The sequence below is a fragment of the Cervus elaphus genome, chromosome 33 (genome assembly GCF_910594005.1).
Source record: "Cervus elaphus chromosome 33, mCerEla1.1, whole genome shotgun sequence".
NCBI classification, from domain to species: domain Eukaryota; kingdom Metazoa; phylum Chordata; class Mammalia; order Artiodactyla; family Cervidae; genus Cervus; species Cervus elaphus.
The window spans coordinates 74,220,098-74,292,186 of record NC_057847.1 but is presented as its reverse complement, the minus strand read 5'-3'; the positions used below and the strand labels follow the sequence as shown (position 1 = coordinate 74,292,186).

Genomic DNA, 72,089 nt, shown 5'->3' with positions numbered 1-72,089 from the left:
GCATTCCCATTAAAACCCTCTTTCATAAAAATCAGTTTTCAAAGCAGATTGAAGAGAGACCTTAGTGATAGATGATGCTGTCCTTTGTAGCCGAAGCCATTTCTGTTGATACTGCTACAATCAGCAACCACAAATGAGCCCATAAAATCAGCCATGTCCCTCATTCAGGCCAGACACCTGAGACCTTCATAATCCCATGCCTGACCATCTGTTGACAGGGGCTGGCTCTACGTATAATTCAATCAACCAGCCGACAGACCAGAAAGTGCATGCTGAGTCCAAGGTATGCTCAGCTCTACGCTGGGAGTTGGGGAGTGCTGGAGGGGCATATCCATCTGTTCCCAGATATTACTGAGACCCCGTGATCTCTGTGGCACCCACCTTTCTAGATACTAGGGGATAGGGAGGTAAATGTAAACAAAGGGTTACAGTATAGTGGGAGAGACAAGTAATAAAGAGATTATTTCCGATGATGGTGCGTGTTATGGAAAAAATTCAACCAGGTAATGATGCAGTCACCAAGGAGAGTGTGATGGATAAGGTGGTATAAAAGTTGGTCCTCACCCACAGGGGGTTACATTCTAATGGAGGAGAGCTCCTGACTCAACAATGGTGAGTCCAAAGCAACACACTTTAGTGTGGTTGAGGCCATCAGGGCTGTGAACTTCACAGGAAGGGATGGGAGACAGGGACAGTGAGGTTACTTGAGCTGCATCCAGGAGGAGAGTTTCCTGGAGCCAGTCTTGAGCTACAAGTAATTCAGAGAGAGTTAGCAAAACCCAGCCCCTTTCATGAGCCAGATCTTATCATACCCATTTTACCAATGGGGAGACTGAGACTTGGAGAAACTAAATGACTTGCTCAAGGTTTGCTGCTGGTCAGGAATAGTGCCAAGCCTTGGCTACCCAATGCTCATGAGAATCTGATGCCATTGGCTTCAGATGAGCACTCAGCATCAAATTTTAGAGAACAGGGTCTCAAGCATTATCTTTCCATGCTTCATATGGCAGGTAAAACGAGAGGAATCCTCCTGAAAACATCAGGCCTCTGTAAAACCTGCAGCTCCAGCCCTGGCAGCCTCAGCGGCTGCGGTCAGGCTCAGCCGGCTGCCCCCCTCCCAGGATCTGAGCTCACCTGAGTGGCAGCTCTGTGGCTGCTCAGCTGGCAACCACAGGAGCAGCTTCAGGTAATGAAACAGACGGGGGCACGGCTTGTCAGAGGACTCCCGGTCCCACTGTCATCACGAAGCACATGTAACTCTCCCTCAGCCTTCACACCAGCTCCCGGTTCCCAGGGAAGGTAATCAAGGATGGTATCAGTCCAGAGGTCAAGAGGGTAGCTTGCTTGGAGACGACCAGCCTGAGCAACCCAGGGAGTGGGACTCCAGATGTTTAGGGCTTAGGGCATGCTCTTACTTCATTGTTCTTATTTATTTACTTAATTTTTTTTCCATTTATTTTTATTAGTTGGAGGCTAATTACAATATTGTCGTGGTTTTTGCCATACATTGACATGAATCAGCCATGGATTTACATGTGTTCCCCATCCCGATCCCCCCTCCCGCCTCGCTCCCCATCCCATCCCTCTGGGTCTTCCCAGTGCACCAGCCCTGAGCACTTGTCTCATGCATCCAACCTGGGCTGGTGATTTATTTTTAATTGGAGGGTATTTACAGTATTGTGATGGTTTTTGCCGTAACCAATATGAATCGGCCATAGGCCATAGGAGACACGTGTCTCCTCCTTTTGATCACTCCTCCCTCCCCACCCCACACCTCTAGGTTGTCACCAAGCCCTGGCTTTGGGTTCACTGAGTTATAACTTACACTCACTGAAATGCATCTCTTTTTTATCAAGTTCAATGAGTTTCGACAAATGCACACAGCCAGACACCCAAGGATGTGAGTGCTTCCAACAGGTTCATCTGTAAAATGTCCTACCCAACCATAGTGACCTCACCATCTGTATGGTGGCCCAATGAACCCTCTTAGATGTTTGAGAGCAGACAGTTTCGACCATCTGCCCCTGATAGACACAGTACTATCTGGGCCACCTAAGGTCCCTGAAAAACCATGCAGCCAAATATCTCTGTTCATCCACCAACTAACTGCCAAGGCCCTCTGTTGGGGAAAGGAGTAGTCTTGTTCAGATTGCAGAGGCAACACTAGACCTTTGACTGACCAGACGGCCTGAAAGGAGTTACATGCCCAGCTGCACAAACGGTGGAAACAGGTCTTGGGAACCAACAGATAAGGAAGGGAGTGAGTCACAAGGAAGGGAGTAAGTCATGAAGCTTCCTGGGCACGGGAATCTGGCCAGTTCCCAGGGATCAGCAAACATTCTGAGACTTAACGACTAGAAATGCAAACATTTAATGTAATAGCCAGAGCTGCATCTTTGCACGTTAGCTGATGATTACAAGCTAAGCCATAAGGAGTCCCACTTTTTTCGCCAAGCCGTAAGCTTCATGGGACTCCTTCAGATGGTGCTCTGAGGTCTCGCCTGTGAGGTGGACGCACTATCTGAGACCTTTCAAATGGGAACTCCAGTTTGCTGTTTGAGGGACCTCCGACTTTGCTTGAATCTGGATTTAAGTGTTTCCCCAAATTTGCTGATGTGTATTTGACTTCATTTTGTTAATATATTGCTTGCATATCTTTTGGGCTTCCCCGATAACTCCGTCGGTAAAGAATCCGCCTGCAATGCAGGAGACGCCGGTTTGATTCCTGGGTCAGGAAGATCCTCTGAAGAAGGGATAGACTATCCACTCCAGAAGGGATAGACTACCCACTATTCTTGGGCTTCCCTTGTGGCTCAGCTGGTAAAGAATCCTCCTGCAGTGCAGGAGACCTGTGTTCGATCCCTGGACTGGGAAGATCCCCTGGAGAAGGGAAAGACTACCCACTCCAGTATTCTAGCCTGGAGAATTCCATCAACTGGGACTGGGGACTCCTGTTTGGATTTAGACATGTTTCCCCAGTTTGGAGATGCATACATTTGTTTCTTACTATACTACTGGTGTATTGGAAACTGTTTCCCCAATTTAGTGATTATAATTATATATATACATATATATATATATAATTATTCTCTTATTATATTACTTGCCCTCATACTGTAACTTACTATAAACATAATAAACTTCTTTATTTCTTGCCAAAGTGTAGAGTGATTATTTTGCCAGCGAATCCTCCAAACCTGAAACCAAAAGTAAGTCTTTCAACAGACCATAAATCTTTCAGAGCATCTCTCAAGCTCTGGCTGCCTGAAAGACAGCAGAGTGAGGGCAGAGGAGCCCACACGGCAGGCAGACTGCAAATCCCATCCCACCCCATCCCCATAGCTCAGCTCCCCCAGCCTGGCGGGGAGAGCACTCAGCCCCTCCTCATACAGACATCATGCGATGCCTGAGATGTGTGAGATGTTTGTAAGCATGGCATAGAGTAAACAGTGAGTGTTACATAAGCACTGCCTTTATCTGTGGACCCAGGGATGAACAGAGAGGGGCCCAGTCTTTACACCGATGTAAGGGAAGAAAAAAGGCATTTGATCAGGAGAGAATGATTGACTTAGTGGATTGGGTTTCTGGCTTCCCACTTAAACTTCAGAGAAGAAAACAGGCTGAAAACATTTCTTCAGAGAAGAAAACATTTGGCTGTTAGTGTCCAAGGTATAGAAAGTTGTGAGTGGGTGGGGTTGGGGATGAAGTAGATACCGGAGGTGGGACCTAATCCCTTTGACCATACATGACCAGGACCTCCTGGAACCCCCAGTTGAGAGGATTAATGTCCTTTGGTAATCTCTTTTTTTAATAGTTATTTATTTATATATTTGGCTGTGCTGGGTCTCAGCTGCAACATGTGGGACCTAGTTCCCTGACCAGGGATGGAACTCTGGCCCCCTGCATTGACAGCATGGAGTCTTAGCCACTGGACCACCAGGAAATTCCCTCCTTTGGTAATTTCCTTTTTTTAATATTTTTTAATTTATATATTTGGCTGCTCCAGGTCTTCTTTGTGACATGTGGGATCTAGTTCCCTAACCAGGGATCAGACCCAGGCCCCCTGCTTCGGGTATTGGGAGCGCAGAGTCTTAGCCACTGGACCATCAGATAAGTCCCTCGTTTGGTAATTTGTTTGTTTCAGAAGCCATACCAGGGCTGGGTCATTCCTTCTGTGGCCAAATCCAGGAGTCCCTGAGCCCACATCAGGAAAACAGGTTTGAGCAGAAAACTCCCAGGATTTCCTGGACTGGATAGATCCCCCAACATGGCTGAAAATGTAAGCATGACACAAGGCCAGGGCTGACCCCTTGTAGCTACACCTGGATGGACTTTTGCATCCCTCAAGAGTAAGGTCTGGAGGAGGAAGCCGATGTCATCCAAAGAGGGAAAGTTCAGTGTGGCCCACAGCCACCAGTCAAGGTAGAGTGCCTACTCAGCCCCTAGACGTCTAACAGGCTCTAGCCAGGATCTAACCCTTCTCAGATCATTGCCCACTGCCAACATCTCGATCTGCTCATCTGTCTGCCTGCTGCGAGCTAAGAGGCCATGGACCTGGTTCTTCTCAGCCCCTAGCATCCAGATCAACTCTTGACACAGAGCAGGCCCAGCAAACGTTTACGGACAAGATGAACGAGGGGAAAATAAACAAAGATGTCTGTGGTTCATCATTACCCATGTGTGCTTATGTCAGAAAACCCAGCGGCACAGGCTACGTATCGCCAGGACTTGGTCTAATGCAACGCAGGCAACACATGCTTGGTGAATTAATCCAAATTAATGAGGATTCCACTGGGAGGTGGCCATTTCTAGAATTTCCTCAGTGGCTAAAGTCTGCATCCTGGAACTCTACTTAAAGTATAGAAGTGTTGTTAACATTTTAGCGTGTATATCTCAGGTTTAAATTGTCCCCTTTGCTGCTACAGTTGGCTGTTGTTTTTATTTAGCCCCTAAGTCATGTCTGGCTCTTTGCAACCCCATGGACTGTAGCCCACCAGGCTCCTTTGTGCATGGGATTTCCCAGGCAAGAATACTGGAGTGAGTTCCCATTTTCTTTTCCAAACGGTCTTCCTGACCCAGGGATCAAACCCATGTCTCCTGCATTGGCACATTGGCAGGCAGATTCTTTACCACTGAGATACCAGGGAAACCCAAATTTGGCTACTCTCAGCAAGCACTATGGAGAATATGAAACAAATTAAGATGACTGGTCGGCTGTGCTTTGTATAATAATACAAAAAATAATGTCTTTGTGGGAGTAGAATCAAAGTATACTTTCATTTTATTACCAGCCCTATTTTAAATTTTCTCATCTTACAGCTAATTCACTGTATGCCCAAAACTGTATTTTTAGATCTTCTCAAACTGAATTGAGACTTCATACTGGAAAATGATTATTAAAATATTGTATATACATATAAAGATCACTGGCCATTTGTACATAATATATATCTTAGAGGCTTATAAAATGTTTTATCAGCTATTGTTCCCTCTTTTCCTTGGCTACCAGGAAGCTTAGCACCAATATAAAGTCTATAAAACTTGAAATTTTTATTGCCCTCTGTGTTTCTATATGCTGAACTTGGAAATATTAATTCACTTTCCTACCTTGATTGTCATTTTTGCCTGATTTTCTCATTTGTTTCCTTTCTCTTATTTTTCTGTAAGTCTCATCAACTCTATTGATGAGGATAGGTATAAATAGATAGACAGGTTAATAGTAGATATACATATACATGTATGCATATATATGCTTTATAATGTCCAGATTCATTTATACCTTTCACAAAATTAATTCAATTTGTTCTGAATCCCTGATTCTATGGTTTATATAATTTCAAAGCTCTGTCTCTAATTTCCACCAAGTCTCAAGAAAACTTCCAGTGAGCTCCCTCACTGATGTCCATGGGAAATCCAATTTACCCCAGCTTTTGTGAATTTAGTCAACTTTATCAAAGACCCTGATATTCAGGGGTCAATTTCCACGGGGAGTTGTTGATAACCCACCACTCACATGCTCTGTTATCAGATGAATGTTTGTAACACCCTCAAAATTTGTATGTTGGAACCCCAGCCCCTAGTGTGGCTGTATTTGGAAACCAGGCTTCCAAAGAAGATTAAGTAAAGCCATGAGGGTGGGGCCCTGAGCTGGTAGGATTAGTGTCCTCCTGAGAAAAAACAGAGAGACCCCCCCAACTCCACCCTCTCGTGAGGGCACAGGGTGAGATGGTAGCCGCCAACGAACCAGAACATGGGTTCTCACCAGGAAGTGAATCACCTGGCAACTTGGTCTTGGATTCCCAGCCTCCAAAACAGTGAGAAAATAAACGTCTGCTGCTTCATACCCAGTCTGTGGTATGTTGTTACAGCAGCCCAGGCAGATTAACACAGCCCATCCTCATCTCTGCCTCTTCCGTATTTTTCTTCCTCTAGGATCGCCCCTTATCACCTTCTTCCTTGTTCTTCGGTCAGTTCAGACACTGCATTCTGGTGGTAGAGGATGAGGTCTATCCCAAGAGACTTTTGGAAGTAATTCTTCCAAAGTGAATACAATGCTCTTCCTAAATGGAGTTCTGGTACATACACTTGTCTCTGCTTTCTGACCTCTCATTAGATAAAATGTATTGTTTCCACTGGGCTTCCGTGATGGCAGACAGTAGGGAATCTGCCTGCAGTGCAGGAGACCTGGGTTTGGTCCTTGTGTCTGGAAGACCTCCTGAAAAAGGGAATGACTACCCACTCCAGTGGTCTTGCCCGGAGAATTCCATGGACAGAAGAGCCTGGCAGGCTGGACTGGAAGCCCAGAGCTCTCTCAGTGCAGTCTTTACCTAGACCTTGGGGTCTGAGTGAGGCACACGTCTCTCTTGAGACTGGAGGCACAAGAAGGGCCAGAGGCACACGTCTCTCTTCTGAGATCAAGTATTAATAATACCACCTAGGTAGAAAAGCTCATCAATATGCCAAGATTGCCTAAAAATATGCTGCTTTGACCCCAGCATTTACTTACCAATCCAACCAAGAGCAGTGTGGACACATTAATTCATAGGATACAAATGGACAGAAATACATGCAAAATCTGGATGAGCCAATAATAGACCATCCTGATTAGTTGGGCATACTTAGAATTGTGTGCAGAAAATTGCTCTTATTTTCTCACTGATTAGGGAAGAAATAAATAAAATAAGTCTTTTATCCAACTCATAGCAAGTAATAGTGGTAGAAATAATCAACTCTAAATAAAGCTGGCAATGGCTAACACTGCACATGGTAAAATCTGACCCAGAAAAATTGGACTTTGTAGAATTAATGACCACAAAGAAAATTCACAATGACAGAAGCCATATCCAGTAAAACTTCTTATTAATAATAAAGCTGGCAAACAAATTAAATCTCCAGAGCCAAAGAAAATTATATGAATTGGTTTAGATAAAAATAATTTCAGGGAAATAAATGTGGAAACAATTGGAGGCAGTTTAACTGCTCTTCACAGAAAATTGACCAAGAAATTAAATTGGATAATAGGGTTTAATCTAAAAAATGCACTTTCAATGAATACTCCTTGGTGTGGGTATAATTATTATTAAAATATTTGTATTGAAAACACCGAGTGTAAGGAAAGGAGGATCTGGAATGTGGTTCCTGGCTCCAGATACAGACAAAGTAGACAAGTTTTGTTTTGTTTTGTTTTGTTTTTATTCGAATGTAGTTGCTTTACAATGTTGTTAGTTTCTGCTATACAGCAAAGTGAATCAGTCATACATATGCATATATATATATATATATATATATATATATCCCCTTTGTCATCACAGAGCATTAAGTAGAGTTCCTTGTGCGATACAATAGATCCTCAGTAGTTATCTAGTTTATACATAGCAGTGTATGCTTGCAATCCTGACCACATCTGAAGCAACATTCTACACTCAGTTAACAGCTGTAGAAACAAAATCTATTTAATTATCTAAAGAGTAGGTGTCTCTGCCTCTTTGGCCTGCCTGGTCAATGCATTGCCCTTCAGAATGTCCTTCCAGGTACATATTTATCTCTTAATATCATTTTTTTTCTTCCTGGCCCAGCCAGAGCATAGATCATTACCTTCACCACCAGACCCTCCACCCACAAAATCCAACATCTTCCCCACACTGGGATGCCCCATTCAGAACAGTAATTGGTTCACACTTGTCAGCTAGAATTCTCTTGAACACAGTGTAAATGTCTTGATTTTGGAACTGAATGGAGGGAATAGCAACTGATTATGAGGCACCTGGGGATCACATCATTTTTGTTTCAAAACACTTTGCAGGTTTGCTTTTGAAAAAAAGAAAATTGTTCAAAAGGGGGAAAGGATCAGTGCTTCTTACATTTTGTCCTTATAGACCTCATAGAAACTTCACCCAATATTAAGCATTATTACTTGTTTAGCTCTCTGTCGCTTTCATTAGCAGTGAGCCCCACGAAGAGTCGGATGGGTCTCCACCCAAGAGCATGTCTGATACAGGACGAACATTCACCTGTGTTTCCTGAGTGAACAGGTGAGACCAAGGGCCCCAAAGACATTGACAGAAAAGTGGGTAGATTTTCTTTCAAAGAATAGAAAATTTGTAGTCTTAGATGACTTTATTGACAGTGGGATGCAAGCTCCACACTATTTAGACTTCATGCATATAACAAGGAGAACATATTCAAGTGAATTAAATGCATTGCTTAAACCAGCCAGAAGCAGCTGGCCACTTGAAGACCAAAAGTACCAAGAGGACAGTTTGTAAAACATGCAGATCCATGATCGTGTGCCAAGCACATGGCACACACGACCCCACTGAACGGCAGCCCACCTCTAGAGCAGCCCGTGTCACAGAAAGAGGACTGAACCTCAGAAAGGTAATTTGCATGAGCAAGATACAAAATTAAATCTCACGCATGGTGATCGATCACAGCTCTGCACGAGAGCAACAGAAGGGCTTTTTTAGAACAACTGTTCAAACCCTATCCCATTGAGGCTGTGACTTGGTGGGTCTGGAGTGAGTGCAAGCGTTTGCGATGTTTAGCTCCCCAGGCAGTGCCGATGCTCAGAAAGGTGGGCACATCAGGGTCACCTGGAGAGCTTTTAAAAGGCTACTGCGGGGACCTTGACAGACCAGTTCAATCCGAATCTCCAGCAGGAGCCAGAGCTTAGGGATTTCTAACAGGCAGGGTGAGCCCCCTTGGGAGCCAAAGGCTGCACTCATTCCTCTGTATCTCCTGTCCCTGAGATGAAGCAGTGATGCTCTCTATTCCCAGGAAGAGTCCTTGGCCATGACTGCAGCACAAGTTTATGAATCTGGTGTTGAACAGCAGATGCTGTTGTCTGTCTCTGAAGAGAAATCTGCAGGTTCTAACCTGTGAGGCCCTGGAGAGCAGGAACCGTGTCACATGCATCTCAGTATCCCGACAGCTCACCGGGAGTGAATGCTGTTAATTGTTCTTAAATACTGCCATTCGCCACAGACATTCCATCACAAGCCTAACAGGAGCATCGCCATAAAGCAACGTGAGCTCCCCAGGAGGGACGGGGAGCAGCGGGGCCCCGCTGCTGCTCCAGACGTCCCCATCTGGCTCTCAGGGTCCTGGGCAAATTCTGCTTCTGAAAACACCGTGATACCATGAGCCAATGTGCAGCCACGCTTATAGGTCAGGCTGACCCATCGTTCGGCCAGCATCTGCCTAGAGCACCTCACGGGAACAGCTCAGTGCCAAGTACCTGGCCCACCACCTGGCAGGAGGTGACAGAAAACCCTGGATCCACCCAGCTTCACCTGGAGCCTTCATGCGGTGCAGATGGCTGATGGTTGAGCTGGACCTTGGAGCCTCATGCGACAGTGTGTTCAGGTTTCTCGAACTCTTTGGAAAGTCCGTTCTGTCTCTCCCAGGCTTCTGTTGGAGAGGCAAGGAGGCTTGTCAGTGAAGATGGGAAACTGATGGGGTGGGCCTGCTTTCCTCATGGCCAGCCCTTCATCTTGAGTGAGGAGTCACCAGCATGGAAGCACCTGGACCTGCCAGCTGCAGACGGGCAGCTCATAAGGGGCAGGGCCCCAGGCGTGGCCCCGTTAGTGGCACGCTGCCAGGCAAGCTGTGCCCAGCGCCCAAGAGGGGCTGTGTGGGAGACAGGGGGCAGAGCACCAGGTCACAGGCCCGGGGCAGATCCCACACTGCCATCTGCTAGCTGTGACCGTGGGCAGATGAATTTCTTTGCACTTCTGCTTCTTCCTTTTTGCAAAGATTAGGACACCTACCTTACATCGCTGCAACTATTAGGAGAAGGTGGCAACAGGCCCAGTTCATAGCAGGCACCAGTAAGCAATAGCTCTTACCATCACCCTGAGATGCTCTGTGCTCAGTGCCTGCTTATGCAATATCCGTGATTTCAACAAATGGAAGGATGGATGAATTCATAAAGAGGAAATTTATAGAGAAACAACTCTTCTGAGAAAGAACAAATACCCTTAGCCCAGTTTGTCAGTAGAGGTCAAAATGCAGAATGTAACACAATGGAAAACAGTATGGAGGTTCCTCGGAAAACTAAAAAATATGATTGCCATATGATCCAGCAATCCCCTTCCTGGGCATATATCTGGACAAAACTAATTATATTATCAAAAAGATATATGCACCCCAATGTTCATAAGAGCCCCCCCTGAGATTCTAAGGGGCCTGGCTTTCCCGCTAAGCACCCACATGCACTATGTAACATACCATGGGGACCCCCAGGAGCCTAGGCATGGACAAGAACTTAACACCAGCCAACCATCAATTGGCTGAGTTACAGGGGATTCATTTGTTCACCATCACAAATACATTTTGAGTTTCTACAAGATGCCAGGCACTGTTCTCTTTGCTGAAAGTACATAATGGCCCATCTTCATGGAGTTTATATTGTAATGGGAGGAGGCAGAAAATAAGCTAATAAAGAAGAAAGTCTGAAATACATTTGGTACTGAAAGTGCCATTTAAAAAGAAGGTAGTGTATACATGTCAATCCTGATCTCTCAATCCATCCCACTCCCATCCCCCCTCAGTATCCACACATTTGTTCTTTATGTCTGTGTTTCTGTTTCTGCTTTGCAGATTTGTTCATCTATACCATTTTTCTAGATTCCACATATATGCATTAACATACAATATTTGTTTTTCTTTCTGACTTACTTCACTCTGTATGACAATCTCTAGGTCCAACCATGTCTCTACAAATAGCACAATTTCATTCCTTTTCATGGTTGAGTAATATTCCACTGTAGATATTTCCCACATCCATTCCTCTGTTCTTGGACATTTAGGTTGCTCCCATGTCCTGGCTATTGTAAATAGTGCTTCTATGAACTTTGGTATGCATGCATCTCTCTGAATCATGGTTTTCTCTGGGTGTATGTCCAGGGAATTCTATTCCGTGTTCTGTGGTAACCTAAACAGGAAGGAATTGCAAAAAAGAGAGTATATATGTATGTGTAGCTGATTCTCTTTGCTGCAGAAACCAACAACATTGTAAAGCAATCATTTTCCAGTTAAATTAATAAAATGCAGTTTAGGGAGATGGAGAAAGAGGAATTGGCTGGTTTCCACAGAACAGGTAGCCAAGGCCTCCCTGATGAGGCAGCTTTGAAGCAGATTTCACCACGGTGAGGATGTGACAAGCTGTCTGGACCTGCGGGGTTCAGGAGAGAAGCTGGGCTTGCATTGTCTGTGGAGAGGAGGGAACGATGCCGAGCAGGGAACCAAGGAGGATGACTAGCAGGGCCTCGGAGGCCCAGGGGGACTGGAGGCTTCTTCTCAGCCGATGGGGGCCCCTTGGTGGGCTCAGAGGAAAGGAGCCATCTGCCTGGAAGATTTGGTCCCACCTCTCTGTCTGCTGTTTGGGGGACATGCTGTGAGCGTGAGGAAGGACACAAACTAACAAGCTCTTGCCAAGAACTGTTATCACAGTGTGAACATATGACTTTAATCCTTGCAACAACACTAAGAAGAAACTACTGTTCTCCTCACTTTGTAGGGGCTTCCCAAGTGGCACTAGGGATTAAGAACCCAGCTGCCAATGCCAGAGACGCAAGAGACACGGGTTCGATCCCTGGGTCAGGAAGGTCCACTGGGCAAGGGCATGGACACCCACTCCAATATTCTCGCTAGAGAATCCTAGTGAACAGAGTCCGTGGCGGGCTACAGTCCACGGGGTCACAAAGAGTCAGACACCCTGAAGCAAGTGAGCAGGCACACACACAGGGGGAGAGGGTAAGGAGCTTGCACAGTAGCACACAGCCAGGGAGCAGTCGGGCCAGGATCTAAGGCAGGCAACCTGGCTCCTGGGTCCTTGGTGGTAAGCCTTGTGCTATACAAACCCATCCAGCGTAACCTACTGGGGAGCAGCAGGCAAAAAACTGTCTTCCCAACACAAAGAAGTGGTAACTCCTTCATCTAGAAACCCAGGAATAATAAAATGGGTAACTAATGAGGCGCTACAGTACAACACAGGGAACCCTACTCAATACTCTGTAACAGCCTCTGTTGGAAAAGAATCTAACAAAGAGTAGATATATATAGATAGATATACATATACATATATAAACAGATTCACTTTGCTATACTGAAACTAACACAGCACTGTAAGTCAACTATACTCCGATAAACTTTTTTAAGTCCTTGAGTAAATATATAGACAAAAGATTCAATCATTTCTTTAGTTATTTATTTATCTATTTCTATATCTCTCAGTTTTGCTAAGGCTCAACTAAGAAATGAGCATGTTAACATGAACAAAGTTTAGGACACCTTATTCCTATAATATCCCTATGAGTCATGTATTATCATCATCATTTCACAGATGAGGAGTCTGAGGCTCCAGCAATTTTAAGTAATAGGCCCAGGGACCATGGTACCACGTTTCTGAAGTGATGGGCTCTGAGCTGTCAACATTCTCAGACTGGGAACAAGAAAGTCTCAGTAAGCTGTTCCCGAGACAGTGTTCAACTGAGGTGCTGCAGCTGCCAAATATACCAGCAAGTCGCTGGCTGCATCTGGAGGGCAGCCTGAGAACCAGAGAAGAGATATGACCCCTCCCTCCTGTAAAATGACTGTTCCCTTACCTTCACTGTGACAGAACAAAACTACAGAAGGACAACTGCCCTGAGCAGAGAAAGCAAACCTGGTTCTCTTACAGTCAGCATTTCCTGAGCCCCCAGAACGGCTATGAACAATCTCAGAGTTTTTCTCGTCATGCAGTCTTATAACAACAAGAATAAGGGTGCTTTATCTCCATTTGATGTATGCTGAACTTGAGGCCAAGAGAAACTAATGATGTCCCCAGATCCACATAGCTGGTAAGTGGTCTATTCAAGATCCCAAGTACAGCTCCTTATACTTCAAAGCCAGAGTCTATTCTCTTTGCTGGAGGTCAGGGCAACTCCAGGTGTCAGCCCTTCCCCACATGCCATCCTCCTGGCAGGCAAACTTACCTGCCAGTGAGGCTCCTCATCCTCCCCAGTAGATCCTCCACGGCAGCCAGTGGCCAAGGGACAGCCTCTTTCCCAACGTCTCCAGGCTCCCTCTCACAGTGCAGGCTTTGCTACCCAGCTGCTCACCATCCCACCAGGAACTATGACAACAAGCCCCAACAAGCCACCATCCTCAGAGCATTCAGAAGCACCACCCACAGGTCGGGCAGCCAAACCACTAGCCCCAATTGACTGTAAGAATCAATAGTGCATATCATCAAAAAGAACACAAATAACAAATGTTGGTGATAATGTGGAGAAAAAGGAACCCTCCTCCTGTGTTGGTGGGATTACACTTCGGTACAGTCACTATGAAGAACAGTATTTAGTTTCCTCAGAAAACTAAAAATAGAACTACAGTATGATGCAGTAATTCCATTCCTGGGTACATATCAGAAAGAAACAAAAAACGCTAATTCAAAAAGATACATGCACCCCAAAGTTCACAGCAGCATTATTGCCAAGGTATGGAAGCAACCTAGGTATCCATCAACAGATGAATAAAGATGAATAAAGATAAAACAGATGGATAACGATGTGAGATATATATATATATATATATGTGTATATATATATATACAATGGAATACTCAGTTCAGTTCAGTCACTAAGTCATATCCGACTCTGCGACCCCATGAACTGCAGCACGCCAGGCCTCCCTGTCCATCACCAACTCCCGGAGTTTGCCCAAACTCATGTCCATTGAGTTGGTAATACCATCCAACCATTTCATCCTCTGTCATCCCCTTCTGCTCCTGCCCTCAATCTTTCCCAGCATCAGGGTCTTTTCAAATGAGTCAGCCCTTTGCATCAGGTGGCCAAAGTATTGGAGTTTCAGCTTCAACATCAGTCCTTCCAATGAACACCCAGGACTGATCTCCCTTAGGATGGACTGGTTGGATCTCCTTGCAGTCCAAGGGCCTCTCAAGAGTCTTCTCCAACACCACAGTTCAAAAGCGTCAATTTTTTAGCGCTCAGCTTTCTTTATAGCCCAGCCCTCACATCCATACATGACTACTCAGCCATAAAAAAAAGAATGAAATTTGACATTTGCAGGAACATGGATGGCATCATGCTGAGTGCAATAAGCCAGACAGAGAAAGACAAATACCATGGTAGTACTTATGTGTGGAAAATCTAAAAAATACAATAGACTAGAGAAAGAAAACTAAACATAAGCAGACTCACAGATATGGAGAACAAACTAGTGATTGGTTACTGATGGGGAGAGGGACGTTGGGAGAGGGTGCATAGAGGTGGGGGGGGGGGGGGAGGGATTATTGTGAGATTACATAAAATCCTCTGTGTGAAAGTTTTGAAAATTGTAAAGCATTATAGAATTTAAAGACTCTTCCATTCACTACTAACATTAATTTTTGGAAGAATCAATAGAACAGTTGATAGGTTGCCATCTGGTATCGGTCTCCTATTGCTCCGTTTTCCCGGCCAGGTTATGACATCTGTGATCTCTGACAGTGAAGAAGGAAGAGGTAAGACGCGGCAGGTAAGCAGCTGTCACATGTGGCCAGACTGCTGCGGTCCCAAGAAGACCACACCAAGATGAAAAACAATAAGTGAGCACAAAGTGTGGATCTCTCACAGCCTGCTGAAGGGTCTGGACTGGTGAAGGCTATACGACTACAAGGGAGGGAGCTGAAGGGTATTTGTGGGCTCCTGTAACCCCAGAAAAGTGGGATGGTCTGTGGATACACATCAGAGCCTCATACCCCAGCCTCATCCACCCTCCAGGACAAGTTGTAAATAAAAGTGACCGGATAATGTGCTCAAATAGGTCCTACTTGTGTTACGCTAATGATTCCACAGGAGGTAGGCATAGGCCCCTGGAGGGGGCCAGCAGAATTACAGAGTAAATCAGGAAGAAAGGAACGCCATGGCAGAGTGGACAAGAGCTCAAGCTGCGGCTCTTGCACCCTGGTTCTGATGCCCTAACTCTACAAACAAAGGCAACTTCTCTGAGCTTCACTTAGCTCATCTAGAAAGTGGGTTTAATAACAGTTAACAAGAGTAACATTGGCTAAGCCTTTTTAAAAGTTCCTCTCACATAGCTAGTGTTTGACAAACACAGGGCATTACTATTTTTTGTTCTATATTTTCCATGCAAGGAAAAGAAAAGGATGGCTGCAATCTTTTTCACTATCAAAGCTAAACAAAACTATTCACACCAAGCTGGACCTGATTTCTTATATTTCAAAACTTATTCACATTTAAACTTTTAATTTGTGTGAACGTGTTTTTTACTTTATTTTATGGAAGTATAGTTGATTTACAAAATTAATTTCTGCCGTACAGTAAAGTCATTAAGCCATACATATGCATACATTCTTTTTCACATTACTTTCCATGATGGCTTACTTATCACAGGATATTAAATAGTGTTCCCTGTGCTATGAAGTGGGATCTTGTTGTTTATCTATTCTATATGTAGTGGTTTATAACCGCCAATCCAAAACTCCCAATCCATCCCTCCCTTACCCCACCTCCCCCTCGGCAACCACAAGTATGCTGTCTATTTTTGAGTCTGTTTCTGCTTTACAGATAAGTTCATTTGTGTCATATGTTAGATTCCACATATAAGTGATGTCACATGGTGTTTGTCTTTCTCTGACTTACTTAGTATGATCATCTCTAGATAAACCTACATTGCTACAAATGGCATTATTTCATTCTTTTTTATAGCTGAGTAGTGTTCCATTGTATATATGTACCACAGCTTCTTTATCCATTCATCTGTTGTTGGACATTTAGGTTGTTTATGCGCCTTGGCTGCTATAATTAGTGCTGCTATGAACATAGAGGCGTGTGTATCTTTTTGAATTGTAGTTTGGTCCAGGTACATGCCCAGGCGAGGGACTGCTGGGTCACACAGCAGTTCTGTTTGCAGTTTTATGAGGAATCGCCATACTGTTCTTCAGAGTGGCTGCACCATTTTATGTTGTGTGAACATATTTTTGAATTAGTCCCCAAATGCATGCACTAATACGCACCTACTCATATTGGAGTTCCCATCTCACGTGTGGGGAGCAGCCAAACGTAATTTGCTAAAAATCTCCACCTCAACGGCTTAAGCAGCAGCTGTCATCCCCCACACAAGCTCACTGTACAAATTCCTTGTGCACATCTTTGGCAGCATAACGAAAAATAAGAGAAATAAAAACATGTTTATTTACTTTTTTGATTCCGTTTTAAAAAGAGAATATTCTGTAAAATTTCCAATGGAGCATCACATTAGCATTGGCCTCATAACCTATTGCTAATGCCAAATTTGCCATTCACTAAGGGAACATTAACTGATTTCTGGGAACTTGTTATAGTGGACGTCTAAGAATAAGGTGCCAAACTGCTATATCAGTGAGAATGAGAAGTGTCACTAGAGCACTAGATTTTAAAAAATAATAGCAATAGAGAACAAGGCGCAGAAAAAAATAGGCTCAGAAAGATTCTACTTAAAGGCACACCATGAGTTTCTATTTCTAACAAGTGTGAGCTACATAACTCAGACCAATCTTTCCTTTAAAGACCATTAAAAATCTGAACCAAAAAAAAAAGAAAAATCTTCCTGAAAGCACTGATCTACTGACAGATATTAAAAATTGTATTGAGTCTGGCATTTAAAGTGACTTTAGGCATGGAATACTGAAGAGGTTTGCCATTCACTTCTCCAGTGGACCACATTCTGTCAGACCTCTCCATCATGACCCAGCCGTCTTGGGTGGCCCCACACATGAACAATATGAAAAGGTAAAATGATAGGATACAGAAAGAGGAACTCCCCAGGTCAGTAGGTGCCCAATATGCTACTGGAGATCAGTGGAGAAATAATTCCAGGAAGAATGAAGGGATGGAGCCAAAGCAAAAAAAAATAGCCAGTTGTGGATGTGATTGGTGATAGAAGCAAGGTCCAATGCTGTAAAGAGCAATATTGCATAGGAACCTGGAGTGTTAGGTCCATGAATCAAGGCAAATTGGAAGTGGTCAAACAGCAGGTGGCAAGAGTGAATGTCGACATTCTAGGAATCAGCGAACTAAAATGGACTGGAATGGGTGAATTTAACTCAGATGACCATTATATCTACTACTGTGGGAAGGAATCCCTTAGAAGAAATGGAGTAGCCATCATGGTCAACAAAAAAGTCCGAAATGCAGTACTTGGATGCAATCTCAAAAACAACAGAATGATCTCTGTTCGTTTCAAAGGCAAACCATTCAATATCATGTAATCCAAGCCTATCCCCAACCAGTAACACTGAAGAAGCTGAAGTTGAATGGTTCTATGAAGACCTACAATACCTTTTAGAACTAACATCCAAAAAAGATGTCCTTTTCATTATACGGGACTGGAATGCAAAAGTAGGAAGTCAAGAAACACCTGGAGTAACAGGCAAATTTGGCCTTGGAGTATGGAATGAAGCAGGGCAAAGTCTAATAGAGTTCTGCCAAGAGAACGCACTGGTCATAGCAAACACCCTCTTCCAACAACACAAGAGAAGACTCTACACATGGACATCACCAGAGGGTCAACAGCAAAATCAGATTGATTATATTCTTTGCAGCCAAAGATGGAGAAGCTCTATACAGTCAGCAAAAACAAGACTGGGAGCTGACTGTGGCTAAGATCATGAACTCCTTATTGCCAAATTCAGACTTAAACTGAAGAAAGCAGGGAAAACCACTAGACCATTCAGGTATGACCTAAATCAAATCCCTTATGACTATACAGTGTTAGTGAGAAATAGATTTAAGGGACTAGATCTGATAGACAGAGTGCCTGATGAACTATGGACGGAGGTTCGTGACATTGTACAGAAGACAGGGATCAAGACCATCGCCATGGAAAAGAAATGCAAAAAGGCAAAATGGTTGTCTGAGGAGGCCTTACAAATAGCTGTGAAAAGAAGAGAAGCAAACAGCAAAGAAGAAAAGGAAAGATATTCCCACTTGAATACAGAGTTCCAAAGAATAGCCAGGAGAGGTAGGAAAGACTTCCTCAGTGATGAATGCAAAGAAGTAGAGGAAAACAACAGAATGGGAAAGACTAGAGATCTCTTCAAGAAAATTAGAGATACCAAGGAAATATTTCATGCAAAGATGGGTTCGATAAAGGCCAGAAATGGTATGGACCTAACAGAAGCAGAAGATATTAAGAAGAGGTGGCAAGAATACACAGAAGAACTGTACAAAAAAGATCTTCACAACCCAGATAATCATGATGGTGTGATCACTCACTCACCTAGAGCCAGACAACCTGGAATGTTAAGTAAAGTGGGTCTTAGGAAGCATCACTACGGAGAAAGCTAGTGGAAGTGATGGAATTCCAGTTGAGCTATTTCAAATCCTGAAAGATGATGCTGTGAAAGTGCTGCATTCAATACGCCAGCAAATTTGGAAAACTCAGCAGTGGCCACAGGACTAGAAAAGGTCAGTTTTCATTCCAATCCCAAAGAAAGGCAATGCCAAAGAATACTCAAACTAATGCACAATTGCACTCATCTCACACGCTAGGAAAGTAATGCTCAAAATTCTCCAAGCCAGGCTTCAGCAATACGTGACCACCCTTATGGCAGAAAGCGAAGATGAACTAGAGAGCCTCTTGATGACAGTGAAAGAAGAGAGTGAAAAAGCTGGCTTAAAACTCAGCATTCAAAAAACGAAAATCATGGCATCCGGTCCCATCACTTCATGGGATATTGATGGGAAACAGTGGAAACAGTGTCAGACTTTATTTTGGGGGGCTCCAAAATCACTGCAGATGGTGATTGCAGCCATGAAATTAAAGATGCTTGCTCCTTGGAAAGAAAGTTATGACCAACCTAGATAGCATATTAAAAAGCAGAGACATTACTTTGCCAACAAAGGTCCGTGTTGTCAAGGCTATGGTTTTTCCAGTGGTCATGAATGGATGTGAGAGTTGGACTGTGAAGAAAGCTGAGCGCCGAAGAATTGATGCTTTTGAACTGTGGTGTTGGAGAAGACTCTTGAGAGTCCCTTGGACTGCAGGGAGATCCATCCAGTCCATCCTGAAGGAGATCAGTCCTGGGTGTTCATTGGAAGGACTGATGCTGAAGCTGAAACTCCAGTACTTTGGCCACCTCATGCGAAGAGTTGACTCGTTGGAAAAGACCCTGATGCTGGGAGGGATTAGGGGCAGGAAGAGAAGGGATGACAGAGGATGAGATGGCTGGATGACATCATCAACTAGATGGACATGAGTTTGAGTAAACTCGGAGTTGGTGATGGACAGGGAGGCCTGGCGTGCTGCAATTCATGGGGTTGCAAGGAGCCAGACATGACTGAGCAATTGAACTGAACTGAAAAATAGAATCAGCAATGAAAAAAAGTATTATTAGAAATTAAGAAGATTGTTTCTCAATGAAAAAAAGGATCGATTCACTAGCAATTATAAGCTTTCTGAATTTGGATGCACCTAATAACATTAGCTTCAAAATATATAAAGCGAAAATTTACAGAACTATAAGGACAAACAGGCACATTTATGATATAATGGCAGATGTTAACATACTGTCTCAGTAATTGATAAAATAAGCAGACATTTTTTAAAGTAAGGCTATAGAACAATCTGACCTGATTGAAATAAACATACAAAATATCATACTTAACAACTGAAAAATACTTAACTTTTTTAAATTGGCTATATATGAGCCATAAAGCAAGTCTTCACAAACTTCAAAAGGTTAAAATCATAAAGAGGTGCACTGTGCAATATGTTTCTCATGAGAACATATGGCTATTCAAAATTGTTAATTATAATTAAATAAGATTTAACATTCAATTCCTCAGTCACGCTAACCACATTTCAAATCTCAGTCCTTTTTCAGTTGTCTCTAAGACATTTAAACCATATGAAAATTTTTATTTAGCTGTCTCTTTGCCAGCAAACTTATTCTTTGCTATATGTTTTTTATCTGTCTTCCCACGTAGAAGCATGCTCTGTGAAGTCAAGAACAGTATTTTTCATATTCACCCTGGGACCTACTTAGTAAAAGTTGGTTGAATTTATTAATTAACTAATTAATGATTCTGTATTATATTTTCCTGCAGTATAAACTTAAGTTGGTAGACTGAATGAAAGAATCATTCATGTCAAATTAAAATATCAAGCAAAAATTCTTAGAAACTGAAAGATATTTCACTTTCTCTGTTGGTGATGCATCATCCTAGAAATGATTAGTGTGGAAGAGGGCTTCAATTTTGGATTTAGAAAGCTACACAAATGCCTGAATGGAGGGAGTTGAGACTCAAGTCACACCTGTCTCGATGATCTAAAATTCCTCTCTTTTCATATAAAGCTGTTCAGAATAACCTCATACAATTTTTTGCCCCAGAATAAGGTATGGAATCTATTTTTCAAGGCCTTAACAATGACGCAGAGTCACGAATGAAAGCATGCATCCCTGTCAGTGTGAGAATGTCACGTTGCACATGAAGCAATTAGAAATGAGCAGAATCAAAATGAGAAAGGCCTTGTGTACTTTATCATGAAGCAGCAGAGGCCCACCAGCAAGTTCTAAATAAAAAGGAGATGGCCCAAGATGCCCCAAATATGAATAAGAGCTTGGACTCATGGCTGAATCTTGGAGGACCTACCAGCTTCCCTGAACTATATGCAAAGGTCACACTTTTTGCTTCACTGTCCCAATTTCAGGGAATGTTGGTTCCTATGAAGAAGAGTTTACTTACATATAAAAACTACACCTCTTTAAGCCAGGCTTGGAGAATGGCATCATCTGCTGCTATGACAGCAATAGACATCATTGAATTAAAATCTCCTGACATTTGCAGGCAAGATCGGTCACAAAGAATCATCAACCTCCTGTCATGTGGTTAGATCTGTTTTGGGTGCAGAGGTTTCAGCCACTAACTAGACATACAAGATCATTGCTTTCATGGAGCTTGCAATCCAGAAGGAAAGATAGCCAACAAACAAGCACACAAATATATAGACAGAGATAAGCTCCACAAAGAAAATAAATCAGGTCATTCAGACAAGGAAGTTAAGGAAGACAAGCTAGGAAGAGACTAATCTATCACTGAAAAGGTAAAAACAAGAATGTCATTTGCAACAATATAGATGGACCTAGAAATTATCAAACTAAGTGAAGCAAGTCAGACGAAGACAAATATCATATGATATCACTGCTATGTGGAATCTAAACAATTACACAAATTAACTTACTTACAAAACAAAAACAGACTCACAGACATAGAAAACAAACTTATGGTTACCAGAGGGGACAGCAGGAGTTGCCAGGGGGAGATAAACTAGGAGTTCGGGATTAAAAGATACATACCACTATATTGGGCTTCCCAGGTGGCTCAGTGGTAAAGAATCCCCCTGCCATTGCAGGAGACACAAGTTCAATCCCTGGAGGAGGAAATAGCAAACCACTTCAGTATTCTTGCCTGGGAATCACATGGACAGAGGAACCTGACTGGCTATAGGCCATGGGGTCACGAAGAGTCAGACATTACTTAGCAACAAAACAGCAACCTGTAAATGAGCTGTGTTCCAATAGACTTTATGAACAATGGGCAGCTGGTGGGCTGTTGTTTGCCAACCCTGACCTCAGATCCTCCTAACAAACTCTGTGAGCTGCCTACTCCATACTCTCTGTTGCCTTCATTATTGATAACATAACCCCAAATTTGTTTACAATAACAATTCATGAACTGAAACTGCTCACTATCCCAGGTTGACCATGAGACTCAGTTATGGCCAATGAGATGTAAATGGATATCTCCAGATAGGGCTTGGAAAAGAGATTTTTTAAGATGGGCAGCCTCAGTTGTCAGGCTTTCATTTAAACTTACGTGCTTCTTTTTTCTGCTTCCTGTTGGAACTTGGATGGATTTGGAACAGCCATCTGTAAAACATGAGTCGACATAAATAAGAATGGAGGCTACATGCTAAGAACAGCAGAAAATGATATACAAAGGCTCTGGTTTCCAGTGCATCACTTGGCAACTGTACTAGCCATGAATTGACTTCCTCCACATGCATGCTTTTCTAACTGATGCATTATATTCAACTGAATGCCTCCCTAGCTAATATACTCAAATCTTCAAAAGAATACAGCTATCAACATGATGGGGTAGAGGATTATCATATTAATAAAAAATAATCTATCATCAGAGACTTCTATGTAACAAACAACCACAAGATTTCTTGGCATATAACAATAAACATCTATTTCTCATGCATCTGCGGTCCACTGGGGTGATTCTGATATCTTGGCTGTGCTCAAGTTGGGTGCAGGTCTGCTATACATGGCTCTCATCCACCTTGGATGAGCTGGCTAGCCAGGGCATGTCATTCTGATGGTGAGAGTAGATGAAAAGTGGATTGAACAGAACAGGCAGTGTGTCTTAAGTCCTGGACCTGTCACTTCTGTCCACATTCCATTAGCTAAAGAAAGGCACATGACTGAGTCCAACATCCAGGAACAAGAAAGTAGATTCTATATTGCATTGAAAGAACAAATTGCAGGGCAAATGGCATGGATAAAGTGAAGAACTGGCACCAAGAACCTAATACACCACAGACAGAGGACACAGAGAAGGCAGAGTCGATTGGAGCAGACTCTTTGGTCACTTTGTGAAATCTTGCTGAGTCCTGGGGAATCCCACTGAGAAGAGTTTCTTGTCTCTCAAGAAGTCTCTCAAGTCTTCTTGGTCAAAGATGGAATAGCAGTCATGCCTTTCCCCTCTAAACACTCATCTGTTCTACCCCCAAAGCACCCATGACCCCCATAAATCTTCATATAATTCTATATATTCAATTATTTCCAGACCCTAAAATAATACATAAATAGTCATGCTCAGAAGTCAGAGTTAAAGTAAGTCAGAAAAAGATAAATACCATATGATATTACTTATATGTGAAATTTAAAATATGACACAAATAAACTTATCTATGAAACAGACTCTCAGACACAGAGAACAGAACGTTGGCCACCAAGGGGAAGGGACAGACTGGAAGTTTGGGGTTAACAGATGCAAACTAATATATATAGAGTGTATAAACAACAAGGTCCTACTATATAGCACAGGAAACTATATTCAATATCTTGTGATAAGCCAGAATGAAGTAGAATATGAAAAAGGATGTATGTATGTATTTATTTGAATAACTTTGTTGTATAGCAGAAATTAATGAAACATTGTAAATCAACTATACTTCAATAAAATATTTTTTTAAAAAATCAGAGTTACCAATGGAACAATATATAAAGCCCAGAGATAAACCCACACACCTATGGGCACCTTATCTTTGACAAAGGAGGCAAGAATATGCAATGGGGCAAAGATAGTCTCTTCAATAAGTGGCAATGGGAAAACTGGACAGCTGTCTGTAAAAGAATTAGAACCCTTCCTGACACCATACACAAAAATAAACTCGAAATGGATTAAAGACCTAAATGTAAGACCAGAAACTATAAAACTCTTAGAGGAAAACATAGAAAACTCTGTGACATAAATCACAGTTAACTCTCTATGACCCATCTCCTAGAGTAATGGGGGAAAAAAAAATAAGCAAGTAGAACCTAATTAAACTTAGAAGCTTTAAGCAGCAAAGAGCAAAGGAAACTCTACTGTGTTCAGCCACTCAGTCATGTCTGACTCTTTGTGACCCAATGGACTACAGCCTGCCAGGCTCCTCTGTCCATGGGATTCCAGTTGCCACGCCCTCCTCCAGAGGATCTTCCCAACCCCAAGACTGAACCCAGGTCTCCTGCAGTGCATTCAGATTCTTTACCACCTAAGCCACCAGGGAAGCCCAAGGAAACTATAAGTAAGGTGAAAAGACAACTCTCAGAATGGGAGAAAATAATAGCAAATGAAACAACTGACAAAGGATTAATTTCCAAAATATATAAACAGTTTATGCATCTCAGAAACAGAAAAAGAAATATCCCAATTAAAAAGTGGTCAAAGACCTAAACAGACATTCTCCTAAGAAGACATTCAGATAGCTAATAAACACATGAAAAGATACTCAACATAGCTCATTATTAGAGAAATGCAAATCAAAACTACAATGAGATATCACCTCACACTGGAGAGAATGACCATCATCAAAAAATATGCAAACAATAAACGTTGGAGAGGATGAGGAGAAAAGGGAATCCTCTTGCACTTTTGGTGTAAATGTAAATTGATACCGTCACTACGGAAGTCAGTATGGAGAGTCTTTAAAAAACTAGGAATAAAATTATCATATGACCCAAAAATTTCAATACTGGGCATATGCCCTGAGAAAACCACAATTGAAAAAGACGCATGTACTGCAATGTTCATTGCAGCACTCTGCAATAGCTAGGACGTGGAAGCTACCTAGATGTCCATCGACAGATGAATGGATAAAGAAAGTGTGGCACACATACGCAATGGATTATTGTCGTTGTTCAGTCACTCAATCATGTACGACTCTGTGACCCCATGGACTGCAGCACGCCAGGCTTCCCTGTCCTTCACTGTCCCAGCATTTGCTCAAACTCATGTCCATCGAGTTGATGATGCCATCCAACCATCTTATCCTCTGTCACCCCCTTCTCTTCCTGCCCTCAACCTTTTGATGAGGGTCCTTTCTAATGAGTCAGCTCTTGGCATCAGGTGGCCAAAGTGTTGGAGTTTCAGCAACAGTCCTTCCAATGAATATTCAGGGTTGATTTCCTTTAGGACTGACTGGTTGGATCTCTCTGCTGTCCAGGGGACTCTCAAGGGTCTTCTTCAACACCACAGTTCAAAAGCATCAATTCTTCAGTGCTCAGACTTCCTTATGGTCCAACTCTCCCATCCATACATGACTACTGGAAAAACCATAGTTTGGCTATTCAGACCTTTGTTGAAAAAATTATGGCTCTGCTATTTAATATGCTGTGTAGGTTTTTCATAGTTTTTCTTCCAAGGAGCAAGCATCTTTCAATTTAATGGCTCCAGTCACCATCCGCAGTGATTTTTGAGCCCAAGAAAATAAAATCTGTCACTGTTTCCATTTTTTCCCTAAGGAAATGGCAACCCACTCCAGTACTCTTGCCTGGAAAATCCCAAGGACGGAGGAGCCTGGTAGGCTACAGTCCATGGGGTCGCAAATAGTCAGTCATGACTGAGTGACTTTTCCTTACTTCCTTTCTGTTTGCCATGAAGTGATGGGACCAGATTATTCAGCCAAAAAAAGGATTTGAATCAGTGCTAATGAGGTGTGTGAACCTAGAGCCTATTATACAGAGTGAGTGAAAGTGTTAGTCGCTCAGTTGTATCTGACTCTTTGCAAACCCATGAACTATAGCCCACCAGTCTCCTCTGTCCATGGAATCCTCCAGGCAGAATATTGGAATGGGTTGTCATTTCCTTCTCCAGAGGATCTTCCCAACCCAGGTATCAAACCTGGGTCTCCTATATTACAGCAGATTGTTAATCATCTGAGCCACCACAGAGTGAAGTAAATCAGAAAGAAAAAAACAAATATCATATATTAATGCATATATATGGAATCTAGAAAGATGGTACCAATGATCCTATTTGCAGGGTAACAATGGAGACACAGACATAAAGAACAGAACTCATAGACAGAGGGTAAGGGGGTAGGAAGAGGAGAATGGGATGAATGGAGTGATAGCCAGTGGGAATTCGCTGCATGAGTCAGGGAACTCAAACCAGGACTCTGTAACAACCTGGAGTGGTGGGATGGGATGGGAGGGGGGAGGGAGGTTCAAGATGGAGGGGATATACGTAACCTGTGGCTGATCCACGCTGATATATGGCAGAAACCAACATAACATTGTAATTATCCTTCAATTAAAATTAAATAATTTTTTTTAAAAGTCAGGGCTATACTTTGCATAGAACTCTTTCCATTAAAACAAAACAGTAACCATACAAAAGCCTTAACAGTAACCATTAGTAATAAAGACGCTTACTTGTGTTTGGTCTTTGACCAGTCCTGATACAGACAGTCTGGAACTGGGATCCTAATGATGATGATGATATGATGACGAAAACTGAGGTAAGTATATTTAGCACTTACATAGCACTAGATGCCAGGAACTGTTCTAAGCATTTGAAGCTTTAATTAACATGGTTCTCTCAACAACCTCCCAAATTAGGCACCAGGAGTACTGCCATTTCTCAGATGAGGAAACCTAAGGCACAAAGTTGTTAACTACTTTGCCCACATCACGTAGCAACTAAGTGGCAGACATAATATTAGGACCCAGGCAGACTGGTCCCAGAGCCTGTGCATGTACCCACCACTTTTAACTGTTCACACAAAGTGAGAAAACAATCCTAAGACATCCATGGAATAGGATCCACATTCATTGGCACCTTTTACTTACTCGAAGTAACTGAACTCATTTAAATCAACAGGTCTGTGTAAACCCAGGAACACCACCTGGTAAAACCTTGTCTTTTCCTCCTTTTCTGGAAGATTAGGATCATTAAATTCTAGAGACAATGATAGTTTAATTAAAAGGCAACTGTAGTATGAGAACATTTCATTTGGGAAGGAATTACCGCTTATTAGAATGTCCCAGGGGGGCCAACCTGGTGATGGCTGATCACATGTTGGGAGGATGTTATTGTTGTGGACTGCAATTCTTGGACTTGAAAACTTGAGCAATAGCTTGGTACCCCATTACTTAAAGTACCTGAGGACGCTTAATATGGCAGTGGACAGCAGACTTTCAGTTCCTTTCCGTTTATAAGGAAGTGGTAACAAATTTCTGCAGTGGAAAGAATGCTGGGAGGCCATGCATGGGGCTGTGGTCAGGCATTGCCTCCCAGGGTATCTGGCCCACTGCTGGGTGTGCAGTGGGGATGCAGGGCTGGAATTGTACCTGCCCCTGGACGCCTCCCCCACATCCCACCCCCATTGGACCAGGCAGGGGTGAAGCTGTTATTTTCACCCCGCTTGAAGACAGATATCATGAGGTCTAACAGTACAGAGAAGAGATAATATCATGCCCAGAAGGGGACAGAAAGGTACAGATCTCAAGGTCAGCACAGCCCTGCCTTCCTGACACAGAAACTGTGAATGAACATCAGCGGGCAGGACCGAAGCGGAAACATCTTAAGGGCAAAATTTATTCTATAAATGGACTTTGCTATCACATTCATTTTGCTCACCTTGGCGTCACAAAATCAAGTGATTTAGAGTGCAAGAGAGCTGATATCATGGCAGCCAGTCCCCTTCTCTCACAAGTGAAAAAAATTAGTTGTGTGGAGGTCAACTTCCTAAGGCAAGAATAAGATATTAGACTGATACCAGCTCTCTCACCTCTGAGCCCTTTAGCTTTTAACCAGCATTCCACTGAGCCAACTTGAACCCTGCCTTCCCACCCAGGCAGCTCTAAAGTGTCGTATTTACAAACAGTCTTTAATAACTTGAGCTGAAGGAAGTGTTGTGAAATTATATGTGCAAAACAATCTCAGTTACTGTGTGTGTTTAACCAACATATGACTTTGAAGGAAAGCAAGAAACTGGATAAATGGAAAGGAGAGAGATATTGTAGACTGGTAGAGAAAGGAGAACCAAGATATTGATTCAGAAATGAGTTGGGTACACAGATAGCAATGGCAAAATGTCTGGAGAGTGTAGATACTTGGATGGAGTGAAACGGATGCCCTGGGGGTAAGGGCAGGCATAGGAGTCAGCCAGATGTGTGTGGGTTTATCCCAGACAGCTCTGCCACCTAGGATAAACTCATAACTCCTGAGTCACACTTGCTCACTGGTTTCTTCAGCAAATATTTATTAAGCACCTACCATGAGTAAGTAGGGGGAGCGATAAACTAGGAGATACACAGGTCTACTATGGATACACACTACTGTGTTCCAAATGGATAAACAACAAGGTCCTACTGTATAGCACAGGGAACTACACTCGATATCTTGAAATAACCCAAAATGGAAAAGAATATGAAAAATAATATAATATAACATATATTTATAATTGAATCACTTTGTTGTATGGTGGGAGAGTGGTTTAGTCGCTAAGTTGTGTCTGATTCTTGCAACCCCGTGGACTGTACCCTGCCAGGCTCCTCTGTCCATGGGATTTTTCCAGGCAAGAATACTGGAGTGGGTTGCCATTTCCTTCTCCTTGTTGTATAGGAGAAATTAACACATTATAAACCATCTACCTTTCGAATTTTAAAAACTTTTTTAAAAAGAACTAGAGGACTCGAGTCTATTGAATTAGCTGTTTCCTCACTAATCAAAATGAAGACAATAATATCTGTCTGCAGAGTTATTGTGACAATGCTCATAAGGCACATGTCATGTGGCTCATCAAACACAGTTGGTACGAGGTCCCAGTTGCTGTAGGCTGGAACTCTAGGTGGGGGTTCAATGTAATTCATATTCAGGAAGTAGAGTGAATTCCTACAACACAGAAAATGTTTATTAAAAATCAGAAATGGGGTGAGTCTATCCCCAGCACTTTGCAATCCCCTAGTTCCACCCCTGTCACACACACAGGCACAAGCTCACAGTTAAGGATCTTCAAGGACATGATTGGAGCCAGGTAGCAGCAGACAGAAACACGAAGTTCCCTATTACTCTGCGCCACTCCTCGTCCTGAGTGATCTGGTGCAATCAGTGAGACCAAAGTCTCCATGTCAAGCAGCAAGTAGCCTTTTCTAGATGGGCAGCCTTTCATTAGTCAAATCAAATGATGAAGAGTCAGATGTTTTTTGTAAAGGAAGAACAATTGTCAACTGAGAAATAACTGACTATAAATTTCACAATGAGGCTCAGTGTCTTGGCGCTAAAGCCCAGAATGCAAAGAATACCTGCATTTTGTTTCTAAAATGGGATGCCATTAGAGTCCTACACCAAGAAAAAGAAAAGGTCTCCAAGGAGGCCATGCTTGGAATCCTTTCAGAACACCCAGGAGTATGAAATGGCTCATATGAAATTGAAGAGCCAACGAATCTGGATGTCAAAGGTATGGCTGATGAATGAATTGGGAAGAGAAAGAGTCCCCAAGAGGAAAGAGACATTCAAAGAGAATTATAGACTTTCAAAGCTGGAAGGGACTTCAGTCCTCAAAGGGTTGAGGCAACTGAGAAAAACCAAACAAGCAAAACACCTTGCCCAGAGGAACCCAACTAGAGAGGACAGTGTCTTAGCGTCAGTTCCCTGGAGAGCAGAGGCTTGGGTGCAGGCCATCTGTGCTGGGGGGAATCCAAGGAAACAAGGTCTGTGGCGACTGAGACAGGGAAGGATGAAAAGTCAAACAAAGAAGGCATTGTCAAGGTCACTGCTATGGGCAACAGGAGTTCCTAGTCCAAAAGGACCCCTCAGCAGTATACACAGTGCCGCTCAGGATTATCCGCCAGAAAGACGAGACAGGAGCCTTGGTCCGGTCACATCCTTTTCTGGGTAGTAAAGGATTGTCCCTGAAAGTTTTAACTCCTCTGCACATCTGGACACACCCCGTGCGTGACTGAAAGGGCCCTAGGGCAGAAGGCCAAGCCAAGTGGCATATCCTCAAGGCCAGACACCATCAGCAGCAAGAGAACCAAAGCCTGAGCAGAACTGTCCTCTCCAGTCACGACTGAACTCAGAGGTGAGGTCAAGAGAATGCAAAGCAAAACACGGAGTCGTTTACCACAGACAGCAAATTTTGAGCTGATCCCAATGCATACGATGTGGGTCACAGGTGTGTGACAATGACCTGATGCTTCTGAAAGACTTAAAAAGCCCATATTCCTATCACAACCATCTAACGGAACACTCAAGGTTCTAGTCAGAGAGTCAGGGGTTTTTTAATTGGAGTGTATTTGCTTTACAATGCTGTATTCGTTTCTGCTGTCCAGAAAATGAATCAGCTGCATATGTGTACACACACCCCTTCTGTCACCACACAGCTCTGGACAGAGGTCCTCACTCTCTATGGTAAGTTCTCAGGAGTCAGCTGTTTTATACAGAGCAGTGTATACATGTCAATCCCAATCCCCCAAGTCATCCACCTTCTGCCTCTCTCTCTTTGGTATCCATACATTTGTTCTCCATGTCTGTGTCTCTATTTCTGCTTTGTAAATAAGTTCATATGTACCATTTTTCTAGATTCCACATATATGTGTTAATTCATGATTTTTGTTTTTCTCTTTCTGACTTCTGTCTGTATGACAGTCTCTAGGCCCATCCACATCTCTGCAAATGGCACAATTCTGTTCTGCTTTGTGGCTGAGTAATATTCCACTGTATTAACATATACATACCCCGCCTTCTTTATCCATTCCTCCAGGGGTGACAGATACTGAAGGTTTTAACAAGAGACTCAAGATTCTAACCAGAGATGCAAGGTTCTAACCAGAGACTCATTTACACATTGCCTTGGTCAAAACTGTAAAAATCCTCCATGAGGTACCCAAGTCTACCTTGAGGTCACAAGTTGATCTTGAATGCTGTTAAAAAGAAACTCTGAGCTCCTTGAAGGCATAGAAATATTGTGTCCTAACAGGATGTTGAACTGGATCTTTCATCTCTAATGCACCTTTCAAGCCAGCTTTGATGTCAATACCTAATTGAGCTCTGAAAGAAAACAGGTCAGTTCTAAAGGAGCATGTAAGCAGCAGACCCCAAAAGCCCAGGATCCATGCCACCCTTTTCTTGCTAGGCTGCTCTGGCTTCTGTAAGGAAACACCATTGACAAATTAAATGTAAGAGCACTGAAGTGTCTGACAATGTCAAGAAAAAGTGACAGGAGATGCCAAAAGTCTGTCACATCCATTTGCCATGGTACATACTAACAGCCAAACAAGGCCTGCCGTTCAGTTTCACTGTCCGGGAAAGCTGCCTGGTGCAATGGCCATGCCTCACAAACTGGGCTGGGCAAGCTCCCAAGGACGCAGCTGCAGGCCGGGGGTCTGCAGGACACCCAATAAACACGCGTTTCTTACAGGAGCATCTATTCTGCTTAAAGATATCAGCAGTTTTCACAGCTAAAAGGATATGTGATGAAGTAGGATGCCAAATAGATATTAATTTTTAAGAGAAAATGTAGAATTTGAAGAATTTTCAGACTCCTATGGGCAATTTGGGCAGTAGCCCTCAGGCTCCGTAGGGGTGTGAATTCACTTTCCTCCACTCATAGAATAATTCAGATGGAAAGGTTTAAAAAGTACTGGTGAGGGAGAAAGCTCTCAGGATCTAGATAAAAATTTTTTCCTACAGAGTCATTTTGGATGAGTTATTTAACTTTTTCTAAGCCTGTTTCCTCATCTGTTAAATGTGGATAATAATGCCTATTTCTTGATGTGGTGAATACTACTCAGCTATAAAGAAATGAAATAATGCCATTGGCAACATCATACTAAGTGAAGTTAAGTCAGACAGAGGAAGGCAAATATCTTATTATACCACTTTTATGTAGAATCTTTAAAAAATGATACAAATGAACTTATCTACAAGATAGACTCACAGACATAGAGAACAGACCTGTGGTCGCCAAAGGGGAAGATGAGGTGAGACGGTTTGGGAGTCTGGGATGAGCAAATGTAAACTATTGTGGAGAACGGATAAACAACAAGGGCCTACTGTATAGCACGGGGAACTCTATTCAATATCTTGTGATAAACCATAATGAAAATGGATATGAAAAAGAGTGTGTGTATACATATATGTAAGTCATTTTACTATATAGCAGAAATTAACACAACATTATAAATCAACTATGCTTCAACAAAACAAAATTAAAAAATAACAATAGTGCCTACTTCTTAGGGTTGTTGGGGAAATTAAATGAGACAGTATGATAAAATGACTAGAATAGTTGATACATGATAAACACATGTCTATTTCCTCATTTTATAAGATGGAACCAAATGAAAAGTCAACTAGACTCAAGAAGGGCTTAACCAGAAGAACAATGACAGCTCTAAGCTCAGAGTCTGTGAGCCTGACTTCATTAGTGGCTCCAGCTTTTAACCCTCCCCCCCGCCATTCCCACCCTTTGCTGTGACCTTGTGGTACCCTCCTGCCCCAATTCAGTGCTTGACCATATTACTGATGTCTTACTCTGCCTGGGCTGCTGTAACAGAATGATTATAAACAATAAAAGTTCATTTCTCACAGTTCTTAAGGAAGGGAAGTCAAGAAACTGGCAGATTCTGTGACAGCCGAGAGCCTACTTCCTGGTTCACAGACCACAATCTTATCCTTCTTTCCTCACAGAGCAGACAGAGTAAGGGAGCTTTCTGGGGTCTCTTCATAAAGACACAAATCAAATTCGTGAGGACTTCACCCTCATTTAATCACCTCCCAAAGGGCCCACCTCTTAAGACCATTGCATTTGGCGTTATGTCTCAACAGATAAATTTGGGGAGACTCAAATATTCAGTCTAGAGCATCTATCTTAAAACAGTGGGATGTAGGGGTACATGACAGAAGCAGAGGCCTTCAAGGTGTCTTCACTCTGAACTTGGTCTGCTTTGCCATTTCCCATCAGCTTGAGAAGGACATGGTTGGGGTAGTCTGCTCAAAGAGAAGACAAGGGGACTGTAGAGCCTGGCCATCTGAATGGTCCCAGCCAAGGCAATTCTGGATAGGCCAAGAGCCAGCCAGCCCCTGGGAATCTGGCTGAGCAAGTCAGGGTCACCTGGCCAGCCTGCAGTGGACCCCTGCTGCAAGACCAAGCCCAACCAGTAAGCTAAATAGCTATCTATTGTTGAGTGCCATTGAGCTGGTCTAGGTTTGTGCTGCACCCAAGAGGTAACAGACAGCTGACCCAGTGTTGCAGGCTGAGTTCTTCTTTAGTTGCTAAGTTGTGTCCCACTCTTTTCTCACCACATGAACCTGCCAGGTTCTTCTGTCCATGGGATCTCCTAGGCAAGAATATTGGGTTGCCATTTCCTTTTCCAGGGGATTGTCCCGATTTGGGGATCAAAGCCACGTCTCCTGCATTGCACATGGGTTCTTTACCACTGAGCTGCCAGGGAGTCCCCAGGCTGAGCTGTGTCCCCCTCAAGTTCATGTGCTGAAGCCCTCACCCTTAGGACCTCAAAATGTGGTGGCATTTGGAGACAAGGCCTTTAGGAAGGTGATTAAGTTATAACAAGGTCTTCAGAGTGGGCCCTAATCTGCTTTCACTGATGTCCCTCTAAGAAGAGGAAATACGGATCCAAAGAGCCAGCAAGGGCTCACATGCACAGGAGAAAGATGACATGAGGACCAACGAGGAGCTGGCCACCTGCAAACCAAGGAGAGAGGCCAGGAGCCAGTGCTTCCATGACGGTCCTCAGTTCAGTCAGTCGGACCAGTCAGCTGCTCAGCCGTGTCCGATTCTTTGTGACCCCATGGACTGCAACATGCCAGGCCTCCATGTCCATCACCAACTCCCAGAACTTACTCAAACTCATGTCCGTTGAGTCTGTGATGCGATCCAACCATCTCATCCTCTGTCATCCCCTTCTCCTCCCACTTTCCATCTTTCCCAGCATCAGGGTCTTTTCAAATGAGTCAGCTCTTCTCTTCGGGTGGCCAAAGTACTGGAGTTTCACTTTCAGCATCAGTCCTTCCAATGAACACCCAGGACTGATCTCCTTCAGGATGGACTGGTTGGATCTCTTTGCAGTTCAAGGGACTCAAGAGTCTTCTCCAACACCACAGTTCAAAAGCATCAATTCTTCAGCACTCAACTTTCTCTGTAGTCCAACTCTCACATCCATACATGACTACTGGAAAAACCATAGCTTTGACTAGATGGACCTTAGTTGGCAAAATAATGTCTCTGTTATTTAATATGCTGTCTAGGTTGGTCATAACTTTTCTTCCAAGGAGTAAGCGTCTTTTTGTCTCATGGCTGCAGTCACCATCTGCAGTGATTTTGGAGCCCCCAAAAATAAAGTCTGTCACTGTTTCCACTGTTTCCCCATCTATTTGCCATGAAGTGATGGGGCCGGATGTCATGATCTTAGTTTTCTGAATGTTAAGCTTTAAGCCAACTTTTTCACTCTCCTCTTTCACTTTCATCAAGAGGCTCTTTATTTCCTCTTCACTTTCTGCCATAAGGGTGGTGTCATCTGCATATCTGAGGTTATTGATATTTCTCCTGGCAATCTTGATTCAAGCTTGTGCTTCATCCAGCCCAGCGTTTCTCATGATGTACTCTGCATATACGTTAAATAAGCAGGGTGACAATCTGCAGCCTTGATGTACTCCTTTCCCTATTTGGAACCAGTCTGTCGTTCCATGTCCAGTTCTAACTGTTGCTTCTTGACCTGAACACAGATTTCTCAAGAGGCAGGTCAGGTGGTCTGGTATTCCCATCTCTTTAAGAATTTTCCAGTTTGTCATGACCCATACAGTGAAAGGCTTTGGCATAGTAAATAAAGCAGAAATAGATGTTTTTCTGGAACTCTCTTGCTTTTTCGATGATCCAGTGGATGTTGGCAATTTGATCTCTGGTTCCCCTGCCTTTTCTAAATCCAGCTTGAACATATGGAAGTTCACAGTTCACATATTGCTGAAGCCTGGTTTGGAGAATTTTGAGCATTACTTTACTAGCATGTGAGATGAGTGCAGTTGTGCGGTAGTTTGAGCATTCTTTAACATTGCCTTCCTTTGGGATTGGAATGAAAACCGATCTTTTCCAGTCCTGTGGCCACTGCTGAGTTTTCCAAATTTGCTGGCATATTGAGTGCAGCACTTTCACAGCATTATCTTTCAGGATTTGAAATAGCTCAACTGGAATTCCATCACCTCCGCTAGCTTTGTCCATAGTGGTACTTCCTAAGGCCCACTTGACTTCACATCCCAGGATGTCTGGCTCTAGGTGAGTGATCACACCGTTGTGATTATCTGGGTCATGAAGATCTTTTTTGTACAGTTCTTCTGTGTATTGTTGCCACCTCTTCTTAATATCTCCTGCTTCAGTTAGGTCCCTACCACTTCTGTCCTTTATTGTGCCCATCTTTGCATGAAATGTTCCCATGATATCTCTAATTTTCTTGAAGAGATCTCTAGTCTTTCCCATTCTGTTGTTTTCCTCTATTTCTTTGCACTGACCACAGAGGAAGGCTTCCTTATGTCTCCTTGCTATTCTTTGGAACTCTGTATTCAAATGGGTATATCTTTCTTCTTCTCCTTTGCTTTTTGCTTCTCTTCTTTTCACAGCTATTTGTAAGGCCTCCTCGGACAGCCTTTTTTTTTTTTTTTTTTTGCATTTCTTTCTCTTGGGGATGACCTTGATCCCTGCCTCCTGTACAATGTCACAAACCTCCATTCAGAGTTCTTCAGAAACTATATCAGAACTTATCCCTTAAATCTATTTGTCACTTCCCCTGTATAATCAAAAGGGATTTGATTTAGGTCATACCTAAATGGTCTAGTCGTTTCCCCTACTTTCTTCGATTTAAGTCTGAATTTGATGGTCCTCACAGAAAACCAAATGGCAGCATTTTGATGTTGGATTTCTGGTCTTCAGAACAGTGAGAAAAGTAATTTTTGTTTAAGCCTGTGTTATTCTTTTGTAGCAGACCATATTGACTAACACACCCAGATTGCTGAGCCTCAGCTAGACAAGAGTGAGTCACTTGAACGTGTCACAGCTCTGTGTGATGGGTTTGGGAACCCTGTGTCCAGGTGAGACATCTCAGTCTGGGCGGCAGATAAGGGTACAGCTAGAGAGGCGGGCCCGGCATTCAGAGGGGACTTTGGGCTGGTCCTTCCCAGTGTGCATAACCATGAGGTGAGGAGAGGTGGACAGTTCTACCAACATTTTTGCCCTTGTCCCTTATCAAAATGAAATTCTCATCATGTGTTTAAGAAACATGATTTTCATGTCAAGTGTGAACACACATCAAACTTATACAAAACTGATCATTGGAGAATCCAGTAGAAGGGCATCCCAAAGAGCTTTGTGGATGTGAGTTATATCTAGTAATACTTGATGCAATAAAAATTAAAATTAAGGGTTTTAAAAATACTATTTTAAAATAATAATAATAATAAGCCCATTATGTGTGCATGCTCAGTCGCTAAATCATGTCTGACTCTTTGTGACCCCATGGACTGTAGCCCACCAGGTTTCTCTCTCCATGGGATTTCTCAGGCAAGAATACTGGAGTGGGTGCCATTTCCTCCTCCAGGGGATTTTCCCGACCCGAGAATTGAACCCGTGTCTCCTATGTCTCCTGAATTGGCAGGGAGATTCTTTACCACTGAACCACCTGGGAAACCAATAAACCCACTGTAGATTAATGTAAATTTTAAATAACATACCTTTGTAAAAAATAACTATATTTTCCAACAAAAAATATTTTTTAGTAAGAAAAGTGGGTATATTTTACATCTTGGTATATTTTCTTTGAAGTCTGGCTTAACAGAACACAGCTGGATTCTCATATCTGCTTCTACATTCTATCTGTTATAGCGTGTCATTTTGGTTGAGTAGCCAAAGGAATCCAACCTCACCCAGATATGCTATCAGAACAGGGAGGAGGAATATTTTAATAACCCTTCTAGATCATTCTGGATCATTTTCTTTGACACTTTATTAAAATGAAACAAATGGTCATTTCTCCTTGCAAATGGCAATGAACAATATGAGTCACTTTTGTTCTGAAATCACATTGAAAACTTTTTATATTGTTACAGTAAGGTCCTTTGGTCTGCCTTATATTTTCAATGGATATTTTACCCATGCATGAGAAATCATGATTGGTCATTTAGAAAATGTTAATTCAGTGAATTCTACAGATCTTCTAAATGCTGGCAGAATTCATTATGCTATAACAAAAAATTCATTAATATCACCACTGCTTTTGTCAGTGAAGCAATTTTTTATTTTTACTGTGAGTATATGGCAAGAAGTATGCAATGACTAGGGCTAAGATTTGTGCTAGTACACAAGCAGTTTCACCCACTGTTGGTTTTGTCCCAGTTGCAAATGTCAATCCAGTGGAAAATGCAAATATCTTCATGTCATCACAAAAATAGTTTTGAGCTCACAGACACCCTGTATCGGTTTCAGGATCCCCAGGGATTTCCCAGCCCACACTCTGGGAAGCGCTTCTCTCCAGTATGATGCTGAAAAGATAAGCTGTCATCGTTTTGACATGTCTCCAAGTTTTAGCTCAAATTTCTTAATACCTCTGACTTTCACAAAAATAAACAGAGATCATTCAACCAGAGTTGGTGTTACTGACCAGTGTCCTTGGCTTCCTTAATCAGTGGAAACCGATCAGAGCTCAGAAGGAGTTCAGGCAGGGCTTTATGGGGTCCCTGCTACAGCAGGGTAGGAGGCAGTGAGAACAAGCAGCAGGTTCCCTTGCTCACTCGCTCCCCAAGGGGAGGCGAGCTTGTGCCCTATATGGAGTGAGGGTAGGTCGTGTTCAGGGGTTGGGCTGGAGAGACGGCTTAGATGGTCGCTCACCCCTTAGGTGGTGCTGTATGCAGGGGGCATGCCCAGTACCCGGCTTTTCCTCCCAAACCCCTGCTTTTCCTCCTGGCTCCTCAGAAGTGGCCATTGTTCTTTCTAGTCTTTTTTTGTCCATAATTACTCACTGTCCATAATCTGCTACAACTGCACATGCAAGCAGGTATTTTTAGTCCCTTATAATTTATTTGCATTTTGCTGCTCTATGTCCAGGTGCGAGCACTGCAGCAAAGGGCCCCAGGCCCCAGCCTGTGTCACTGGAAGCAAGGGAGGGGATAGAAAGACAAACAATGCTGGTGACAGACGGAGGGATGCGTGGCTGTTATTCCCCGGAGTACAAAATGTGTAAGCAGGACCATTGTGAAGAAGGGACATCATCTCCCAATGTGGCCCTGCAAGCTAGAGCGTGTCACCAAAAGCAGGCTTTGAATCAGGGGAATCTCCCTGAAAGCAGAGCTGACTACCCAAAAGCAAGTGGATGTGGGCTCACAAAGTTTTTAACTGCAACCCCACGCTCATTTGCTGTTAATCAACAAAGTTAATTAGCAGATAATCACTGCCCCTTAGGGTGTGTGCTACTCAATTCTCTCAGCAGATAATTTCAAAACAAAACAAACAGCCCAACTCTTTAGAAATTAATGCAGATGTAGTCTTTTGTCTCCACCCTGTAAATAGCACACTGATGTTTTTTCCTTCAGGATGTCTCAGCCCCTGTCAGCTCTGGGTGCCCTGTTGCCTAGATGGAGTGTGTGGAGTGGGTGGGGTGAAGCTGGGCGGTATGTGCCTCGGTCGGCCAGTCAGTCACCAAGGTTTCCTGTGCCAGGAGATCCAGTGAATAAAATGCTGGGCCAAAAGCAACCTGGCTGACCACTCAAGGTCCAATAGGAGGGAGGCTTCCAAGAGAGAGCCACACAATTGAATGAGTAATTACAGACAGATTGAGTGCCCTGAAGGAAAGGAATGTGGTACCATGAGAATGCATTTTTTAAAAAAAATAATGAATGAAGGATAGAATGGGAGAATGGAATTAGCAGGTGCAAACTTTTATATATAGAATGGATGCACAACAAGGTCCTCTGTAGAGCACAGGAAAATATACTCAATGTCCTGTGATAAACCATACTGGAAAAGAATATATTAAAAAAGAATGCATTACATATATATGTTTAACTGAATCACTTTTCTGTACAGCAGAAATTAAGCCAACATAATAAATCAACTGTACTTCCATAAAATAAATTAAATAAAAAATAATGTGTTTTTGAAACAAGAAGACAGGGAGAAAGAATGCTGTGAGCAGGTGTGGACATGAGATGGTGGGAAAGTCTGATGAATTCACTTTTGTCTATGAAGATGCAAGATGCTCTCCTCAAATTGGCCAGGGTAGAGGGCTGTTTTGGGGAAAGTACATTGATCTCAGAAACTTGGTGATGTCTCTGAGATCAATAGTCAAAAATTTTTGGTAATGTCAATGTTGCCATGTTTTTGCAGGTGGGGTGAAACCAGTAGCCACTTTCATGGAAGGGAGAGTTTGGCCAAGGAATTATCAAAAAGATGTGCACGGGAATCTAATCTTTTTAAGAAACAAGCAGGTAAATCGGCAGAGGGTGAGATGCTCAGGGCCCCAGAGGGCCTGATTAGACTAAAGAACCAGCGTAGAGGGAATTCTTAAACAACCAAGCAGGGGAAAGTCATGATCAGACAGCAGGAGGCTGGAATTAGCAAAACTCTGGGTTTCTGGTGAGTTCTATTATGTAATCAGTTGGTGGGGGTTGGGGGAGGCCTGAGGTGGAGCGGGGAAAAGAATCACAGGAGCTGAGGGAGTGACGTTGTCCTGGGAGGACCATCTGTATGAACGGCGGACTCGCCCAGGACCTGGAGCTGAAACGACAGACCGGAGCCACAGGCCAGGAGTTTCTGCAGAAGGGCAGAGTGACCAGAGTTGTAACTGACCTGCATGAAACTTTGATATCTGAAAAATTACAACAAAGCATTTCGCATACATTATTTGATTTGGCTTCCTCTTTTGTGGAAGTGATAGGCAAGCGTGTTACTAAACCAGTCTTGGGTCCGCTCACCTGTGCACAATAAAGCCGATCTACAGACACCAGATTGCCGGGGCGGGGGTTGAAGGAGGGGTGCAGAGTACAGGGTTTATTGCAGGTACAAGGTGAGGAGAACAGGCAGCTCAAGCTCAAAAGACCCAGACTGCCCCGTTTTTAAAGGTAGCGTGAGGGAGGGGGCTGCAGGGTATGTGATCAGCTTGTGCACAATTTTCGGATGTGCTGGCATCAAGGTAAATTTTCAAGCATCATCAACCTTTTGGTTTCAACCAGTCTGGGACCTATATGCTTGTGGTCAGCATTTTCATCTGGCGGGGGTCTGCTACCTGTAAAAACTACTCAGGAATGTGTGCCATGTCTAATCTGTATTTTCAAGGGACTGTGAGTTTGGTGATGTTCCACGTGGCTGGTTTATAGTCTGAACTGTTCCCAGTTTCCCAGCCCAGCAGCTATTCTTTTTTCCTATGTCTTCCCATTCCTAAAAATTAACTCAGTTTTAATTTTTTTTATTTTTAATTGGAGGATAATCACTTTACTATATTGTGATGGTTTCTGCCATACATCAACATGACTCAGCCTTAGGCATACACGTATCGCCTCCCCGCTGAACCTCCCTCCCCACCCCACCTCTCTAGGCCGTCACAGAGCACCGGCTGCCAGGAATAAGGTGGCGCAAAAGATTAAGCCCAACCATTAACTCCTGAGCCAGCTTTTCAGACTCCAGGGAGGCCTGGGAGACGAGAACCTTTTACTTCAAAGGACAGGAACATGGACTTGTATAGTAAATCCCCTACATACAAACTTTTCAAGTTGTGAACTTTCAGAGATGCAAACATGCATTCACATGTCCAGTCACATTAAGTGAGCCCACGTTTGACACACGTTGTCACACGCCCGCATCCCCTACAAGCGGCTGTCCTTTTGCGTACTTTACTGTACAGTTCTCTACAGAGTATAGGAGCACAATTCTTTATTTCAAGCTCAGGATGTCTGAAAGCAAGGACAAAAACAGCTGCGATGTACCTGTACTGCTGAGAAGCACCAGCTGGTGTACTGACTTCTGTACTTTTCAAGATACTGTACTGTAAGATAAAATACGTTTGTTTTTATTTTTTGAATTTGTTTTCTATGTACTATTTGTGTGAAAAGCATTATAACCCTATTACGGCACAGTACCATACATATAGCTGGTTGTACCAGTTGGGCGCCTAGGCTAATTTTGTTGGAGAAAGCTTAAGGTGTCCTCAGTCATGCCTGACTCTTCGCAACCCCATGAACTATAGACCCGCCAGGCTCCTCCGTGCATGGAATATCCCAGGCGAGAATACTGGAGTGGGTTGCCGTTTCCTTCTCCAGGGGAGTCTTCCCAACCCAGGGATCGAACTTGGGTCTCCTGCCTTTCCTGCACGGGCAGGTGAATTCTTTCCTCCTCCGCCACAAGTGGACTTGTGAACACGCTCTCAGAACAGAACTTGTTTGCATGCAGGGGACTTACTGCAGACGATTTCAAGAGCACTGTTCTCCTCTACTTCCTGCTAAGAAAAGGAGGCTCTCCAAGCTTAGATAAGCTCCCAAGGACTGCAACTAGAGACCTATTGAAAGGCCACTATCTCCTCTAGAAAGTCCTCCTGACCCCCAGAAGGGGTGACCACTCCCTCCTTGGCCTCCCTTACCACGTCCAGCCCACCAGGCTTCTCTTGCTGTCTGCGCCTTCCCTCCACCAGCAGGGAGATTGGGAGAAACTGTGTTTCCCATGGCAACATGGACTCAGTAAGTAATCAGGGAAGGAATTCTGATGCCTAGGTCTCTGCTTTTTACCCCTGGGGAGAGAGAATCTGGAATTGGACATTTTTTTTCTTTCTTCACTTTAGGGTCAACTTACAGCGGTTACCTCCACTTGAAAGCAGAGATGTTGGCACATTAGGAGGTGGGGGGACAGGAATGCCAGAGACAAGTATGTAGACACGTCTGGATGCACACTATACACATACTCTGCCGCGGCCACTGAGGGACGATGGGAACCCAAGTCCTACTTGCTTTTCTTTTCTTTTAAGATATGACTGTTTGTGTGTTTGTTTTCATTTATTTATTTTGGCTGAACCCCACGACATGCAGGATCTTAGCTCCCAGACCAGGGATGGAAACCCTGCCCACGGCAGTGGGAGCGCAGAGTCCTAACAACTGGACCATCAGGGATGTTCCAAGTCCCGCTTGTTTTCTAAAGAGGAGCCCTCGGGCCAAATTTAATCGGATGCTGGGGATGAAGATTAGGGTTAGGAGCACAGATGCATTTAAATAAAAGATGGAAGGAAGGGGGCTTCCTTGGGTGGTTTAGCGCTTAGGACTCCGTGCTTTCACTGCAGGAGGCAGGGCTTCCAACCCTGGTCCAGGAGCTAAGATTCTGCACGCCATCGCACGTCATGAAGTGTGGCCCCCCCAAAAAAAGACAGAAAGAGGAGTTCAAGATTTTACAATAAGGGAAACAAAACTTTTCATTATCAATAGAACACACTTAAATACCAAACACCCCTGTGTTCCATCCCTGTGGTGGTGAATTTCCCAACTGGAAGGGGCCCTCTGACTGCCAAGGTGATGTCTACAGAAGTCCAGGGACTCTGGAAGAACTTAAGATGATCACTAAAACAGTGAGATCCAAAAGATTAAACAGAAGCTAACAAACGAAAAGGAGGAGGAAAGAGAGCAGTGGGTGCTGAAGGGACCCTGACTCCAGCAGCGGATGGGAGGACAGGGAGCCAGGCTCTCCGATCCAGCCCACCCACTGCAGCAGCGTCCCCAGCAGCCTGGCAGCCACAGCCCTGCTGTCCAGCCCAGCCTCCCACATGCCACCACGAGGATGCCTCACTCTCTGCCCAAGCCCTCACACTGCCACCTTATACTTAGGACAGAATCTCTGCATGAGCCCCTCTGCCTCATCTCACCTGCTTCCAGCCTCATGTGAGGTCACCGCCCTTCACGTACATGCTGCAGTCACACTGGCCAAACCGTTTGACCTCCGGGCGTTTGCACATGCTACTCCACAAGCCTAGAAGGCTCCTCACCCCACCCCACCCCTGCCACCCCTTCCTCTGGCTCTCTCCTACGCATCCTGAGGCTCTTGTATAAAATGTCCCTTCCTCAGCAGTCTTATCTGATGCCTAAACATGATGCCTTTGTTCTAGCATAATTGCTCACTGCACTGTAAAGCGTACATCCTCATGTGTGAGGATACACTGACTTTTGTGCCTCTCACTGGCCTCAGTGGAGGAATGCCCCAGACATCCTGAGGACTAAAATCAGTGGCAAAGTAAGGGAACCTTAAATGGGTTGCCCAGACCTACTCAAGCCAGCCACAGAGCACAGTGATGCAGAGAAGTGAGAAGAGGATGTGAGCGGGGAACGCCACCAGAGGATGACCAGGCCAAGCAGACTCCGCAGACAGAGGGAACCGCAGCTCTTGACAAGGCCTGGATGTGCTTGGGTGCAGCCAGTACACGGCCAGGGGCCCAAGGGAATGAGGCAACACGCTCACTACTGCCCGTACCCTCCACCCATTTTCACCAAAGGAGGATTATTTATTACCCTTAGAGTTGTCATCTCTTCCTCCTCATTTTCCTTGTGCTATTTCCAGCTTTCTTCCACTGTGTCAAGTAATCACTTCCTGTCCCCAAGGAAGACTTCCCCACCATGGGCAATCTTTCTGAAGAAATATCATGAGACATTCACAGGGCTCTCTTTATTTTTATTAAAACAGAATTGATTTACAATGTTGTGCTAGTGTCAGGTATACAAAATGATTCATACATATGTGTGTGTGTGTGTGTGTGTAAGTGTGTGTATATTATTCTTTTCTGTTATGGTTTATCACCCAGGATATTGACTATAGATCCCTGTGCCATACAGCAGGACCTCATTGTTTATTCATCCTATATATAGTAGCTTGCATCTGCTAATCCCAAATTCCCAGTCCTTCCCTCTCCCACTCCCCATCCCTCTTGGCAATCACAAATCTGTTCTTTATGTCTGTGAGTCTATTTCTGTTTCATACGTAAGTTCATTTGTGTCCAATTTTAGACTCCACATGTAATTTATATCACCTGGTATTTGTCTTTCTCTTTCTGACTTATTTTGCTTTGTATGATAATCTCTAGGTCCATGCATGTTGCTGCAAATGGCATTATTTCATTCTTCCCTATGGCTGAGTGATAGGGCTCTCTCTTTAATGTCTCAAATGAACCCTGTAGCTTCTAATTATCCAGTATGGACCCTAGTTTATTCCTGAAGTCTACTCTTGTCTCCCTAGCTGTGCTGTGAGTCCCATAAAGGAGAAAATCCTTGCCAGTTGTTGGAAGGCCCTTCAGCGTGATATGGCAAAGACGGACATGCATGTAACCACGACCCAGCAATTCCTGCCCGAGTTTCACCCTCGAGCAAGGTTTCCTAATGTGCACCAGGAAACCGCAAGAGTGTTCACAGCAATGCTTTCCCAGCAGCAGAAACCTTAGATGTGACCTAATTAGCCCTCTTCAATAGAATGAATAAATCAATGTTGGCATATCTATTCAACAGAATACAATATAGCAATAAAAAGCAGCACAGGCATATACAAACAGATGGACCGAAGCATCAGTTGAATGAAAGAAGGCCATGGAAAACTACAGGATTGAGTCAACACAGAGTAAAAAGCAGGTAAAACTAAATAGTGTATTATTGAAGAGTGTATACAAATGTGGTTAAAAAATAAATAAATAAATAAAAGAAAGAAAGAAAAACAAAGATGTAATCAACCCAAAATTCAGGATGAATATTTATTCTGAGTTCTTAAACTGCAAAGACTATTTTGTATGCCAATATAGTGCATAATTTAAAAAAGAAAACAAACAGACTAACTCAATAGCACTCAGCACAGTGGTGACATAGAATTATGTTTTGTTTCTCATAAGAAGAAAAGTCTTTGAAAATAAAGGGTGAAAATGGTGGGGGGAAAGAACCAAAAAATGTGGAGAGGATAAATCTTTATGTCACAGGCTAGAAAACTATAAACTATGAGTAAAGCATTTAAAAAAGGAAAAAATTGCTCACAACCATTATTTTCTATTCATCAACCTATTATCTTGTTCTTGAAACTTTATTGATTGCAGGATGCCTGTAAAAGCTCAGTCTTGTCAATTGAAAGTATTTGGGTAATTAGTCTTCCTGAATGTCTTGTCTTTTTAAAAATCTTTCCTTCCTACTTCCATAAATGGTTTTTCGTTGCCGGGAAAGGTTAGGGTTCTGATGCTCCAGGAAAGGAGCTGCTTCCTCCACGGGACCATCTAGGAAGCTGCGTGTCCGTGGTCCTTTCTGTTGACTCAGCCCTCTCACTGGAGCTGCCATTCCTCGGAGACTTCAAGGCCAGCATCACTCCCGTGAGATCCCTACCTTCTAGGGACAGCTTGACCAAGACCCTGAGAACCTGAGAGTCACATCTCACACCCATCTGCAAGCATTTTTTCTTTGCCTTCTGGTGGCAGGTGAGAAGTGGCAAATCCCAGTTTTTTGTTTGTTTGTTTGTTTTTCTGAGAGATGCATAGTCTTTCCAGGCTCTGCCTAAAGAATCAGGACAAACCACCCACTCTAGGGCTCATCCAAACCTCTCTGGAAGCCTCTGTTCATCTGCCTCCTCCCTACCAGAGAATGGCACATAAAGGATGCTTGCTCCACATGCTCACCTTCACTCAGCTCAGCCCCTCATGTGAGAACATTCTTTGCTGCTCCACCACTGTCTCCAGGGTCAACATTTCAACTTTGGATTCTTGGTGTTTGCATTAGTCATGATCAGGTTTGCCTGCAATTGATAAAAGGTCCAAAAACTGAGACTTTTTTCCACTCACATGAAGGTTAGTACATCCGTTTTCTGTTGCCACATAACCATTTACCACAAATGCAGCAGCTTTAAATGACAAGAAGTTACTGCCTCCCAGCATTGATGCATCAGAAGTCCAGGCACAGCACGGCTCCGCTGCGTCCTCTGCTGAGAGCCTCTTACAGCTAAAACCCAGGTGTTGGCAGTGCTGAGCTCTTCCCTGGAGACTCTGGAAAGAATTCACTTCTAAGTTCATCCAGCTTGTTGCGGGAACTCAGTTCACTGCAGACATATGACTCAAGTCCTGTCTCCTTGACAGGTGGACCCCTTCATCTTCAAGCCAACAACCGCAAGTCAAATCTTCTCCTGCTTTAAATCTCTGATTTCCCCTTTCCCGTGACAACTGGAGAAAGATCTCTCTTTAGAAGGACACACAACTTAGATTTGGTCCACCTGATTAGTTGAGGATACTCTTCAGCTTAAGGTCAACTGATTAGTAACCTTAACTACATCTGCCAAGTCCATTTTGCCATGTAATGTAACATACTCATAGGATAACACCAGGGGCAAGGTCATGGGTCCAAAGTTCTGCCTTCCGTGCTGGTGAGGCAGTTCTGCCCTGGTCCTTAAGATCAGACTCCTTCCTGCACCACTCACCACCGCTGGAAAGGGGCCCTCACCCACCATGGTCCAGGAGGCAGCATGGGGTTCACTCTGACCAGGTTTTTAAGGAAGTTTCCCGGCAGCTGCCACATGACACTCCTACCTGCATCCCACTGGTCCAGCTTTGTGACTTTGTGACATCCTCTCCCAGCTGCAAGGGAGGCTGGATAAACTACTTATTCTGGCTGGTACTGTGCTAGGCAAGAATCCTATCACTATGAAAGGGGGAAAAAAAGCAATCAGGGACCATCTGTAAAAACACAATTCAGGAAAACCCAATCAAATCCTTTTTTCCTCTTTTGCAAGCTTGGCTCTCAAGATTTTAGAGTCTGTGACACTCAAGCTGAAAACTGGCATTTCTGTTCCCCCTTCCTGGGCAATCAGTCTCAGCCTCCAAGTCTAGACTCCTTGGCAATAAGGCTAAGGGAGAAGAGGTAGATTTGGAGAAAAGCTAATTCTCCCACGGACTCTGAATGCAAAAGATACGGGAGGGACGGTCAGCTCCGGATGCACCGTCTTCCACTGCCTCGCAGGGTCTGACTCGCAGCTTTACTGATGCCTGTACAAGAGGAAAAAAGCTATTGCAAGGCCATCTTTCATTCCATAGTGAATCTCAACCTTTGCAAACACAATTCCAGTAGTCATACCTTAAACAAGCCATGTTTTCTCTTTTACAAGAAAAGGAAAAATGACCTCCAATAGTGTTGTGCAATTATAGCCCCTCAAAGCATGCAGAAAAGTCACAGAAATGGAAACTACAATGAATTATTTTCCAGATTCAGTCATCCTTAAGAAATGCAGCAATCAGAGCCCAGCATGAGTGGCCAGTTGCCTCCATGGCAGCTCTGCATAACTTTAAGAACCCTGGAGGCAGCTCATTATAGTCAGGGTGGGGATGAAATTCCTGGCCTGGCTCTTGGGGCCCACAGAACCCTCACTGAGGTGCTCTCAGAGGAAATGGAGATTTCATAAGCAGATTCATACCTCAAGCAGCTTATTTTTTTCCTGATGCCTATTTTTTAGAAAATGTAGTAAGTTGGTAGTTTCCACCTAGAGAGACCTAGAAGAAAAAAACAGAAACTTTTAATTCTGATGAATCTGAATATACAAATTGGCTCAGTCACTTTCCAACTGCGAGAGCTTAGCAAACTAATTTAAACTCTGAGTTTTGGAGTCTTCATTTCCGGGATTAGGATATTAACATACATCCTCCATTCCCAGAGTCCCACTTTAGGGCTCTGAGTTAATAAATATTAAATTCCAGGAACATTAGCAGATCCCAGGGTGATAAGGAGTTATTGTTGTCATTGTTCACACGTTGAATCAGGATCACATCATTATTAAGAGCTGGGAGGGCCGGGCTCAGCTGCTGAGACGTTTAATTAGACAATCTAAGCTACTGATCCTAAGATTCACTGGGTATTGACAGAAGCAGGAGACATCAATCCTGAGCTGCAGGATGGGGTGGTTCTCATCTGATGTTCTGTCCAGGGGACAGGGAACACCGCGGGTAACTCGACGTGAAAATGATGTCAACCTTATTTGTTATTCTCAGGAGATGCTAAAATAGCAGGACTTTACCTGCTCTGCCTCTGATGAAAATGGGCAAATAAAAGATGGCCTATCATACCACAGTGCCATTCTTTATCACAACAATGTCCTTGTCAAGAGAGCTCTACCCACCACCCCCCTTGGTATGGTCAAGCTAACCCAGACAGAGGACGATCTTCTTAGAAGTATTAGAACACAAGATGATATCTGGAGAAATTCTTACTCCAACTACAGACCATGGTGTTATACCTTCTCCAACTTGGATAAAGACCCATCAGCCCATCTCACAAGTTCCCAAGTCCATCTAGGCACCACAATTGAAAAACCACTGCTGGGACTGCCCTGGTGGTCCAGCAGTTAAGACCCCATGCTTCTACTGCAGGGGGCACGAGTTCCATCCCTGGTCTGGCAACAAAAATCCCACATGCAGCATGCAGCATGACCAAGAGGAAAAAAAAGAAAAACCACTGATCTAGGGCAAGGGTCAGCAAACTACAGCCTGCCAGTGGGTTAAACCCCACCTGCCACCTGTGTTTATTCAGCCCATGACCAATAAATGGTTTTACATTTTTTAGCGGTTGGGAGAGGGTAAGAGGAAGAATTTTACGACCCTTGAACACTGTATGAATTTCTCCATTCAATGTCCATAGATAAAGGTTTATGGAAACAGGTAGACTTGCATACTGTCTATGGCTGCTTTTGCATTGCAATGGCAGAGCTGAGTCGTTGCACCAGAACCTATCTAGTTCACAAATGTTCATCGTGTTTTCCTTTCCAGGAGAACATTACCCTAGGGTGAGCCAACCCCCTCACAGCACACCTGAAGGCGAAGCACTCACCTGGTTTCCTGCCCTTTGTCCAACGCTCTGGACTCATCTGAAGATGGGCATTGTCCAAAGAATCATTTCTTTAACACTTAGGTGTTAACAAAAGAAAAATTACCTTTCATCTTTCTCTCTCTGCTTATATTCAAACAACAGCAATTACAGGGCAGAGGCCCGCTAAAAAATCTGACCATTATACAAAATTAATGTCACAGAAGCTCAAAGCCAATGTATTTATTAAAGTAACCCACCTAAGCAGATAGCAGCAAATAGAGAGCAGGAGGGGCCAGGAATCTAGGAACCTGTGATTCCCAGTTAGCATTTCATTTTCGTTTGCATTTAAATGATAACACATCTTGTGGCAAATTATTGCAGACTTTTTCTAGCAGGGAAAGGAGAAGAAAAATGCACTCACTGAAGGAAAGCTCTGCAAGAGGCAAAAAGTGATAAAGTTCCCCAAGCCTATTTACAAATGCAGTCAATGAAACAGAATTTTAATGAATTGTGCCACGTAATCTGGCGGGTAATGAGCTGCGAAAGCCGTTGTCAATTGCAGTGACTGGGAACTAAGTCTTTCAGTTTCAAGATCAATAAGAGAGTTCTCAGCTCTGCACTCCCCAAAAGTGGAACTCTCGGGAAAAAGGAAGTTGTCATAGGCATGCCATGTCTGCAGATCACAGCAGCAAGGCTGCCATCTGTTTCGTACAACCCCCCACCCACCCCTTTTATTTAAATCCTGACTTCAGACCAAAAATGAGCAAAAGACAGTTGGGAGATCAAGCAACACACTGCCTATGAGATGCCTGCCCATATAAAGTGACAACAAAAGGTTGGAGTGACTCTGATAGTAGCTCCCAATATTTCAGAAGCTGTATTGAGTTCAACTACTGGCGTGGACCTTTGGGAGGAAGTAAAGTCCCTGACATTCTGAGTTCCTGATTTACAAAGATAATGGGGGTGGGTGGGCTGTTTGGGGATTAAGCACTGACCTAAGGCTTCCTGCTAATTCTGCCTTCCATCATTCGTTCATCTGCTGTCCTCATTACTCTGACTCCAAACAGTCACAGTCTTCTTCAGAGACCTAGAAGTTCCAAGTTATTGTATTATTCATCTTCTTTACCTCCATTGTTGCTATGGAGATGTGGTTGTTGCTATGGTCCTAATGCCACAGAACAAGAGAAATCCAGGTAGAAGACTTCCTCATTCAGCAATAGGTCACCAACATTTATTGAGTACCTACTACGTGGAAATATTTAGTAAGAAATCTTGGGAAGGTGGAGACAAATGAAACATCAAACCACACCCTTAACTTGCTCTTAGACTGGTGGAGGAGACAGACTCTTACATTCCTTGAATCAATTAATATACAACTTGATTATACATTTTGTGTTTAACAGAGGTGCTAAAAAGATTATATTTCATGTTAGGAGCCCAGTGGATGCATAAGAAACTTGCCTGAGGGACTACCCCAGTGATCCAGTGGCTAAGAATCCGCACTCTCAATGCAGGGGGGCTGGGTTCAATCCCTGGTTGGGGAACTAGATCCCACATGCCCAACTAAGAGCTCACATGCCACAATGAGGACCAGGTGCAGCCAAATAAATAAATATGAAAGAAAGAAAGGAACTAGCCTGATATTTTGACACCCACATCAAACTAAGGGAAAACACTCCTACCATGCCATTTCCCCCAGACACACATACCCACTCTTGGAGTTTACTTACAGACAACTTCTGCACTTCTGTTTTCTTCCATTAAGGTTCTCTCTCTGGCATCAAGGCACAGGACCATTAACAAAAGCCATGGGGAAGCAATTTTAGAGGGCGGGCGGGGTGCGGTAGGGGAGCCTGATAAAATGGAAAACTTGAAGTGATCCTGCATGCTGCACTGAGGAAATTGCCATGGGCAATCCCACTCTGTCAACAGAATGTTCCACTTGACTGAAATCAAGACACAGGTGAAATGTCTTAAAATGTGGTCTCGCGGAAAAAAGGTAGAGCATGAGGTGCTCCGAGGGAACTGGGCAGCTCCGGATCACCCAGCACCCATTTTATAGCTAGCAAACTTTTACTGGACTGTGAAGAGATAAAAAGATGTAGTCCCCATCCTCAAGGAGTTTATGATCTAGCCAAAGAATCACACTTGGGAAGAGATGTTCATAATCAGTGGAGGAATAAAGTAATTCATACAAGCAGTGAACGGTTGAAGACCATGCCAACATATTCAGATAAGGCTCAATTCAGATGTCAAGGGAAAAGGAAAAAATGAACTCTCTTTGAAAATGAACAGTACAGATTACCAGATGTGACAACCTCATTTTTGACTCACAGCCCTCCCCCCACCCAGGGGCTCGTCTTTCCTGGTCCTGCCTTACATCCTGGTGGTGGGCACACGTTGGCCTCACCAGGGAGAACCCCATGCCGGGATGCTCCTCTCCACCAACCCCGAATCACAGGTGGAGTGGGGGGACTGTTGGGCATGGCTTGCATCCCACTGTGCTGCTCCATCATCTTTCCCCGCTTTCAGCATCATCTCATCCCTATTAGCATGCACAGGTGCCACTCAGCAGTCTCAGTGGACGCACTAATAACAGGCTGTCAAACAGTCATCATTCTTTGAGAGCCAGGTATGTACTCGACTTCATGCTTAGATGGAGATCCATCTGTTTATCTCTCTTTCCATTCACTGATCCATCTAGACAGACATATAGACAGGTAGATAGATAGGTAGCTAGACAGATGATGAATAGATAGCTAGATACTATATCTATACATATATATATACATATACATATACACACATATGCATACATATGTTGGAGAAGGAAATGACAACCCACTCCAGTATTCTTGCCTGGAGAATTCCCATGGACAGAGGAGCCTGGCAGGCTACAGTCCATAGGGTCTTAAGAGTCGGACACGACAGCAAGTAAACCACCACCACCACCATATACATATATAACCCTTCTGGGTTTGGAGAATTTCCTGTTTTTCAAAGACCCAGAACCAAATGTAAAAGTGTTAAATCATAAACTGTGAAGGGCCTGAGATTTCACCCTCCTTGGAAGCTTCCCCCAGTTTATCAATGTATACTAACGGAAGACACAAGACCTCGGGTGCATGGACAAAGACAAATTACTTGTCATGGCAAAAGATGCAGCAAAAGCAGAATCTTGTGTCAGTTACCTAAATTCCAACTCCTACAAGCAAAAGAGGTGGAAGAGAGAGAGAGGACTTTTTTTTTTTTTTAAGTTGGAATGTAAACAACTCTCTTCCAGGGAACTTACCATCCTGGAATGTCTTCAAAGAAGGCAGCAGCTTCATTTCATCAGCTTGAGCTTCCAAGGCTGGCTACTATTCAGGCAAGCTTAAACAGATAGTCCGAAAAATGTAGGGACATCATGGAGAATTGCCTCCTACTACCAAGTCATCGCATGCTATTCCCAACCTAGTCCCAAATGTGTCCATGATGATTCTTTGTGCACAGCTGCATGTCCTAGGACTGTATCATCCTCCCCAGGGTCTGGCACTCGTGGGAGCTGAACCAGTTAGCAATGGCCACCATCTACCAAACCCTTGTAGGTGCTCCACACCATGCAGGTGCTTTACAAACATCATGCCCCTTCCATGCAACAACTCAGTAGGAGAGATGTCAGTTATCGTTCCCATTTTAAAGATGAGGAAGTAATGACTTAAGTTGGGTGTCTTGCTCATTATTGAAATGTAACAGAACCCTATGGTCCTCCACCAGGCTTTTGTCTGTAGAAAAACTTTAGCCAAAGAGTAAGTTTAATCAGAGAAGTAAGAAAATGCAGAAGCAAAAGAAAGCAGGCAAATAGGACAAAATAAAAAGAGTTTAGTCATTAAGTAAAGTCAATGACTTCCAGTTCCTCCTCAAGGGTTATAGATAATATTCTGAGCCATCTCTTGTGAGCTGTCTTATAGATGCTGAAATGCCCACGAGGTAGAAGAAGTTAGTTAGCTACATGATTTCCAGACTGTAGCCCTGACATTAGCGGCCACAGTCCCAGGAACTGGCCTGATGGAAAGGGAACAAACCAGCCTTAAACTGAAGACTAACTGTACATAAAGCAATGGAGGTGACAGTGATTCAGTCACTGCACGACCAGTTGCAAGAGGACTGTCGAAATGCAGATGTAGTAGAAAGAGTAAAAGAACTAGAACTAGAATTGGAGCCTCGGCACTTCCATGGTAGTCTAGTGGCTAAGACACCATGCTCCCAATGCAGGGGGCCTGGGTGCAATCCTTGGTCAGGGAACTAGCTCCCACATACTGCAACTAAGACCCAGTGCAACCAGATAAATAAATCAAAAAAAAAAAAAGAATTGGAGCCTAAAGATGTCACTGAACTGCAGCAATCTCATGATAAAACTTGAATAGGGAATTGCTTCTTCTGGATAAGCAAAGAAAGTGGTTTCTTGAGACAGGGTCTACTCCTGATGAAGATACCATATAGATGGTTGAAATGACAACAAAACATTTAAAATATTACATAAACTGAGTTGATAAAGTACTGACAGGTTTGAGAGTACTGACTTCAATTTTGAAAGACATTCCACTGTGAGTAAAATGCTATCAAACAGCATTGCTTGCTGCAGAGAAATTGTTCATGAAAGGATCAATTGATGCGCAAACTTCACTGTTTTCTTATTTTAAGAAATTGCCACAGCCACCACAACCTTCAGGAATATCCACCCTGATCAGTTAGCAGACATCAACACGGAGGCAAGACCCTCGACCAAGAAAAATATTATGACTCACTGGACACTCAGATGATGGCAAACATTTTTAGCAATAAAGTACTTTTTAATGAAAAAAAAAATCAAGATGACTGTCAGAACTGACTGTGCTGTTTCTGCATGTAGCCCCCTCCCTCAGCCGATACAAACTCTTGCCCACTGATCGTCAGCGGGGTGTCAGCCTTCATACATGAGTCCACCCACTCCACTAGTCGCTGGCCTCCAAGATAAAGCAAACTTTCCTTTCCACCAACCTTTCCTCTCTAGTATAGACTTTCTAGCAGCAAGCAGCTGGACACCACTTTTGATAACATCACTACCCCTTAAGTGGTGGAGACAGGATTCCTTGCCATGTTAGTCCAATTACAATACCTGTGCTTTTCTTCTGCTCTTGAAGCCTTGACAGTTGGCATGGGGTCCTAAAGAGGTCAGCCTTCTCCCAGCCTCACTGGGGCAGGTCAAGCAGCCTCCTTGCTTACTATTAATTAAGAACAAAGCCATTCCTTAACCAGACTCATCCTAGCAAGATGACCTTTTAAGAATAGCAATTAAGAGTCTGCACTTTATACACAGATCCAGTCAAACTTGGAGCGGGACAAGGTAAAGGGAACAAGCTCATTAGCTTAAAAAACCAGGGTAGCTGTGCTACAAAAAGGAATTTTTTTAAAGCCCAATTACCTTAAAAAAATAATACTACACTTAGGCAGCTTTCTACCTGCATACAAAACACAACCACAGTGTTACAGCCACACGTGCCAAAGCTCTATGCAATAATGTTGTTACTTTTCCAGGCACGGAGCAGATGGGGATGGGGAAAAAGCAGCCATCAGTGGAGCAGATATATATGCACAATGCCTGTCCCAGCTACCCCATATCACAGCCAAGAAGAACCCTGGGCCACAGTCAAGCTAGCTTGCAAAGAAAAGTCCAGAAATATTTGTTTGGTGTTTATGGTTTTTAAATCCTTACCATATAACCATCAGGCCTCTTCATTGGGGTCAAAATCATCTGTGGCACCTGCCAGGGAGTTCATGAAGGTTTATTTGAAGACATTAGACATCTGCCATGTTGGAAGACACAGCTGCCTATGGAAAAAAAGGACAAGAGTCAGGTGCCAGCCATGGAGGTAGGTCCAACTCACTCCAAGTGAAACTGCTGTCCCAGGAACCATCAATTGTTGGCTGCTGCTCCAACTCAAAGTTAAATGAGTATGTCATCTGTATTGTCCCACCATGAGCCAGATACCCCTGAGGACCTATCTGCAATGAGCCCTAATTGAATGAAGATTGATGGGAACAAAATTTCCAAGGCCATTTACAGATGAAGGTGCCAGCTTCCTAAGCCATGACTGCCATGAACTGCAAGAGCTAATATTCATCCCTCAACGCCCCCCTGCCATCACTATGAAGGAGCTTCGTCATTCTTCTCTGGTGACCTTGAGCAGCATTTCAGCCGGCCTCCTAAGGAAGAAGGTTAAAGAAGGTAAAGTAACTTTTCCTATTTCTTCCATCTTCCTGTTTTATCTTTTACTTTGAAGAGTAACATATTTAGCTGGAACAATTCATGGCAGATGGTGAATTTGGCCGTGTTCTTCTTCTATGCCTCTCTTATCTTCTCAGTGACAAGCACATCCCTCCTCTGTGTCACCACCTCATTCATTCCTGAAACCCCTAATGCAAAGAGAAAAGTCATAGGAAAAATCTTTTCATGGATTTTAATGGGAAATGTTTGCAGTTTTTGTAAATAGAAAAACATATCCACTGAACCTGGAAAATAAGTGTAAGTCATAAACAGCAACTTGAAAATTTGTACATAAAATGCAATGCAATGAAGGAAGGGGTGAAGCTTACTAGTAGCGATGAGAGGGGTCACTGTCTGAAAGGTGGTAGAGAGTTAGGTGGTTGATTTTCAGGCAGGTCTTTCATATCAAAATCAGATGAGCTTGGTGATAACTTCCTTTTCCTTCAGACTAACACTAGAAGAATCTCCTGGTGTGGAAGACACACCTGTAGAAAACATGGAATCTATAGATTAAAAAGGTGGGTGAGACTTTCCTGGTGATCCATTGGCTAAGACTCAGCATTCTCGATGCAGGGGGCCCAGCTTTGACCCCTGGTCAGTGAAATAAATCCACATACCACAACTACAGATTCCACATGCCACAGCTAAGACTTGGTGCAGCCAAATATATCAATATTTTTTAAAAGTGTGTTCGAGGGGAGAGAGCTTCAAAAGATGAGCAAACAGCACATGGATTCCGCAGACTAAAGAGATACAGAAAACCCCTTTATCCCTCTTGCTTGGCAACACGTTCATTCACCAGAGTTTGTGTTCGTCCTCAAAGACATAAATTTAAATTATCCTACATAGCACTCTCTGACTAGAAACAGAGATTACATCAACTACCAAGTACTTGTCTGTGCTAAGTGCAATGGCAAAATCTCACTTACTATTTTGCAGCACACTTGGAGGTGAGAAATCATACTGAGGGAAGAGTCATTGCATGGAAAGAAGTGTCATTTCCCCGGAGCCACGTGGCAGAAGGCATGAAGGGCTCAGCTGGGGCCAGTGTGTGCCGCCCTCTTCATGGAGCCATGCGGGTCTCCCTTACGAATGACACTGCTTATTTTCTGCCATCATTGCCCTGACTCTCCTTTTACCTCCAAACTGCCCAGAACTGAGGTAGCACCTGACAGGTGTCCCATAGAGGTATGTTTTTATTTACCGAAAAGCATTTGCATTCAGATCAATGGAGAATCCACACACCTTCTAAAATTTCCAAGGCAATGCTTCTCAAAGCATGGTCCTTGACTCAACATCAAAAAACTCCCCTTTCTCCAGAACTTTCCAGAAATTCAAATCTTCAGGCCTGATCACAAACCTATTGAACCAACAAATCTGGGACAGGAATCCAGCAATTTATATAAAAACAAACCCATGGATCCACACTAAAGCTTGAGAACTGCTCTAAGGAATCAGACATTTAACCCAAATGCCCTAATGGACCTTGAATATTCAACCACAAAGGTTCAAAACAAATGCCCCTAGAAGAGAGGCCATATTCCTCTGCTGGCTAATTTGTGTATTAATCTCTTAAAGGGGTTGATCAGCCTATGATTTACTACAAACTTAATTTAACACATGAGCTAATTAGTAATTCCTCACAGTGTTTTATATGTTCAGACAAATATATGAAACTTGAAAAGTGTTATCATATTACTCTGAATCCACTCAAATTACCCAAAGGAAATTTGTCCTAAAGGAAATTGGTCCTGGATATTCATTGGAAGGACTGATGCTAAGGCTGAAACTCCAATACTTTGGCCTCCTGATGCAAAGAACTGACTCATTGGAAAAGACTCTGATGCTGGGAAATATTGAAGGCAGGAAGAGAAGGGGAAGACAGAGGATGAGATGGTTGGATGGCATCACTGGCTCAATGCACATGAGTTTGAGCAAATGAGCTGGTGATGTACAGGGAAGTCTGGCGTGCTGCAGTCCATGGGGTTGGAAAGAGTCAGATACGACTAAGCAACTGAACTGAACTGACTCAAATTACCATATGAAGTTAACAAGGTGCTCATTGAAGGCAGATCATCATACTGTTTTCACCTCCATATCCTCACAGCACAGCACAAAACTGGTCCAGAATTAAGGCTTGTTGAAAGGGAAACGTGTGGATAAATTAAAAAAATTAATGTGGGGAAAAGGGGAATTATGGATGTGAAGTAGTCTGTGTTAGAAAAGCATGTGTGAACTTGCAGCAATACATGCTGTTGACCCTTGGTTCAGGCCCATTCCAGAATGAAATTTCAATGGCAGTGAAAGAAAACATATGGTTCCCTGGTAATAATGTGGCATTGTGTAGACACAACCTAAATTTGAAAACCTCTTCAAATGAAAACCTTGATTCCATCTGTCTCTTAAAAAAGAAAACCTCATAATTGCTTATAATCATGTTCATTTACCATTTTCTCAAATACTTAACAGCTGGTGGGGGGCGGAGGACAGACGGGCAGGAGGAGACATGGGTAATTAATAAAAGTCGTTCTCCTTCTTTGATTCTAAATGTTATCGGTGTTTAAAATGTCAAAACTATGCCCTCATATTCCTCAGATGACTCGCCCCTGACATGTCATAACTGAACCCACTCCTCCAACCCACGGATTCACCCCTAGAGAGTTCTACAGAATGAGTGGGCTCAACCTACTTCTTTTTTTAATTAAATATAGTTGATTTACACTGTCCTGTTAGTTTCAGCTGTACAGTATAGTGATTCAATTATACATATGCACATATTCATTCTTCTATGGATTCTTTTCCCTTATAGGTTATTACAAAATATTGAATATAGTTCCCTGTGCTATGGAGTGGGTCCTTGTTGGTTATTTATCTTATATAGTATTGCATATATGTTAATCTCAAACTTCTTTTAAAGGACTTTTGGGAGGCTCTAAGAGAGAGGCCTTTGCAAGGACAATTCAGCTGATGAAAACAATGTATGGCAAATATTTAAGTCTTAACATTCCAACTGAACTTCTTTTCAAGACTAGAAAGGGAACCAGCAGGGAGTCCAACCTGGGAACACATCTGTTTTTGCACGAAAATGCAATTGACCAACACCTAGACATGTGTGCACCAATGTACACTTCAGCCCTGGTGCCTTGTTACACATAGAATAAAACCTGCCTTATGGAGGCAGTTTCCTGCCTACCACCTTCTCGAAGGTGGGGGTGAGGACCACAAGCCCAGGTCACCCTTGGGCTCATTGATCATGCACAACCACTCCCTGACTCCAGACCTACAGAACCAGAGTCTGTGGGTGGGGCCTAGATAGCAAGGTAGCAAGTGCCCAGGTGATTCTGATTTAAATCAGGGCTCCCACTTCCCTCTCACTCACAGCAGGCATGAGTAGTTTGTCTACACCCAAGAGGTAGGTCCCTCCAATCCAGTCAGCTCTCTGCAACCATCTGGAGGTAAGGGTTATTCCACAACTTTGAGAGGACAGTAAATGGGCTTGTTGCCAATGGCTGGGGTGGGCACACATCTCGTAGGAGGACCTGGAGCGTTAATTTGACCGTATTAACAGAGCATTCTATAAATGGCCATCTCAAGGGGTCCCTGGATGGCCCTCTGGTTCTTCCTCTTCAGAAAAGAGTGAAGCTCTTTAGCTCAGTCTGCTAAGAGTCTGCTCTCTGTCCTCAGACTGACGGAAGTCTCCCATCACTGTCAAGTTCTACTGGAGCTCTTTTCCCCACCTAATCGTCTCCCAAGCCTGTCTGATCAGTTCAAGCCCCTGTTAACACATAGAAAAATTGTTAGTCTCATCACTCCACTGTACGCCTGGAACTCTGCAAATCAACTCTCTGCTATTCTGTGCTAAGTCACTTCAGCTGTGTCTGACCCTGTGTGACCCCGTGGACTGTACCCCACCTGGCTCCTCTGTCCACGGGATTCTCCAGCAAAGAATATTGGAGTGGATTGCCACGCTCTCCTCCAGGGGATCTTCCCAACACAGGGATCGAACCTGGGTTTCCTGTATTGCAGGGAGATTCTTTACCATCTGAGCCACGAGGGAAGCCCCATAAATCAACTCTACTTCATTTTTTTAAAAATACATAATATCCTATAATGGAAAAGAATCTGATAAAGAATACACATGTGTGTATGACAGAATCACTTTGCTGTACCCTTGAAACTAACACAACATTGCAAATTAACTGTACTTCAAAAAAATCACAGATGTATGCAAATAAATAAGTTTTAAAATTAAAAAATGTTTGAAAACATCTTTTTAATATATAAAGAACATAGGACAATTGTCCTATATTCTTATAATTATATGCTGTGTATGAGGAACTCACATTAGGTAAAATGATACACGTATATTAAAAATGTGTTGTTGTTGTGTGTTAGTTGCTCAGTCTGACTCTTTGCCACGCCATGGACTGTAGCCGCCAGGCTCTCCTCTGTCCATGGAATTCTGCAGGCGAGAATACTGGAGTGGGTTGCCATTTCCTTCTCCAGGGTTTCTTCCTAACCCAAGGATGGAATCATTGTGGTCAGATTCTTTAGCATCTGAGCCTGCAGGGAAGCCCAAATTTAAAATGAGAAAATTGAATAAGTCAAAATAAAATTCCCAGTTTCTTCATCTTTAATTCTCAGACTTAAGTAGATACAGTAGGAGGTATAATACTAATCACTGAGATTCAACATCCCTGTGAGAGACTAGTGCCACGTCTATTTTGTTTTGTAATGAACAAACGGAGGCCAGGAGAGGTCAAGAAACTTGCCCAAGGACACACAGCTGGTCGTTGACAATACAAAGGTTGACGCTGGAGTGCTGGGCTGGAAATCAGTGTGACTGGAGTTCAAATCGTGACTTTACTTCTTTCTATGGAATTATTGCATCTCACATGCTAGCAAAGCAGTGCTCAAAATTCTCCAAGCCAGGCTTCAACAGTACATGTACTGTTAACTTCCAGATGTTCAAACTGGATTTAGAAAAGGCAGAGGAACCAGAGATCAAATTGCCAACATCTGTTGGATCATCCAAAAAGCGAGAGAGTTCCAGAAAACATCTATTTCTGCTTTATTGACTACGCCAAAGCCTTTGGCTGTGTGGATCACAACAAACTGTGGAAAATTCTTAAAGCGATGGAAATACCAGACCACCTGACCTGCCTCTTGGGAAATCTGTATGCAGGTCAAGAAGCAATAGTTAAAACTGGACATGGAACTATAGACTAGTTCCAAATCAAGAAAGGAGTACATCAAGGCTGCATATTGTCACCCTGCTTATTTAATTTATATGCCAAGTACATCATGCAAAATGCTGGGCTAGATGAAGCACAAGCTGGAATCAAGATTGCCAGGAGAAATATCAATAACGTCAGATACATAGATGACACCACCCTTATGGCAGAAAGTGAGGAAGAACTAAAGAGCCTCTTGATGAAAGTGAAAGAGAAGAATGAAAAAGTTGGCTTAAAACTCAAGATTCGGAAAACTAAGATCATGGCATCCAGTCCCATAACTTCATAGCAAATAGATGGGGAAACAGTGACAGACTTTATTGTTTGGGGCTCCAAAATCACTGCAGATGGTGACTGCAGCCATGAAATTAAAAGGCGCTTACTCCTTGGAAGAAAAGCTATGAGCAACCTAGACAGCATATTAAAAAGCAGAGACATTACTTTACCAACTAATGTCTGTCTAGTAAAACTTTGGTTTTTCCAGTAGTCATGTTTGGATGTGAGAGCTGGACTATAAAGAAAGCTGAGTGCCAAAGAATTGATGCTTTTGAGCTGTGTTGTTGGAGAAGACTCTTGAGAGTCCCTTGGACTGCAGGGAGATCCAACCAGTCCATCCTAAAGGAGATCAGTCCTGGGTGCTCATTGGAAGGACTGATGCTAAAGCCGATACTCCAATACTTTGGCCACCTGATGCGAAGAGCTGACTCACTGGAAAAGCCCCTGATTCTGGGAAAGACTGAAGGAGGGAGGAGAAGGGGACGAGGATGAGATGGCTGGACGGCCCCACTGGCGCGATGGACATGACTTTGGGTAGGCTCTGGGGTTTAGTGATGAACAGGGAGGCCTGGCGTGCTACAGGCATGGGGTCACAAAGTTTCGGACGTGACTGAGCGACTGAACTGAACTGATGGAGCTATTTAACCACTCTAATTCTCATTTCTCTCATCTAAGAAAGGGGAACAATAATAATAATGAAACTGCTGTGGGGCTGGCTGGATGAATTACCTTCCAAATGCTTGGAGCATTGCTAGTGCATGATAGGCGTTCAGTAAATGCTGTTGTTATTGCCATGGTACCATATTCCAAAGGAAGTTTATCCCCTCGAGTGCTCCGTGACCTGTCTGGGCAAACACCCTACCCCAGGAGCAGCATCCCTTCCCACGAACGCCCAGGGCCCCTGCACCGGCTCCAGCCTGAGTGTCTAAGCTGTCTGGTCGAGCGGGGACCATTTTCCCTCTCCCTCCCCTGCGTGATGCATCTCGCTCACTCAAGCACAGTGAGAAGAGAGGTCCTGCTGGTTTGGTGGGCACAGTGCCTTCTTAGTGGCCTCTTCACCAAGAATGGATTTTCCTCCACTGGACAGAAATAGAGCTGTGGCCACACTTCCTGTCAAAGTTAAACATCTCCACCTGCAGCAAGGGCTTCACTCTGGCATCCATCTGCCTGCCCTCACCTCCCACTGGTCTGCGAGTGGTGGAAAGAAGCATTTGGTTTGGGAACTACTTATGAAGACTGTTTACCTTCCTCCTGTCTCACAGGGTATGTGGGTGGCCACAGGCTTCAGGGAAGACAGAAGCCAGTTCACATCTCACCCACATGGCTGTCCTCTCTTCTTTGAACCCTACTATTGCCTCCACCCTGACCAAGCTCGGCCTCCCCTCTGAACCTTTCCTGCCAACAGGGACCTACAGGCATGCGCCGCTCTCTGAATTCTAGGGGGCTTCTATCTTGCTGGTCCTGGTGTTTCTGAGTCACCTTCACTTCCCAACTGATTTTCGCCTTTCCTTCTCCTCTGAGCATTTGGAGAGGAGGGCCATCTTCAAAGAAGAGGATACACCAGACTTGGTGTGTCTGGAAAGCATTTCCAAAACCCGAACATTGAGGGTAACTTTTTAAATTTTATGTTATTGAAGTATAGTTGATTTACAGTGTCCTATTTCTGCTGTATAGCAAAATGGTTCAGTTATACATATATACACATTCTTTTTCATTTTCTTTTCCATTACAGTTTATCACAGGATACTGAATGTATTTCCCTATGCTATACTGTAGGACCTTGTTGGTTACCTATTTTATACTTAACAGTGTGTATATGTTAATCCCAGATCCGTTTCTGCCCGTTCCCTTTGGAAAACATAAGATTGTTCTCTATGTCTCTAAGTCTATTTTGTTTTACAAATAAGTTCATTGGTGTCATATTTTAGATTCCACATATTTGATATCGTGATATTTCATTATCTGACTTATTTCACTTGGTATGTTAACCTCTGTAACATGGTCTATCCATGTTGCTGCTAATGACATTGTTTCATTGTTTTTGTGGCTGAGTAATATTCCATTTTATATATGTACCACATCTTCTTTATCCATTTATCTGTTGATGGACATTTAGGTTGTTTCCATGTCTTGGCTATTGTAAATAGTGCTGCTATGAATAGGGGAGCATGTATCTTTTTGAATTGTAGTTTTATCCATATATATGCTCAAGAGTGGGATTGTAGTATCGTATACCAACTGTATTTTTAGTTTTCTAAGGAACCTCCATAGTGTTCTCTATAGTGGCTGCACCAATTTTTATTCCCACCAACAATTAGGAAAGGTTCACTTTTCTCCATAGAGGGTAACTGTTTTTAACACAGGTAAATTCATTTTTTTCATCCACAGTTGTTGGCAAATGTATAAATAAGAACAGCTTTGGGGGAGGGCAATTAGTCCAAATCTAAAATACAATAGGTCTACATTTCCATCCGGCAACTCCCCTCCAGCTGTCTATCTCAGGAAATCTTTGCATGTGTACACAAAAAGTTGTATTTAGAATCATTCCTGGCATTTATTATTTATGATAGGAAAAGCTGGAAGCCACCCAACATCAATCCCTAGAAGAATGACCAAATTATTTTGCCACACTGTGCTGAAGTTAAAGAAAATGATGATCTTGATGTTGTGAGAAAGACCTTGAAACAAATTATTTTAAAACAAGGATTAGCAAACTTTTCTATAGAGGGTCACATGGTAAATATTTTAGTCTATGCAGGCCATTCTGTCTCTGTTATGACTACTCAATTCTGCCACAGTTGTGCAAAAGCAGCCCAGTTCAGTTCAGTTCAGTTCAGTTCAGTCGCTCAGTCGTGTCCGACTCTTTGCGACCCCATGAATCACAGCATGCCAGGCCTCCCCGTCCATCACCAACTCCCAGAGTTTACTCAAACTCATGTCCATCGAGTTGGTGATGCCATCCAGCCATCTCATCTTCTGTCGTCGCCTTTTCCTCCTGCCCCCAATCCCTCCCAGCATCAGGGTCTTTTCCAATGAGTCAACTCTTCGCATGAAGTGGCCAAAGTACTGGAGTTTCAGCTTCAGCATCAGTCCTTCCAATGAACGCCCAGGACTGATCTCCTTTAGGATGGACTGGTTGGATCTCCTTGCAGTCCAAGGGACTCTCAAGAGTCTTCTCCAACACCACAGTTCAAAAGCATCAATTCTTTGGTGTTCAGCTTTCTTCACAGTCCAACTCTCACATCCATACATGACCACTGGAAAAACCATAGCCTTGACTAGACGAACCTTTGTTGGCAAAGTAATGTCTCTGCTTTTTAATATGCTATCTAGGTTGATCATAACTTTCCTTCCAAGGAGTAAGCATCTTTTAATTTCATGGCTGCAATCACCATCTGCAGTGATTTTGGAGCCCAAAATAATAAAGTCTGACACTGTTTCCCCTGTTTCCCCATCTATTTCCCATGAAGTGATGGGACCAGATGCCATGATCTTAGTTTTCTGAATGTTAAGCTGTAAGCCAACTTTTTCACTCTCCTCTTTCACTTTCATCAAGAGGCTTTTTAGTTCTTCCTCATTTTCTGCCATAAGGGTGGTGTCATCTGCATATCTGAGGTTATTGATATTTCTCCCGGAAATCTTGATTCCAGCTTGTGCTACTTCTAGCCCAGCGTTTCTCAAAGCAGCCCAAGAGAATAACAAACAAAAAAGCATGCCTGTGTTCCAATAAAACTTTATTTACAAAAACAAGCTTGGGGCCAAATTTGACCCAGAGGCCATAGTTTGCCAACACCTGAGTTTAAAAAAACAAAGCAAGTTCCAGATCAATATGCACTGCTGCTGCTAAGTCGCTTCAGTCGTGTCCGATTCTGTGTGACCCCATAGACGGCAGCCCACCAGGCTCCCCCGTCCCTGGGATTCTCCAAGCAAGAATATTGGAGTTGGTTGCCAACAAGTTGAAAAACAAATCTACCCCCAACAAATATAACAAATCTTTTGTTTTATTTATATAAAAACAAATCATAAAGATATGTATATGTTTTTCACTATGTGTATACATGTATTTATAGAAAGTCCTGAAGGATTATGAAAACTAATAAAATCATCAAGCCATCTTCAAATAATAATTTGAGAAATTTTGACAGCTGTTTCTTTTATGCATGACCTCTATTCTCCTTGACAATTCTAATTGTTTTCAATTAGACAGCAACTCTAACACATTATTCTTCTAAGAAAGGAACTAAGTAAGGATTTTCAGCTCCCACAAAAGAGCAGTTGGCAGACCACCAGATCTCAGGGCCCACTCTGCATCTCATGGCTCTCTCCCAGCATCAGAATGGTCCCAGGCAGACAAAGCAGGGGCCTGAGGCAGCCACAGGCCTGCTGGAGCAGGCACTTTCGTACCTGGTCTTTGCTCTTAAAGATTCCCAAAGCCAAAAACAGAAATTCTTTTCTAAAGGGCAACTTATTTGAAGTATTAATTAAAATGCAAATTAGTCCAAGATGGCTTGGCTTTTAAACATTTTCTCTGAAGTTTCCATGAATATAAAACATATGACAGGCTTCTGTTTAGAATGATCTGCATGCGTGCTCACAGTTGAAAAATTGCTTGATTTTGAAAATAACAAGGAGGGCAGTAAATGCCAAGCAAGGCAGCCAGAATCCTTTAGCCAGAGCTGTACTCCTTCAGGAGGACAAAGGAGTAAAAGGGTTGAAGAACCATGATCTGCTAAGACTCAGCTTCTAGCAGGGTTTTTTGAGGGGGTGGAGTTTGCCGCCCCCAAGGAAGGAAGGGGAGCCAAGTTACCAGGCTGGACCTCCCCGCTTTAAAGCAGTTAGCAACTTCCGTCAATGTACATTTGGGTTGCCTCCAGGTCCCAGCTGTAGTAATAGGGCTGCAGTGAACACTGGGGTCCGTGTATCTTTGTCTATTACTTTTAATTGGAAGATAATTGCTTAGCGATGTTGTGTTTGTTTCTGCCATACAACGACAAGAATCAGCCTTAAGTGTACATATGTCCCCTCCCTCTTGAACCTCTGTCCCGCCCTTCCCCATCCCACCCTCTAGGTTGTCACAGAGCACCTGACTGAGCTCCCTGTATTTTATATTAACTTCCCACTAGCTAGCTATTTTACATATGGTGATGTATATCTTTTAGTGCTACTCTCCCGGTTCATCCCACCCTCTCCTTCCCAAGTTAAATCCAAATGTCTGTTCTCTATGTCTGCATCTCTATTCTTTCTGTGCAAATAGAATCATCTCATCTGTACTATCTTTCTAAATTCCATATATACACATTAATATATGATATTTGAGTTTTTTTCTCTTTCTGACTTATATCACAGGCTCTAGGCTCATCCATCTCACTAGAACTGACTCAAACACATTCCTTTTTCTTGCTGAGTAATATTCCACTGTATATACATACCACAACTTCTTATTCATTCATCTGTTGATGCACATCTATGTTGCTTCCATGTCCTGCTATTGTAAATAGTGCTGCAATGAACATGTGTCTTTTTCAATTATGGTTCCTTAGGAGGGTATATGCCCAGTAATGGATTGCTGGGTCATATGGTAATTTTGCTCCTAGTGTTTTAAGAAATCTCCATATTTTTCTCCATAGTGGCTGTAACAATTTACATAGCCACCAACGGTGCAGGAGGATTCCCTTTTCTTCACACCCTCTACTGGCATTTATTGTCTGTAGATTTTTTGATGATGGCCATTCTGACTAGTGTGAAGTGATACCTCATTGTGGTTTTGATTTGCACTTCTCTAATAATGAGTGATGCTGAGTAATTTTTTATACGTTTGTTGGCCATTTGTATGTTTTCTTTGGAGAAATGTCTGTTAAGGTCTTCTATCTGTGTTTTTATTGGGCTGTTTGCTTGTTTTTTGATACTGAGGTGCATGAGCTACTCCTATATTTTGGAGATTGTCAATTTCTTCATTTGAAAATATTTTCTCCCTTTCTGAGGATTGTCTTTTCTACAACATGGTGACTAACTTCCCACCCTCTCCTTCCTGAGTCAGGGGAGAAAAGGAAGCTGTAAACAATCATGAAACTCATGAGTGGGAGGGAGTGAACCCATCATAACCTTCAAGGAAGAAGCAAAAAAAAAAAAAGACTCACTGTTCTTAAACATCTTTTTTGCACCAGATGCTGAGTGTATCTTCTTGACATCCTTGTCCCAGTTTTACCTAATACTCTCCACAACTCTAAGAGACAGGAATTGACATTCCTAACTGATGGGGGAATAAACAAAGCAGAAAAGTTAAGCAATGTGGTCCAGGATCACAAAATTAAAGGGCAAAGGAAGAGAATGAAACAGAAATAATAATAACAGCCTTGATGATTACAACATCTGTAGAAGAAGGTACAATATAATCCACTATATCGCTTCTTCACTTAAAGGATCTCCTAAGCAACAAGGCCCAGGAGGGTAATTTCCCCGGGCAGTACCAGAGGTGGGGACTGCCACGCTAACCTCCAGGTCAGGAGTGCAGAGCTGGACCAGGACTAGAACTCTTGCACTACACAATGAACAGATGTTCTTACAAGAGGGGCGGCTGAAACAGGTCTACCCACCAGAATTTCAGCATCTAAGTAACTCCCCCACCAGGACGCCACCTTTCTGGCCCCTGATAACAAACTCCCTGATATTTCAATATTTACCTACTAGTTATTAGCAGCCTCACATGTTGCTGATGAGTAGACCTTTTGTTTGGGGGTGTTTTGTTGGGTTTTTTTTTTTAATTGGAATATAGTAGTTTTACAATGTTGTGCTATTTTCTGCTGCATATGACCCAGCAATCCCACTCCTGGGCATATACTGAGAGAAAATCATAATTCCAAAAGATATATGCACCCCAATATTTATTGCAGCACTAATTACAATAGCCAGAAGCTTCTGTTTTCATCACCAGCCCTGATCACCACCGCCTCAGACCAACTAGTTGAAACGGTCACTTTTCATGGCAATTTGGAGTTATTGGTTGAGGGGCCTCTTTCTCTTTCAACCCCATATCCTGTCCCAACATACCCACATTTGCTTTTCTTGGGCTGATCCTATGACAACCCAGATGTTCCCCACCAAGTATCTCTTCATTCAAAAGCAGCTCCTGAGCTAGCTTATGTATACTTTACTGAAACCAGCGCGGAGATGAGGAGAGAGTTTACATGACATCCTGCCCAGCAAACAGCTCCAAGTTTTTCCTTTGTCATTTTGGTTCTCAAAGTCCCTCTTGGCTTCTCTCCCCAGGGAGCTGCTGGTCTGCTCCCATAGGATTCCCCGCTTCCCAGGCGCCTCCCTCCTGGATTTCAGCCTCCTCTCCCTGTATTGTTCAGAGGAATTCTCCCCTCCCAACACCTCCTCTGTACTTGGGGCTGTGTGCATGCACAATGAATGCCAAGGAATATCAGTAAACAAAGGATATTACATCCATCAAGCCATCAGCCACAGCAACCACACCCAAAGGTGCACCCTGAGGGGATTCAGGATGGAGATAAAAGGGATACTGGCCCTAGATAGTTAAGATGCATATCAAAGAATGTTTTCAATGAGCCCAGACTCTTGCATCTTCCCATACACAAGAAAGAAAGAAAGTGATGTCGCTCAGTCCTGTCCGACTCTTTGTGACACCATGGACCGTAGCCTACCAGGCTCCTCGGTCCATGGGATTCTCCAGGCAAGAGTACTGGAGTGGGTTGCCTTTTCCTTCACTAAATTCATTAAGCTTGGATGTCTGTTTTTCTTTAAATAGCAGTAATGTTTTGATCCCCTTCATGGATCACTGCCTTGGCATGGGGAAAGGACTTGTGTAATTCAATGGAACTAGATCTGGTGGACAAAGTGCCTAAAGAACTACAAACAGAGGTTCATAATATTGTACGGGAGGCAGTGACCAAAAGCATGCCAAAGAAAAAGAAACGCAAGAAGGCAAAGTGGTTGCGTGAGGAGGCTTTACAAATCACTGAGCAAAGAAGAGAAGTGAAGGGCAAGAGAGAAAGGGGAAGCTATGCCCCTCAGACAGTAAAGAATCTGCCTACAATGCAGAAGACCCAGGTTCATTCCCTGGGTTGGGAAGAACCCCTGGATAAGGGAATGGCTACCCACTCCAGTATTCTTTCCTGGAGAATTCCATAGACAGAGGATCCTGGCAGCAACTCCATGGGGTCACAAAGAATCACACGTGACTAATTAACTAACTGAATGCAGAGTTTCAGAGAATAGATAGACCTCTTCTCTCCAAGAAGAGATAAGAAGGTCTTCTTAAATGAAATAGAGAGAAACAATAGACTTGGAAAGACCAGCGATCTCTTCAAGAAAATTGGAGATACCAAGGGAACATTTCAGGCAAGTATGGACATGATAAGCAGCAAGGACCTAACAGAAGCAGAAGAGATTAAGAAGAGATGGCAAGAATACACAGAACTATACAAAAAAGCTCTCAATGACCTGGATAACCACGATGGTATGGTCACTCACCTACAGTCAGACATCCTGGAATGTGAAGTCAAGTGGGACTTAGGAAGCATTACTATGAACAAAGCTAGTGGAAGTGTTGGAATTCCAGCTGATCTATTTCAAATCCTAAATGATGATGCTGTGAAAGTGCTGCACTCAATATGTCAGCAAATTTGGAAAACTCACAGTGGCCACAGGACTGGAAAAGACCAGTTTTCATTCCAATCCCAAAGAAGGGCAATGCCAAGGATGGTTCAAACTGCCATACAATTGTACTCACTTCACATGCAAGCAAGGTAATAGTCAAAATCCTTCAACAAATCCTTGTTGTTGTTCAGTCACTTAGTAGTGTTGGACTCTTTATGACCCAGTGGACTGCACACCAAGCTAGGTTTCAACAGTACGTGAACCAAGACATTACATATGTACAAGCTGGGTTTTGAAGAGGCAGAGGAACCAGAGGACAAATTGCCAATATTTGTTGGATCATGGAGAAAGCAAGGGAATTCCAAAATAAAAATCTGCTTCTGCTTCATTGACTATGCAAAAGCCTTTGACTGTGTGGATCACAACAAACTATGGAAACGTCTTCAAGAGATGGGAATACCAGACTACCATATCTGTCTCCTGAGAAATCTGTATGAAGGTCAAGAAGCCACAGTTAGAACTTGACATGGAACAACTGAATGGCTCCAAATTGGGAAAGGAAGACACGAAGGCTGTATATCGTCACCCTGTTATTTAACTTATATGCAGCGTACATCACGCAAAATGCCAGGCTGGATGATTCACAAGCAGGAATCAAGACTGCTGGGAGAAATATCAACAACCTCAGATAGGCAGATGATATCACTCTATTGGCAGAAAGTGAAGAGGAACTAAAGAGCCTCTTGATGGGTGAAAGAGGAGAGTGAAAAAACTGGCTTAAAACCCAACATTCAAAAAACCAAGATCATGGCATCTGATCCCATCACTTCATGGCAAATGGAAAGGCAAAAAGTGGAAGCAGTGACAGATTTTATTTTCTTGGGCTCCAAAATCACTGCAGATAGTGACTGCAACCATGAAATTAAAAGATGCTTGCTTCTTGAAAGAAAAGCTATTACCAACCTAGACAGCATATTAAAAAGCAGAGACGTCACTTTGACAGCAAAGGTCCATCTAGTGAAAACTATGGTTTTTCCAATAGTCATGTACAGATGTGAGAATTGGTCCATAAAGAAGGCTGAACACCAAGGAATTGATGCTTTTGAATTGTGGTACTGGATAAGACTCTTAAAATTCCCTTGGACAGCAAGGAGATCAAACCAGTCAATCGTAAAGGAAACCCATCCTGAATATTTATTGAAAGGACTGTTGCCAAAGCTCCAATACTTTGGTCACGTGATGTGAAGAGCCAGCTCATTGGAAAAGACCCTGATGCTGGGTAAGACTGAAGGCAAAAGATGAGGGGATGGCGGAGGATGAGATGGTTGGACGGCATCAACAACCCGGCGGACATGAATTTGAGCAAACTCTAGGAGATTGTGGAGGACAGAGGAGCCTGGTTTGCTGCAGTCCACGGGGTTGCAAAGAGTCAGACGCGACATAGTGACTGAACAGCAAGGACAACAATCTTTTCAGGTTCAATTGCTCGGGCTTTTATCCACAAAAAAAAAAACAAAACTCCTCTATACCCTGGCTCATCCCTTACTTCTTTGAAACAGTCCCTCAGAGCTCTCTGAGAGGCTTTATCCTGGGCTAAAGTGTACCAAATAAAACATAAATCTCAATTTTAAAGTGTGCTTTTTTTATGGTCAAATTCAACCTTATGGAAGAGAGTTTATTAACCGTCTTTAGTTACTAACCACATCATCTTACTCCCAATCTCTACCCTAAACAGCCTATGAAATCCTCTCTTTCAAACACAAATGGTACTGGATCAGGAAAAATTCAGGTAAAAGAAGCTCTTGCCACCTAATATTCCCACATTCCTTTCATAACATCTGTGGAGATGAAGAAGCATAAAAGTGGAACAGCCCTTCTCTCTATAAACTTCACTACCTCAGAACCATCTCAGGCTTGGCTACTCGTGAAAGGTTCATATGGCCCCTGAGAGCCGCTGACAACTCTCAAGGGGCTGTCTGGGCCAGAGAGAATGGACTTGCTGTGTGTGGTGTGTGGCCACAAGGAGCACTTGGGTGGGCGTTGTAACTCAGGAGAGAGCAGATCTTTCTTGTCATGGGAGCTGTCCCACCTTGGACCAGTCACCTGCAGAATGGTACTCCACACCAGTCCAAGATGTTGGCATGGACCAGTCTTGGACAAAGGAGAACTGGATGAACTTCCAACTTCTCCCACCAAAGGTCAAAGACACTCCAAGCTCACTGTTCAGGCTTTGAAGAGAAGTCGGCCTGCATGCTGATCATGTAAAAGTGTGCTTAATTGCTCCATGCACCCACATTACCTCCTGGCCTTGCCTCTGGCATTGTCTCACCAGTGAGACATCAGCTAACCCAGCTTTATTGAATAAAACAAAGTCCACATTAGTAGTGTAAATTTTATTAAATGCAAAAAAAAATATTTTCGATAGATTAAGGACACCATTATAATCTTATTTATACTCAATTTGTTTAACAAATGTTTTCTTCAAAACAATATATTAAGCCTTGGTCCTGTCTGTTGAGGGGAATGATGATCAGTCCTGAGTTTCAAAATTTTAAATAAATAAGCCTTCCCTAACTCTGAAAAATCCTATACTGTGAGTTGTCCTTCATCTATCCATTTTACAGAACGATAAACTTGAGTAGAGAAATGGGTACAGACTAAACTCAGGCTCTCTGAACCATATTGTCCCAAACACATGCCAAAAGCATGCCAGGACCCAACAGTACCCACCAGAAGAGCCCTCCCAGATGTTGACTTTGGTTTGGTTTGGTTTAGTTTCATCTTCATTTTGTTTTGAGTTTT

The 72,089-nt window shown here is 43.2% G+C and overlaps 1 long non-coding RNA gene across 2 annotated transcripts; it reads right to left on the bottom strand.

Annotated features, from left to right (window-relative positions):
* Positions 1–21,865: 21,865 nt before the first annotated feature.
* Positions 21,866–55,612, bottom strand: LOC122688715. 2 transcript variants are annotated; one of them, XR_006339551.1, is made up of 8 exons: positions 55,488–55,612; positions 54,607–54,722; positions 54,010–54,115; positions 47,488–47,563; positions 45,914–47,062; positions 45,707–45,822; positions 22,362–22,414; positions 21,866–21,915 (listed from the first exon to the last, which is right to left on the bottom strand). It is a non-coding gene; the product is annotated as an uncharacterized LOC122688715 (long non-coding RNA). The 2 variants fall into 2 exon arrangements; XR_006339550.1 differs by having other exon boundaries at positions 45,707–47,062.
* Between the last annotated feature and the right edge of the window lie 16,477 nt (positions 55,613–72,089).